This window comes from Dipodomys merriami, unplaced genomic scaffold (assembly GCF_024711535.1).
Source record: "Dipodomys merriami isolate MVZ:Mamm:240054 unplaced genomic scaffold, mDipMer1.0.p SCAF_1908, whole genome shotgun sequence".
Taxonomy (NCBI): domain Eukaryota; kingdom Metazoa; phylum Chordata; class Mammalia; order Rodentia; family Heteromyidae; genus Dipodomys; species Dipodomys merriami.
Genome location: NW_027203280.1, coordinates 10,730 through 82,818, shown reverse-complemented (window position 1 = coordinate 82,818; position 72,089 = coordinate 10,730). Strand labels below are relative to the sequence as shown.

The following is a 72,089-nucleotide window of genomic DNA, read 5'->3' as shown; positions in this document are numbered from 1 at the left end:
TCTAAGCTTTGCTGCTTAAGGTTAGCACTGTATCACTTGATCCACTGCTCCACTTCCAGTTTTTTGGGTTTTTAAATAAAGATAACAGTCTCACAGACTTTCCTGCTAGGACTGATTTGAAACCATGATACTAAAATCTCTGACTTCTAAACATCTAGTATTATAGGAGTGACTTTTCTGGCCCCAACCAGGAATACATTTTAAGGGTGAAATCTGCTTATTTATATGAAATTATAATTAGATCCCACCCACCTTTGTAGTTCCTATGGCCCACTCTACCATATTTTATTATTCAAACAGGTGATGAACATGTAGTTTATGGGGAGAAAAATTGCCTACTTCCACTTGAGGTCAGAGCTTCTGGAAAATTCCAAATGTTCACAATGTCACACTCTTTTTCTAATTTCCTTTTCTCAATCAAAATCTCTTGTCCTCAAATAGATTCTGAAATTGTATTTTATTCACAAAATAGGTACACCTAAAAAAAGATACATCATCTTATGATGAAGTACATCCCAGACTTAAAACAAAAAATCTGAAATGAGAAAAGCTCCTGATTAAAATTTCAGATTCAGCATTCCAAAAAAGCAGAAAAACCTAATGAAGAAATAAAAAATTCTATGGGACAAAAAATCATCAAAATAATCTTTGGACATCCTGGTCACTCAGCAAAGAAATAGAAGGCTTTGTTTCAAGAGAAACCAGTTCCATTCAAATACTCAGAAATGAGACAATTCCCAATTTCCTCACTACAGTTTCACATAACTAAGTTTGTAAAAATCTATAGTTTCAGAATGGTAAAATTTTCATGCATAAAGTTGAATGAATTTAATTTACTTATAAAAATATGGATAATTCTGTTTAGCAGATTATCTTTACTAGTATTAAGAAACACATTAGGAAAAGGTGAATTTTTAATTTTCAAAACATTAGCTATGAGCATGTTGAGGTTATTTCAAACTAAAAGAATTTATGGAAAAATGGAATATATTTTGCACTTGTTACTGACCTGCTTTAAATCAACAGCACAAGCACACATGTGTAAGAGACCTCAATTACAAACAGTTATACAGTAAGAGACCTGTCTAGGAAATGACGTTCCTCACTGTACCATCCAAAACTTTAAGTCCTTATCTGTGCAGGTGAAGGCACTGAACCTTTTCTTTTTTCCGTTGTTTATAATACTGCTTGATGAAGAAGCGTGTCATGGAGGGCCTGGGCCACAGAATATACAGCATTCTATATACTGTAACTGTCTCCAGACATAGTCATGTCAAAAATGTGCCTAGGCAACCAAGCCAAAGAGGCATCATGAGGATAGTTCTCCCCATTACCAAATCAGAATCAGAACCTGAGCAAGTAAAGGAGAAACCACAGCCCACCAAGGAAAATGTCTCCTGGGTATTTGGAACGGTTAACTACTTTGACAAAATTTGTGAATCCAAAAACATCTGGGTGATGATGTAAAAAAAAATGACAGGTACATGTAATGAACTAAGCAGGAAATATTTTTCTTATGGTTAAATGCCATTCTACAACTTTTCCTTTTATTAAAATTTACTCAACACACACCATTAAATATATTAGGAATTCATCATGAACATATAGGATGAGGACATACGCTGATGATTTACTTATATGGTTATAAGGTGCCATGATTTTTAAATTATACATCACAGGTTTGTTATTGCCAGATCAAATTATTCTTGGCCATCTCTTCTTTCAATGCAGGAAGAATCCGCAAACCATTTTCATCTTGTAAGGTTAACAATCCTACCCAATTCCAGCTGAAGTGAAGTAGTAATAAGACCATGGCAGTTGCTACTGATGTGTTCTTTGGGGACATCTAATAGAGAGAAGGAAACTTTTTATGGTCACTCAGTACATGATCAAAAGGCCCAAAGGTAAACTAAAGTGAAGGAATAGAAGATGCTCCATGAATGAGAACATTTCTATCTATGACAATCCCAGTCATTATATATTTTATATAACCATGTGAAGAAAATGGAAGGCATGTTTTTCTTTTTTCTTTTTTTTTTGCTTCTTCTTTTTTTCTTTTTTTCTTGCCCATGAAATTGTAACCCCTCTTTATGGTATTTTCAAAATAAAAAAATAATAAAAAAAAACAACATTGAGATATCACCTCTTTTTATTATTTTTTTTTTATTTTGAAAATACCATACAGAGGGGTTACAATTACATGGGTAAGATAGTGAGTACATTTCCTATGAAAAATTGCTGCCTCCTCCTTAGTTTCCCCATACCATCCCTTCTCCTCCCCACCCACTCACCCCCACACCCCCATACCACAACCACCCTACCCCCTCCCCACCCCCTCACCCCGCCAAAGTTGTAAAGTTCGTTTTTTGACATAACGTCTTGTACATCTCGTTGTTGTAATGGGTCTAGCTCTAACCCTGTTTAAACAATTTGTTTTTTCCCTTCCTCTCCACAAATTATATCAACATCAAATACAGTGAAAGCAGCGCTTATAAAGCATTGTTGCCTCCTCCTTTGTTTCCCCTTCCCATCCCTTCCCCTCTCCACCTCCCCATCCCCCCCCAATCCCACCACCACCACCACCACCACCACCACCTCCATTTGATAGGAAATTAAAAGAATTGGAAAAAATTATATTAAGTGAAGTAAGCCAGGCCCAACGAAACATAGGTCCTATGTTTTTCTTATTTGCAGTAACTAGTATATGTCTGAGACAAACAGAAACTCTTTAACAAATTGATGTTAGGCAAAATAAACCCCAACATAAGGATTCATTTGGGTTTTTTTTTTCTTTCTTACGATTGTTTCCATCATATTTATAAGATGCTTTCTTTGTTGCTGTGTATGTACCTCCCCCATGGTATAACCCCTGCTTTCACTGTATTTTACTTAGACATGTTTTTCCTTTAGTTTTTGAAAAGAAAAAATCAAACTTTTTAATTAAGTATAAAACAAATCAATTTGTACAATGTCTTTTGGTCTTTGTCACTGTCTTTGTCTTTGTCATATCAACTCTTCTGGTCTTTGTCACATCAACTCCTCTCATTTGTATCTACCACAGGTATTCCCTGACTTTAATAGTTCCATTTTCACATATGTACATTGAATATTAGGTTGTATTTGCCCAACCATATTCTTCTTTTTCCTTTGCACCTTTCCACATCCCCTTAAAACGCCCCAAGAAGATATGCTTCTGGTGCTCATTTTTTATATAGTCTGTTAATATTTCAGAAAGGTTAGATTGATATGTACTATAATTTATTCAGATTGATCATGTATATATGTAAGTGAATATATGTGGGCTCCATAACTTTATAATATTTCATGAGCATAATTTTTATCTAATATTACATATGAGAGAACACATACCTACTTTTACTTTCTTTTTTCCTGACAATTGTGGGGCCTGAACTTTGGGCCTGGGCACTGTCTCTCAGCTCTTCAGCTCAAGTCTACCACTCTACCACTTGAGCCATGGCACCATTTCCAGATCTTTCTGCTGAGCAATGGAATCCAGGGTCGCATGCTTGCAAAGCAAGCACTCTACCACTGAGCCACCTTTCCAGCCCCCTACTTTCACTTTCTGAGCCTGACTTTCTTCATTCAATATATCTTACACAGGAGCATATGTATATGTGTAGTAATACAGGGCTATAAACTCAGGGACTCATGTACTACTCCTTTCAAAGCTACCAATCAACAACTTGAACCACACATTAATTCCTGTTTAATTCTTGTTGATTCAGAATGTTTTCTGATTACTTGCACACTTTGCTGAACATATCTTTACACTTTCAAGTCATTTCCTGATTTTTTAAAGAAAATTAGTAAGGGTAAAACTTTTAAAAAATCCCTCTTGTCATATCTAACTTTTCTCTTTTCAAACCAAAGGGACTATCCTATTCCATTATATTTGAGTACTTACTCTTTGATATCACAAAATTTGATAGGTTCATAAATCCAATCTCCTCCTATCATACTCTCCTAACAGCTGAAATGGCCCTAAATTTGATATTTTTACTATCGCCTACCCTTCCTATTCTTATCTGTGAACCTGTAAAGGTTCAGAAATGTAACAATCTGGGCAGATATTCTTCCTGATGGTCCTGTAAGTGCTGCTATGGACTTTTTTCCCTCATATGATTGTGGTTTGGAATATTATAATTTCCCAAGAAGCAAATGAAGGGATCTTTAAATGCTGTTGAAATTCCATATTGAACATATATATATATATATATATATATATATATATATATATATATATATATATATATAATCCCAGAGTCAAGTTATGTAAAAGATTAGGATATTTGTTGTTCTCTTTAATAGCAACTACCACAAAAAACACACTAGTAGTTCATGAATGTCAACCTGAATAATGAACATAGAATTTCAAGACGAGTATTTCAAACTTAGGATGTTGAAGTATAAAATGCTTAATTTCTTGCCCATATATATGTTAAAATCTTACCCTAAATTGGGATCTAATGTGAATATAGTTTCATGTGTGAAAGACATGAAGGAAATTTGTCATGAATGAAATTTAAAAAGTTAGTTAAGGCCCAAGATAGTTTGCTTTATCTCTACTACCACATAAACCACAGCAATCATTTTCCATTAAATGTGGGGCTGGCTTTCATGAGACAACAAATATTCTATTGTTTTCATCTTTGGTAACTATCTCCACATATGAGAAAAGTTTTATTTCAGCCCACCTAGTTTGTGTAATGTGGTTATATTGCAGGTCAGAGTAACTAACAAATCTTCCATGTAAGAATGTTTTTCAGAAGCTAAGTGTCATTTAAGGAAGATTCTATAGCAAGTTATGTTCACAGACCCAACAGAGTAAAAAAAAACACTTGATGCAATATCAAGCAAAACAAGACCTTAACCATCAGGTGATGGAATTTTATTTCTTATTCATATAACAATAGTAAAGGGAGTCATCCAACTCCAAGATGCTTATTATGGAGAGAGTAACCTCCAACATGGGGATGAGAATGTCAGCAAGCTTTACATTGAAATCCAATTTCCAAGGCCACCGTGGCACAATGCAGTAATCACTTCCCAATATATTTAGGTTGAGATATTGGAAAGAATGACTATAAAAAAGTAAAGAGGATCAAAGTACTTTTCATTCTCTTTTGTCATGTTTATGTGTATAAAGTTATTCGTGTGTGCACATTCTAAAGAAATTAATGCAATGAAACCTTTCAAGTTAACAATTGAGGCAATATTAAAATATAAGTAATTCAAGAATTACTTACAGAATCCATAGAAGTTCAGGAAAATGGCAATTAAAGTTTCATACACAGTATAACCAAGCAATAGGGCAGATAATCAAGATACAGAAGAAAGGTGAGTAACATGTTAAGAGTTACTAAATAATTCTCAGTCTTAAATATCAATTTTATTGGACTTGACCCTACAATTAAATGACATAGATTGAGAAATTGGATCAAAATATAAAACACATCCACCTGCTGTCCCAACCAAAAAAATTATCAAATAGAAAGCAAACCCACAAAATATAGGGTGGAGTAGCAATCCTAATATCAGATGAAATAGACATCAAATTAAATTAATGAGAATAAACACAGCAGGACATTACATACTAATAAAGGGAACTCTTTCTCAGAGTGATATACCAATTCTAAATATCTATGTACCAAATGCTGGAGTACCCAATTTTATTAAACAATGCATCTTAATCTAACAATGCATATAGATCTAAACACATTGATAATTGGTAACATCAACACAACATTGTCATCTCTGGATCATCCAGGAAAAGCTCTGCAAAGAAAACTCATAAATATATGATTGTATGGACCACCTAGTTTTTCCAGATATCTAGTGAATATTTAAACAGGAGCATCAGAATATAAATTCCTCTCAACAACTCAATGAACACTCTAGCAAGTAGATCATATTTTAAGTCGCAAAACAAATCTTGCAAATTAAAAAAATATGATATTATTCCCCTGCATCCTGACATATCAAAATGGAATAAAATTACAGCTCAACACATAATGCTATGACAGAAAATTCTGTAAAGTGTGGATAATGAATAATATATCACAGAATGAAGAGATTAGAATGGGAATTCAAATATTTATTAAACAACATACATGAACCCATAAAATACATATCCTCTAGGACTCAATGAAGACAGTACTCAGAGGAATATTTATAACTCTGTGCTTACAAAAACAAGTTGGGGAAATCTCAAATCAGTAGTTTAATGATGAAAATCAAGGTTCTTGAAGAACAGGAATAAACCAAAAGCCAAAGTAAAAGGTTGAAACACTAAAAATTAAATCAAATAAAGTAGAGAAAAAAATACCATAAAACATTAACAAATATTGGTTCTTTTAAGAAAATTAATAAAACTGGCATACTCTTAGCAAATCTGATCCCCAAAAGAAGAGTATGTACACACATAAAGAAAATTAGAGGCAAAAATGGGAAAATCAAGAGAGATACAATCAAGCTTTAGAACATTAGAAGGGAATAATTTGTAAACATTTATCATGACAAATTGGAGAATCGGGAGGAATGGTGAAATTTCCAGAGAATGTTGATATATTCCAACTAACAAAATAGATTGGAACCAAGACAATAGACCCATAACAAGTAATGAAATTGAACTGGCAATAAAAGACCTCCCATCCAAGGAATGCCCAGAACCTGATGAATATATAGCTGAATTCTATAAGGCCTTCAAAGAGAACTCACTCCATTATTTCTTAAAAATCTTCAATGAAACAGAAAGGGAAAGATCACTACCAAAGTTCTTTTTTGAAACCAGCAAAACACTCATCCAAAAACCACATACACTCATCATGAAAGAGGTCTGTAGACCCATTTCTTGGAGTAACATCAATGCAAAACTTCTAAATAAAATTCCAGCCAACCTAATTTAACAACTATCCAAAGAAGTTGTATTCTATGATCGAATTAGATTCAACACATCAACAGAAACAAGGACAGCAACTACAAAATCATATAAACAAAGTATTTGACAAGATTCAACACCTCTTTATGACAAATGCTCTGGGAGAAGCTTAGAAGCCATGGACCATTCCGAAATATAACCAATGCCACATATAACAAAATTATAGACCTCATTGTATTTTATGTAAAGTTAAAAACAATTCCTCTAAAATTAAGAACAAGCAAAAATGCCCACTCTCTCCATTCCTCTTCAATAGGGTAGTGGAATTCTTAGCAAGATCAAAAAAGACAGAGAAACTAGAAAGGGGACACAAATAGGGAAAGGAGAAGTAAAGCTATCCTTCTTTGCAGATGACATGATCCTGTATTTAAAGATGGCTATAAATTCTTACCACAAATTATTTGAACTGATGAAGAACTTTGGAAGAGTAGCAGGATTTAAATCAACCCACAAAAATGAATACTTTTGTGCTGTATGAACAATGTGAAACTCAAGACTGAAATCGGGAATTCAAATCGATTTACTATAGCCACAAAAGAATTTAAGATACCTAGGAATTAAATTAACAAAAGATGTACACAATATTTAAAGAAAAATTTAAAAATATGAAAAACTGCAGCAACTATAAGGTAATTGAATAACCTTCCATGGTCTTGATTGGGAAGGATTATCATCGTGAAAATGGTAGTAGTGCCTCAAGCTATCTACAAATTCAATGCAATACTAAGAAAAATCTTAAAAAACATTCTTCAATGATATAGAAGAAGCAATCTGAAAATTCTTGTAGAATAGTCAAAGACCAGAACAACAAAAACAGTCCTCAGCATGAAGACTGGTACTAGAAAAATATCAATACCCAACTTCAAACTCTGTGATAAAGTCATAGTAATAAACAGTTTGATAATAGTACAAGAATAGGGCAGAAAGCAGGGCAACAGCAGCTCATGCCTGTAATCCTAGCTACAGAGGAGGCTGAGATCTGAGGATCACGGTTCAAATCCAGCCCAGTCAGGAAAGTATGTGAGACTCTTATCTCCAGTAAACCACTAGAATACTGGAAGTGGCACTGTGGCTCAAGGGGTAGAGTGCTCGCCTTGAGCTGAAGAGCACTGGAACAGCACCCAGGCAAAGAGTTCAAGCCCCACAACTGCCAAAAAAAAGTACAGAGGTGAGGACCAATGGAATAGAAGACCATGAAATGAACCCACATACTTATAGCCACATAATATATCAGGAGAGAAAAAAAATAGGATAGAAGGAAGGCAGTATCTTCAACAAGTTGTTGAGAGAGAATTGTGTAAACATGTGCTGAAAACTTCAAAGAGATTAGAACAGAAATTATAGAGCCTTATATATCACCCTTCACCTAAATCAATTACACAAGAAACTAAGACCTGAGTGTAAGACCTGATACCCTGAAGAGGTGGGGAAACACCAAAGATCCTTGAAACAATTCAAAATGTCTGAAGTCAATATGCAGAATCACAACAAATCAAAGAAAGTCTGGATGCATGGGATTGCCTCAAAATGAAGAGTTTCTGCAATGCAAATGGCATAGCTAGCAAGATAAATTGAAAGCCCACAGATTGGGGGAAGATCTTTATTAAGTATGCATCAGATAAAGGCCTCATATCTAAAATATACTACTGGCGTATAAGATAAGGACTATATATATATATATATATATATATATATATATATATATATATATACACATATATGTGTGTGTGTGTGTGTGTGTGTGTGTGTGTGTATAATAGGAGGTAAGGGAGTATCTGAAGCCTTTTAGTACAGAATTGGTGACACTGACTCAAATTGTTTGAAATAGCAGCCATCCCATCATAATCTGAAGTGACTTCTGGGATTAAGAAGATAGTTGAGTAAAGTGTAGTGCTTATAGCCCTAGAAAGAGAAGCTATATATGGAAGGAAACCAAATTCATTTCCTACTAGTAGATAGAAATGTACTGAACCATAGATGAAAGTACAAGTATGAAACTGAGCTTTTTACTGGTGCATAAGGATGGGTTGTCATGGTAGAGAATAAAAAGAACACTCATCTGTGCACCTAAACTTCCCTCAGGCATTGCCTATCCTGAGAACAAAACAGCAAATGGAAATAGATTAATGAGTTACTTAGGGCTTGTTCTCTTCACGCCTTGGAAACATCGCCTGTTACTGCGATCTTTGTCTAAAGTGTAGAGGGCCAAAACACCAGCAACATCCATGTGTGCTCAGTACTTCATTGTAGAAAAGCACATAATGCCAGCCAAGGACTAACAAAGAGTGGAACCTGGAGGAAAAGGAATGTGAAAGTCGAAAGGTACATCCCTGAAGTATCTGCTAAGCTGAAATCCTGGTTCAAACTGAGGCCCACAGTTTTAGGTATACACACACACACACACACACACACATATGTGTGTGTATATATAGATATCTTTGCACATGTGCACATGAGTCCTTTTATTCACAAACATGTATAGTATAGTCCATCTTTCATGGGAAACTCTTGTGAATCCCCAGGAAGAATGTATTAAATTCTTCCCTGGAGCTCTGCGTCTGTGGCCTTGCATCCAGAAGAAAAACATAGGTTGGAAAGCACACTTGCAGGTTCTCCTTATTCATCTCGGGTGCTACAGTTTCTTCCAAGACCACAGACAGTGAGTCCCTAGTGTTGAAGTTAACTTTGATATGTTTACTCCAATATCTGTGTCTATTTGCCGAAAAGTCATTCAGAATGATGCAATTGAATTGCATCAGAGGATCCCATGTCAGGTGCATGGTGAAATGGACAGAAAAAAAATGTATTGTAGTGGGATATCAACCAAAGTTATTAGGGCATCAGACCCAATGGGTCAGTTCATAAATTCAATGTCCACAGAACATTGCTGATTGATCTAGGCAGGGTTCCATAAAATTTCCATTTGCACAGGCTTCCAAAAATGTACCTGCTTACTTCTCCCTGGAAGCAATGATGATGCTGAAACCAACAAAATGTTACTAAGGGCTCTAGAATTTATATCTAATATATTCTGATAAATTCACAGATTAGTACATCATAAAAATATCAGTAAGTTAGTCTCAATAAATCAAGATTGATGCCAAATTGAATGTCACATTTGCATTCTGAACTTTCACCTTTACACAGGTAATTTTTACTCAACCTGCTTTCACAATCTAGTTTTGTTTTTCAGGACATGTTTTTGAGAACATATGGTAATAGAAGACATCCTTCTCTACCATGAGCCTAAATCAATATCGGTACCGACTCTATGTTTTCTACTTGTCATAATATATTAGACACAAATACCATACAGAGACCTCAATGGCCCTTGAGAGCAGAGCTACTTCAGAGATGTGTACACACTCTGCAAATGTAGAAACCTTCCATGCACATGATGATGTACTTGCCCATAATCACATACTACGTATCAGAAAATGTGCATTGCTGTTTAAACAAATCAGCAAATGTACTATAGATTGTAGAAGGAAAAACTTTTATTTATTGTGAAAATATCATACAAAGGGGTTACAATTACATAATTTGCAATAACTAGTATATGTCTGAGACAAGCAGAAATGGTCAGATAAGTTGATTTTAGGAGAAATGAACCTCTAGATCAGGATTCAAATGGTTTTTCTTTCATGCTATTGTTTCTAACATATTCATAAGATGATTTCTTTGTTGCTTTGTATGTCCCTCTCCCAAAGTATAACCCATTTTCACTGTATTTGATGTAGGAAAAATTTTTAATGAGGTTTCCACTGGCCCTTTAATCTTGTATACTCCTTATATTATATAATTGTAAAACTTACTTTTTCATTCTTAGCAGCATATGTTAATTCTATAGAGGGTTTATTTATACACATACATGTACATATGCAATGAACCTCAATCTCATAAGGTAGTGGTATTGATTCATATCTTCAATCTATTTATCGTTTTTGTGGGTTTTTTGTCAGTTATGGGGCTTGAACTCTGAGTTTGGGTGCTGTCCCTGGACTCTTCAGCTCAAGAAGAGTGCTCTACAGATTGAGCCACAGTGCCACTTCTGATTTTCTAGTGGATTTTTGGAGATAAGTATCTCACAGGGGCTGGGAAGGTAGCTCAATGGTAGAGGGCTTGCCTTGCATGCATGAGGCCCTGGGTTCGATTCCTCAGCACCACATAAGCAAAAAGAAAAAAGCCAGAAGTGGAGCTGTGGCTCAAGTGGTAGAGCTCTAGCCTTGAGCTGAAGAGCTGAGGGACAGCGCCCAGGCCCAGAGTTCAGGTCCCACGACAGGACCCCCCCCCCCAAAAAAAAAATAGAGTCTCACAGATTTTCCTGCTCAGGCTGGCTTTGAACCGCATTCCTCAGATCTCAGCCTCCTGAGTAGCTAAGATTACAGGCGTGAGCCACAAGCATCCAGCTATTTATAATTTGTGAGAAACTACATATATTTCCATAGTATGAAATGATATTCCTATGAATTGTGTATAAGTGATCACTTTACTTCATTTTGCCAGCATTTTTATTTGTGTTCTTGGTGATAGACATTGTCATTGAAGTGTGAAAAATTCAATGTCTTTGGCTTTGCATTTCCTTTATGCCAAGGATGTTGAGCATCTATTTTTGTATTTTAATTGGCCCCATATACTTCCAGATGTCAGGAATATCTTTAAATTTGCTTGCCAATGTGTTCATTAACATTACTTAAGAGTTTAGATTTCTAACCTTCCTTCATATTCTGATAATTAAGTTCTTGGCTGATGTTAAGCTAATCTATAAGCCATCTATTCACCCTAGTTACTGTTTATTGTGTTGTGCCACATTTTTAATTCAGTGTAACCCCATTTGTCAAATTTTGCTCTTATTTACTGATTTATTTGAAGTTTTAATCAGTAGCTTACTGTCTAAATAAGATGTTTCTTCTTTTATGTTGTCTGTAATGTAGTGTTTTATTTTACATTTTAGCTCTTCAATTTTTATGGGCTAGAAAAACAAGGACCATTCACAACTTAGGGCATACTGGAATACCTGGAGACAGTGTCCAGGAGAAGATGACTGGAATTGTGGTCAGAGAGAGAGAAGCTCTGTGAGTGGAAATATTTACTCACCACAAGTGCTGCCCTTGTGTACACATGTGGGGCCTTTGGAGCCAGAGCGATCCTGCTTGTCTCATCGACTAGAAGTCTCCCTGAAGCCAGCAGTTGTTTCAAGTACTCAGAAAGTAATCTTGTGAAATGATTCAAATATCCATTTGATGTTTTTAAGAATCAACGATATAGGGTTGGGAAGGTAGCTCAGTGGTAGAGCGCTTGCCTTGCATGCATGAGGCCCTGGGTTCGATTCCTCGGCACCACATAAAAAAGAAGACAAAACCCGGAAGTGGCACTGTGGCTCAAGTGGTAGAGCGCTAGCCTTGAGCTGAAGAGCTGAGGGACAGTGCCCAGGCCCAGAGCTCAGGCCCCACAACCGGACCAAAAAAAAAAAAAAAAGAATCAATGATATATTAAATAAAGCTACAATTTACAAATTGTCCACATACACTAATAGGAATCATTATGCATTTCTGATCACAATAAGTAATGGAGGAAAGATTTTACCTGTTATAGGAATAACAGATATCTCCCTAGAGTAATTTTACATATCCCTAATGCCATAAGGGTATCATGGAGTAAATATAGACATTGTGACTTGGGTACAGATGAGTCTTTTACAAGGTATCCTACACTTAGACTTGTTGGAGTTGGTGAATTCTTCAAAATATGCAGCCTAACTCTGCCGACCATCTACTGGATGTTTGCCAACATCCACCTGGCACTGAACTATCTGTTCAAAATATGAGTGCCAATTCTAATAATGTGAAACTCTTGACCTGCAGGAAAAGCATTGGAAATAGAGCCTGAAAATGGAGTGCTCAGATCAGAGAAGCACCCTCACTGGTTACTTTCAGCACCACATTTTATGTGCCATGAAGATGCTGGCTTAGGCTGGCCCTTTAGTGTGTGCTGTTTACAGCTGTGGTATCTTCGGAATCTTTTTTTGTGCCTCTACTTTTGAATGAAAAAAATATTCTCTTAATCCAACTTCAACTATTTGCTGCATGAGAAAAAGAATTAATATTTATGAAGGGGGCACCTGATTCTATCTGAAAGGAGTTTCCCTAACCTATATATAGACAGAGCAAGGATAGCTTATAGCAGATTGTGAGACTTTAATCAAACAGGATTATTTGGAAAAGAGCTCGTTGTTCTAATACATTGCATAGATATGAACCACGTACAGTGTAACAGCATTCCCCCAGGCACTGGAAAACCCAAGCTCTGCTGCTCTCCAGGGAATGGACAGTTGGTCATTAACACTAGAAATCCTAAACAGGTTCAGTAGGTGTGAAGTCCTCATGGGCTCTAGACACAATGAAATTCTTCCCAACTCCAGTTTGAACTTCATACCTTAGGACCAACTCACAAAGTAAGTTTTTGTGTGATTGTTAGGCACTTTGAGACTTTTAGAATGTTTTTGACTCTTTTTGGAGCCCACTCTAGTGGCAACACTAACATTAGTTTAAGATCTAAAGCCAGAGCCAGCTGTAGCACCTTGTGTTAGCCTACAGACTGAAACTGTGCAATCAATATATTGTACTAATCATCCACAGTACCTGTTTGATTGGCAAAGCTGATTTTCGAATTTTTTGTATTATCTGAGACAAATCCAACATCAGTTCTGTCAGGAGAAGCTTACGAGATGAGTAAGGAGAGGCCTCACAACTTGTCTTGCTTTCTTTTTTTTTTAATTGTGAAAATACCATACAGAGGGGTTACAATTACATGGGCAAGGTAATGAGTATATTTCTTATCAAGCATTGTAGCCTCCTCCTTTGTTTCCCCTTTCCATTCCTTCCCATCCTCCACCTGCCCCCCCAATCCTCCCACCCGCCTACCCCCACCCCTGAGATGTATAAGTCGTTATGTCTTGCATGACAAATTCCCTTCATGTCCTTACTTATTCCTATTTACAAACATAAGTACAATATTTGCAATTTATCCTGATTGGAGATAATGTTTTAACATATTCATTGGCAGGGAAGTAAGCATTCAAACAATCAAAATCTTACGTTTTGAAAAACTCCCTAAATTTCTATGCTCATTATGCAGCTTGATTTTCAAGAACTATAATTCGTTTTGGGATTGGCTTTTTCTGTTGAAGAAATGAAAAAAAAAACTATAACTTGACCTTGGGATTTGATATTTATGTGGTTCAATATGGAAGTTGGATAGCATTTAAAAATCCCTTCATTTGCCTCTTTAGGAAGTACGAGATCCTTAACCAGTCTTGTATGAGAAACTGTAAAACTGTGGCAGCATTTACAAGACCACCAGGATTAAAATCTGCCCAGATTGGGACACTACTGGACCTCTACAAGATTGCATAGGTGAAAGTGGGATGAGTGAAGTAATATCTTAAAATGTCTAAATTGGTGCCATTTCAGGTGTTAGAAAAGAATGAAAAGAGGCTGATAAAATGCCGTCGCCATGGAGACGCAGCCAGTATGGGCAGCCGCAGCCATTAACCCTCAAAAGCAAGGCTTAGAGCAATTTACCAGATCCCAATCTTGGCTCCTTGCCTCCAGTTACCCTGAAAGCGAACCATTCAGGAGTATGCAATACTCCTTGACTCAACCACTTCCACAGCCCTCATGGGCTGGACGCCGGGTTACAACCAGGTTTACAAGGGGAAGAAGCTAGCTGAACAGATGTTTCAAGGACTTATTCTTTTTTCTGCAAAAGTTGGATTTATCTATGCATAAATGGCCGAACAGTTTGGATGGACACTCTATATAGGTATGGCCGGATTTGCTTTTCCATGTTTGCTGATGCTTCCTCCATACTCATCTATCCACGACATCCCCTCAAATGGTTATCTGTTCAAGAATCAAGAACAGAAGACAAGAAAATTGGGGATAGAAAAATTAAGAGGTATGTTAAAAATAATTCATTGGGTTTTTACATTTGTTTTCTCTGAGATGAGCTAAGTTGACATCATACCCAAATCATGAGCCTAAAACTCCCTATGCTCTTAAACACAGATTTCTTTATATTTTAGTTTTCTTTATATTTCTTTTTTGTTATTGTTTTGTTTTCTACCCCTAGCTAATTGAGTGTTGATTAGTTACAAAATAGTCTCCTGTTGTTCACTTCTCATTTTGAAGAAGAAGCCAAAGCCAAGCCTGTCATAGTACCACTAGCCTGGCCCTTCTCCTAGCCATCTGTGAGCATTCATGAGTGACAGCCAGGTTCAGCACATTCTTGGCTTTGCTTCTGTCTTTTTTTGTACTTTTTTAATTCTAAAAATGCGGTATAGAGGGGTTACAGTTCATGAGCAAGGTAATGAGTACATTTCAGCTCCCCTATGAACCAGAAATCCCACTTTGGGGCATTTACCAAAGGATCACAAACAAGGCCATACTCAGGCTACCAGCACAACTATGATTATAACAGCAATATTTAATATAGCTAAGATATTGATCCAAACCATATGTCCTTCAATAGATGAATGGATCAAAAAATGTGATATATATATATATATATATACACATATACCTGCATACGTACCATATATACATATATAAACATACATACAATGAAATTTTCTTTATATTCCAAAGGCAGTTAGAAATAACTCAGTTGTATTTGACTTACAAATATTTTAGACAAATATTTTAGACTTTTGGAAAACAAAAGTACAAGTATGCAATGTTTCTTCCAGGTACAAATAATAATAAATGCCACATAAATGACAGCCAAAAAGGAAAAAGTATGATAGGAAAAAGGTGTATTTAGGAACATAATTTTTGTGATATCAAAGACTATGCATTCAAAGATAATAGGCTATCTATAATCTAATTGGCATGAAAAAGGGAATGCAAAAGTTACAGTAGATTACTGGTTTATTTGGAGTTTTAAGCCCTATCAATAATTTCCTTTAAAAATTGGGAAGTTGAAAATGACTTTAGAGTGTGATAATATGTTGAACTGGGTGGTTCATACATAATAATACCAGTTACTAAGGAAAATTATCTCTAAGTACCCATCAAAATGCAGGAAGTAATTTGTAGTTTAAGTGGTAAAGTACTAGCCTTGAGGAAAAAAGCAAAAAGTGAATAAGGCTCTGCATTTGTCAACCTGAACTAGCATGTGTGTGTGTGTGTGCGCACACACACACACACACACACACACATACACATACACACACATGCATGGTCATGTGCAAGGGATGTTGAAAGACTCAGAAAGAGAAATTGAGTGTAAAACCTTTCATATGTAATATTAGATCTAAAATATGAACATGAAATTTGAAAAAAGTAAAACACATGACCATTAATTATATATGAGTTCAGACTATATAGTACAGAAAGCAGTAAAATTTTATGTTGTATTAATTTTTTTTGTGAAAGTATTGTACAGAGGGGTTACAATTACATGGGCAAGATAATGAGTACATTTCTTATCAAGCATTTTAGGCTCCTTCTTTTTGTCCCCTTCCCATCCCTTCCCATCCTCCCCCACCCCCCCTAATCCTCCCCTGCGAGCCCCCTCTGCACCAAAGTTTTAAAGTTCATTTTCGACATAATGACTCAATTGTATGTTGTAACCTCTCTGATGTAACAATATCATATGCGAACAGTAAAAAGATGAAGCTTATCTTGTCCTTGGGTAGGTGTTAAAGGAGACATGGAAAGAGGCAAAGGAATAGGGAGTAGATGGCTTGGAAAATACAACATAAGATTCAATGCACATATGTCTAAATGGAACTAGGAAAGAAAGGGGATGGGTGGGGTTTTTATAGATTAGAAGAGTCGATGGAAACTATGACAAAGTCTAAGAGGCATTGTAAAAACCAATTGATACATTGTACAACTGTTTTAAAAAACTATCCATGAGGCCTGTAATTCTAATTAGTGAGGAGGCTGTGAAATGAGGATTGTGGTTTGAAGCCAGCCATGGCAGAAAAGTTCATGAGACTCTTATCTCCAACAAACTACTCAGAGAAGGCTGGAAATACTGCTGTGGCTCAATTTGTACAGGGCTAACCTTCAGCACAAAGAGGTTTTGGAACAGCACTTTGATCTTGATTTGAAGTGCCAAGACAGGCACAAAAACAAAACAAAACAAGATAAAACAAAAGAAAAAAAGAAACAAACCAAAAACAAAAAAGATCTTAATTTTTATATTTTTGAAAATTACAAGAAAAACCCATGTTCCACCTACTTCAAATAGTTAGATAATATACATTATATGGCTGTGATTATGATGGATGGAAATTTTCTCATTCATGTAGCATCTAATGTTCATTCGAGGCATGGTTTTTCATGCCTCCCAGGCTATGACTTGTGTAGGCTGAGGTTATGGGCTTGGAGCTGCAGATGCTGATACCCTTCTCAACCAGTGTTTCACCTCTTAACAGGGCAGTCATACCCAAGGGCTCCTTCAACTTCAGCTTCATGATCTCTTCGTGGTCCTGTGGGCCCAGTTGGGGGTGCCATCCTGGATACATGTGATTTGAAGTAAGTTCATCCTACTCATCCTCTATGCCAAAAGAGTCAAGTGTGAGAGGGTTTGCAGACATTTGAAGTAATGTACATACACGGTGCTCCAGTGGCCCCACATACCTACCCAGCATATGCCTGTGTATCCTAGGATTATTGGTCTGGAGCAGGGGATGCTTCCAACATATTCCCTAACTAGTGCTTCACCTGCTAAAGTGAATACATGATTGAGAGCCTCTTGTTTACCTTAAGGAAATCTAAATTCCTGATCTGTGCCAGGCCACAACAGATGCCATCCCACATGCCCCCCATTTCATTTTATGTTAGACCTCTCCTGCCACACTGTGGGAACCAAATCACTGGTGAGCAGTTGTGCATGTATGTACACACATTCACACTAAGGCATGTACATAGTGTCAGATTTGACTGGTTGTGTACTATATATTATAGTACCCAAGTGAAAGAAGACTTGGAGATTCCTTGACTACAAGTTGTCCTGTTTTGCTATTTAGCTGTGTCCTGTATAGCCCAGGGTTGTGGGATTCGAAGTGGGCATGCGTCCACCCTCCACAACCAGTGCTCCTCCTCCTACAGGGAGAGCATGCCCAAATCCCTGTTCTTTCCCTCTTGGACTAACATCTTGCAGGTCCTTCTCTGAAGGCCCAGGTGACAGTGCCATTCCAGATGCCCTAGTTTCTATGCAAATAGGACCACTCTCCCTTTGTGGTAACTGAATATTTGTGTGGGGTTGAGTGAGTATATCATTGTGCTTGTGTATACACCAGTTTGTGGAACACAAGGACCTGTGGCAAGATTTTCCCACTTGGGTGCTGATGCCAGCCCAAGGGAAGAAAGGCTTAGAGAGTAGATCTTTCATGTCTCCCTTGCAGAGTATGGCCTGTGCTGCTTGGGATTACAGGGCTGGAGTTTGGCATGGTGCTGCACTTTCTAACCAGGGCTTATCCGGTTACAGGGAAGCCATACAAGGCGGCCAGTTTTTCTTCACTTTGGGACCTCTGGCTTCCTGGTATGAGTCAGCCCAGGTGCAGCTATATGTGCCTATGTCCTTCTCAGTAAGTGGTTCCACTCCCGGTTGGAACTGTGGGAATCCAGTTGTGATATGTGTTGTGCATGTGTGTATACACATTCACAGGAGGGCACAAATGTGGTGCCAGAGTGGCCTTGTTGTGCAATATATTGCATCCAGAAGAAGGGAAGCCATAGCTTGTCCTTTTTCCTTAGCTGGTTAATTTCAGTGTAGCCTTGGGAGGCCTTCAATTCAAAGTGATTCCATTCCCTCCTCTGTCCTGTGAAAATGAAATCATGGGTCAGGGATTTTGTGCATGTGTATACACATTTTCCCATGAAAGCACTTAACCTATTTTTAAATTGGATAGGTCCTAGGTGTTTTTGGACCCAAGAGAAAAAGGCTGGGGTTGGAGACTATAAAACATCCCTTTCACAGGCCTGTGGAGTCGGGCTTATACGCCTGGAACTTGGGGTGCTGCCTACCTTCCTAAATAGTGCTTACTACTGCTAAAGAGAGGTCATGCCTGGTAGCTTGCTCTTCACCATGTGGACAACTGTCTTGCTGGTCCCTTCTGATAGGCCTATGCCCCAGTACACACTTTCATAAGAGGGCACATACATGATGCCAGATAGGCCTGATTGTGGGCATATTGGGCCAGGCCCTGTGTCCATACCCCTGTAATGCCTTTGTAGCCTGGGGTTATTAACTTGGATCTGGGTATGTTGCTACCTCCCTAACTAGTCGTTTACCTTGTACAGTGACTTCATAGTGAGGACCTCTTCTTGATCATGTAAAGGAACTCTTTATTCATGATTTGTCAGCCTCAGAGACAGTGCCATCTGAGATATATCCATTTTCATGTAAAGATTGCTCCCACCCTGCCATTCTATGGGAACCCATTCATGGAATGTGGACACATGATTGTGCCTATGTGGTGCCAGTTGGACTAAGGGTGGGCTCTAGAGGGCAGAAGAGATGGCACATTGGAGCTTGGAGTATGTCCACCACCCTTCCCAACTATAGCCTATATACTGGGATTATGAGTCCTGAGCAGGGGATACTGTTGCTCACCCCATCCAGTGCTTCCCCTTCCACAAAGAGGTCATGGCCATTAGCCTGTTTTTCTTAATCTTGCAAACCTCTAGCTTCATGATTTGTGTTGTCCTAGATGCAGGTACCATTTGCAGATGACCCCAATTCAAAGGAAGCTGTTCCTCTCCTGCCCTTGCCCTGTGGGAACTGAATTGCAAAACAAAAAAGAAAACATTACGAACTAGTAAGTAGTGGGGTACTTGAAGTTATTTCACAAATGAGGGTCCTTATTAAGGCTTCTTACCCCCTTTTTTCTTCCTTGAAAAATTTTCCAGTGTACTAAAAATCATCACAAATACTTATGACAGTGCATATTAAATGTGATGTCCTTCATATTATGTATGAACATTTTCTTCATGAATTTTAGTCAGTAGTGTTTGATAACTTTTACTCCTCTATATGCAGTTTGCATAATGATAAAGTTTGTATCCATATCCACATATATTCTTATATAATCCTTCTCCAATCATTTGGTATTGTCCAGTATATTTTTAACTTTTCCCTAGTCTGACAAGTGTGGTATCTCTTTATTGTTCCTGACAGAATATTTTTCATAAATCTTGCCACATCACATATGCCTTTTCTTGTGAATTGCATGCTCAGATATTTTATTCAATATCATGTATCCTATCTGTCATCTTCTTGATTGAAATGTTCCTTTGTTGAATACATACTATTTAAATGTCTTCAGTCTTAAGAGAGGATGTTTATATTTTTTTTGATGTTACTTACTCAACCAAGGTGTTGCTGTAATGTAAACTTATTGATATTTTCCTACCTTTGTATTCATTTCCTTGGGGAAAATCTCCATTCTTAAAATGCACTCTTATTTCATTCTTAAAGCTTTTAAGTGTTGCTTTCTACCTTTGTTTTTAGGAATTGTTTGCTATGGCTTTAAGTTAAGGTCTATTTTGTATCTTATTCCATATAAATAGCTAGCTATTCCAAATAGCTATTTATTGAATAGTCTAATGTCAAATCTCAGGATTCTACATAGGCTTGTTCTCAGTTCTCTACCCTATGTAATACTTTTTCTTCAGCTGTAATACCAGATTGTCTTGATTACTAGGCTTTAGTATAACAAATCCTCATTTTGAGTTATGGTGTGTCCCCAAAATTGTTCTTTCATATTCTTTGTGTCTTTTGATCTTTAGAAATCCTTCCTCTCCTCTGTTAGTGGGGACCAAACACCGAGTCTCTTGCATTTAAGGCAAGCACTCTACCACTCAGCAACTCAACTCATAACTTTGAGGAACAACAGTCACTGGGTCCAGGTGAGGTTTGGGGAAGTTTCCCTCTATAAGTAGGAACTCTTGACTTAGGGTCCTTGGTCACAGAATAAAAATTTGCAGAGTAGTCACCATGGTAAGAAAACTTGGCAATGTTTTATTGAGTTAGCAAGCAAACAAACAGATAAGCAGATAAACAGAAAGACAGAGGCACACTCAGAGTGTGAGTGCTCTTAACGGTAGACGCAAAGAGCTCTTTGACATCAGGGGCATTTATATAATAAAAGCAAGTCCTGTCATAAAGCCATATATATAGGTGTTTATCTTTGCTCTTAATCACTCTGGGGTTACACCATCTGAGTTCTTGGTTATTTGGTGATTCAGTCTTTAGTGTATTTCTTTTTATCGGGGGGAGGGTCCAGTCATGGGGCCTGAACTCTGGGCCTGGCCGCGGTCCCTCAGATCTTCAGCTCAAGGCTAGTGTTCTACCACTTGAGCCCCAGCGCCACTTCTGGCTTTTTTCTTTTTTCTTATGTGGTGTTGAGTAATCGAACCCATGGCCTCATGCATGCAAGGCAAGCACTCTAACACTGAGCCACCTTCGCAGCCCCTTTAGTGTATTTCTTACAGGAAAGAATGCATATATTTTTGCCATAGAACAGATGCTTATCCTTAAGATGATGAACGCACCCTGAGTTAGAAGCAAAGAAGATAGTGCATGTATGTTTCTAAATGTATTGTTTCTATCAGAGTTCCTAGATGTCATTTTCCAGGTCTCATTTTTCCTAAGCTATCCAGCCTGAAACTATAAAAAGTCCTGATAAGACTTCTCAGAAAATTGCATTCAATTTATAGATTGATTTGATAGAAAACAATACATTCTTTAGATATTGAGTATTCCCATGAATGATTTTTTTTTGGGTCCGGTCATGGGGCCTGAACTCTGGGCCTGGGCACTGTCCCTCAGCTCTTCAGCTCAAGGCTAGTGCTCTGCCACTTGAGCCACAGAGCTACTTCTGGCTTTTTTCTTTTTGTTTATGTGGTGCTGGGCAATCGAACCCAGGGCCTCAAGCATGCAAGACAAGCGCTCTACCACTGAGCCACCTTCTCAGCCCCCCATGCATGATTTTGACATAGCTGTATTTAGCTGTTTTTCAGTTATTTTTAATAATTAATGTTTGTTACATAGTATTATATATCTTTTGTAGGATATGCTTCTTGGTGTGTTTATGTTCGTTTGGTTTGGTTTGAACAACATGGGGAATTGAACTGGTGTATGGGAGGAAAGCATTCTACCACCTAAGCCACAATATAGCCATGTTAGTAACTATTGAAGCTACTTAAAATAATCATCCATCTTATAATTTGTTATTTTTACCTTTTTTTCATCCTGGGGTACTTGGTATAGGAGTCTGGTTTTTTTGTTTTGTGTGTGTGTGTGTGTGTGTGTGTGTGTGTGTGTGTGTGTGTGTGTGTGTGTGTGTATGCACATGCATTCATATAAGTGTATATGTGCCAATACTGGGGCTTGAATCCTCTTAACTTTTTCCAGCCAAGGTTAGCATTTACCATTTGAGCATGTATGCACCTTCAGTGTGGCTTTTCTGGTTAAATCCTACTCAGGAGGATACAAATGGCAGTTCAAAGCCAGCCTGGGCAGAAAAGTCCAGTAGTCCTATGAACTACTTTGAAAAACTACTATGAAAAACCTGGAAGTGGTACTATGGCTCAAAAATAGTGCTCAAGCTTTGAATTGAAGCCCTCAATCCTTAGGGCCAGCACATACAAAAATTAATGAACTTTGAATTGTCTAACCATGATGTATTTACACCATGATCTACAGATCTCAGCCTCTCAAGTAGGTAGCATTGTAGGTGTGATCCTGTAGTAATAATAAGTCATTTATTATTGTTACTAATGGATATTTTTTAAAGACATAAGTGTATGCTAGTGGCTCAAGTCTATAATCCTAGCCAGTCAAGAGGCTGAAGTTTAAGAATCTTTGTTCAAAGCTGACCCAAGGGAGAAAAATCTATGTGGCTTATCTCCAATTAACAATCAAAAAGTTGGAAACACAGCTGTAGCTTTAGTGGCATAGTAGTAACCTTAAGCAAAAATGCTTAGGGACAGTGCCCAGACCCCGAGTTCAAGTCCTAGAATCAGCCTCCAAAATTAAAATAAATAGAACACAAAATAACTCCAGGTATGGCTAGTGATAGTATGCCTAGTTTGCATGAAATTCTGAATTTGATTGCCACCAGCAAGAAAAATACACAAACCAAGAAAAAATGTTTCCAAAGTCAGAGGGAATTTTTTACTGATCCTTACTAACAGACAATTTTTTTCTTACACAATTTCATTTAGAACGTTAGCCCAAGGCAGGTGCTAGTGGCTTGGCTCATGCCTGTAATATTAACTACTCAGGAACTTGAGAATTGAGGATAGTGGTTCTTGAGACTCTTCAATAAGCTACTCAAAAATAAGTGGAAGTGACCCTATGGCTCAAGTGATAGAGAGCTAGCCTTGAGCTCAAAGAAGCACAGGTACAGGGGCCAGGCCCAAAGTTCAAGCTTCATGGACAACAAAAATAAAAATAAAAATAAAAAGCCAAACAATAACTCCAGTAGAAGAGAAATGATTATGCAATGACTACTTTAGCAAGAATGCATTTCTCAGTTTAGAATGAGGTTTCACTTTGTATAACCTTATAAATATAAGATAATTAAATTTCAAGTAATTATTTAACTTCACTATCCACTAAGTTGGAGTGTTGAGCTATATGTTAAATAACAGTGAGTTATAGAAACATGAAAGACGAACTTGAGGCAATGATAAGGGGAGTTGAAGAAATCAATGTTGTTTTGAGAGCAACTCAGGTTGAAGCTGACCACCTAGGTAGGTCTTCAGGAGACTAAGGCTGTTTCTCATTTCTAAGATCCCTCTCCTTGGCTGGGCCCCTCCCATTGAGTTTAATCAAAGATTAGGTTAGGTGTGGGGAAAAGCAGCAGCTTGTATTGAAGGTTTTAAAAAAAATAAACCCTCTTTTTTGTGTTTAAATGTAGGAACTAGAGAAGTCGTTGGTTCACAGGACTCTGCATTTGAAAGAACTTCCAACTATGAAGGCCAACCTGAGCCACATATTCCAGAGAAGGACATGATGTTGGCACAGGAACAGATAGAATATTTGCAGAAGAATTTTATGTGGTGCTTAATTTATTAAGCCTTTCTTGTTTATGTTTGATGTAACCTGCTAGTAATAGATGTGAAATGAGTAAAGGATCTGTTGGCCACCTAAATTTGTTACTTCAGCAAAAGTATATCTGATCATGCTAAACCTTAGGTTTCTAAGAGGAAGAAAAAGATGTAAGTCCTTCAAGATGCTAACAAAACTGAATTCACAATCCATTAATTGGAGGGAAGGGCACTTTTTGTTGGCAATTTTAAATATCCAATTGCATTTTTCCATGCAGGTGACTATCAGCAAAGAGGAGATTGAAGGGGGCTCAGAAGGTGGCTCAGTGGTATAGTACTTGCTTCAGATGCATGAGTCCGAGGGTTCAATTCCTCACAGACACATAAACAGAAAAAGCCAAAAACTGGCACTGTGGCTCAAGTGGTAGAGCGCTAGCCTTGAACTGAAGAATTGAAGGACAGTACCCAGGGTCAGAGTTCCAGCCCCACAACCGACAAAAAGAAAACTAAAAGAGGAGATTGAAGACACTCAGTTCATGGATCCTGTTGAATGAAGACTATAAGGAGCTGTGTGGATAGCTGGTACTGATGGAAAACAGTTCTACAGACAGCAGACAGCAGTATCATTGAAGAAAGGGTTGAGAAGTTTCAGAAGGTGAACCAGCAGTATGAAGGCAGGTGTAGTTACGACATCCTTCTCAATGCTGAGAATCTCATGCTATAGGTATGTTTTGTACAAGAGTTGAAGAGACTTTCGAACTACTTTTCATCTTTCTGAGGGAAAAGAGAAGATTGCTGAGAGATGAGAGGGGTGAGCCACTCATGGCTAAGCATATATTGAGAACAGGTGTTTTTCTGGGTTGGCAAGTCTGATAAGAGGAGGGGCTTATGTCTCTTGAAGTATCTTGGTGTCTCAGACCAGTGAAGGAGTCTAGTTATTATTGCCCAAGGGCAGAAGTCATCCCGAGTAAAGTTGGTGATTTCATGTGGTCACTAGGCCTCAGATGTAATGTAGCTTAGTAATATAACAGGAGTGATGTTCTTTGAGTTATTTGAAACTGAGTTATATTCTCTTGGGACTCCCAAGTAAATTACAATAGAAGCTACCCATGAGAGACATGAGAGAGACTGTTGCATTAAAAAGTAAGAACTAGATTTTGAATTTGATTATTGAGCTTTTCTTGACTTTCTAGACTTTCCTTTTGAAATTGCATTAACTCATTTGTACAATGAGAATTTTTCAATTACAAAAATCTTTAAAGAGCACCCTTATGTTTGTGGCTAAGGAAGAAATGGTTCTTTCCATTTTTTTTTTTTTAGTCATGCAACTTGAACTCTGGGCCTGGGCATAGTCGCTGAGCAATTCAGCTCAAGAGTAGAACTGTACCACTTGAGACACAGTGCTACTTCCTGCATTTTCTATTTATGTTGAGAATGGAAGCCAGAGCCTCAAAAATAATTTATCCTGTAATTGTTTCATTTTTGGTTATTATTAATGTTTTTTCATTGTGAAAATTCCATACAGAGGGGTTACAATTACATGAGCAAGGTAATGAATACATTTCTTATCAAGCATTGTTACCTCCTCCTTTGTATCCCCTTACCATCTCTGCCCTCCCATTTCCCTTCCCCCCATCCCAACCCCCCACCAATATTGTAAAGTTCATTTTTCGACATAAGGTCTTGTACATCTCATTGTTGCAATGGGTCCACTTGTATCCCTATTTAAACAATTTCTTTTTTCCCTTCCACACCCCAAATTATAACAACAAAAAATATAGTGAAAAGAGGGGTTATAACGAGAGGGAGGGACATACAAAGCAACAAAGAAATCATCTTATAAATATGTTAGAAACAATCGCAAGAAAGAAAAATTATTTCACTAGTTCTCTAGGTGTTGATTTCGCCTAACATCAACTTTTTTGAACTTTTCCGCTTGACTCATACATATACTAGATATTGCAAATAAGGGAAACCATGGGACCTATGCTTCTTTGGGCCTGGCTTACTTCACTGAATATAATTTTTTCCAAGTTTTTCCATTTCCTAACAAATGGGGCAATGTCATTCTTTCTGATGGAGGCATAGAATTCCATTGTGTACATATACCACATTTTCTTGATCCATTCATCTACTGAGGGGCATCTGGGTTGGTTCCATATCTTAGCTATGGTAAATAATGCTGCAATAAATATTGTTGTGCTGGTAGCTTTAGTGTGGTCTTGTTTGTAAACATTTGGGTAAATGCCCAAAAGTGGGATTGCTGGGTCATAGGGGAGTTCTATGTGAAGTCTTTTGAGGAACCTCCATACTGCTTTCCAAAGTGGTTGAACAAGTTTACATTCCCACCAACAATGAAGTAAGGTTCCTTTCTGTATACATCCCCTACAGCATCTGTTGTTGTTAGAGTTCTTGATTTTTGCCGTTCTAACTGGGGTGAGGTGATATCTGAATGTTGTTTGAATTTGCATTTCTTTTATGGCTAGGGATGTTGAACATTTCTTCATGTGTCTTTTGGCCATCCTTCCTTCTTCTTCAGAGAAGTTTCTCTTTAAGTCTTTCTCCCACTTATTTATTGAGCAGTTGTTTCTTTGAGGATTTGTTGTTGGGGGATTTAATTTTTTGAGTTCCAAGTATATTTTAGATATGAGACCCTTGTCCGTTGTATAGCTAGTAAAGATCTTCTCCCAATCTGTGGGCTTTCTATTGATCTTGCTAGCTATGTCATTTGCCCTGCAGAAGCTCTGCAACTTTATGCAATACCATTTGTCCAACCTTTCTTTGATTTGTTGTGTTTCCGGGTCTCTATTCAAAAAATTTCGGCCTTCTGTGGGGTCAGAAAATACATACAAAAAATATTCTCAAACCACAATGAGAGCTTTGTTTGTAAAATGGGAAATCCATCCATAATAAATGAGCAATATGTACTGCCATCCAGGCCTGTTCATGAATTTGGGTGTACAAAGAGGATCTTCGTTTAACAGTATCTGTGTGATGATGTATTTGTTCTTGCTAGAATGCTGTTTAACTGGTAGAAGTCCTATGTTTTCACTAGGGATATTAATAATCATTAAATAAGGCTATGTAAATAATTATTGTTTTTATCTGTTTATCTCTACTGTCTTTCCCATCAAATACCGTAATAAGGGGATTATTTATATAGTGCTAACAAATCAGAGTCTGAAGATAGGCACATCTCTTACATATATTTGCCAAAGAGAGCAAAAAGAATTTGCAGAATTAGAGAGCCTTCTGTACCTACATCATTTTCCATATACCTCATTGTATATATTGAGCAATTTAAAAGCTGCCTTTAGTAGTACTGTGAATACTCAATTTTAATAAACATTAAGTTGTCTTCTTAAAAAAAAAAAAATTTCGACCTGAGCCAAGGAGACCTAGGGTTTCTCCTATTCCATCCTGTAATGTTTTCAGAGTATCTGCTTTGACTTCAAGGTCTTTGATCCATTTGGAGTTGATTCTGGTGCAGGGTGATATATAAGGATCTAGCTTTAGTTTTCTACATGTAGTTAACCAATTTTGCCAGCACCATTTACTGAAGAGGCTGTCTTTCTTCCCTTCTATTGTTTTAGCTCCCTTATCGAAGATCAGATGGCTATAGGTCTGTAGGTTCATTTCTGGGTTTTCAATTCTATTCCATTGGTCCTGAGGTCTGTTCTTATGCCAATACCAAGCTGTTTTGATTACTATGGCTTTATAGTAGAGTTTGAAATTTGGTATTGATATTCCTCCAGCAGTGTTCTTTCCGTTGAGGAGCGTTTCTGCTATTCAGGGTCTTTTATTGTTCTATATGAATTTTTGGATTGCCTCTGCTATTTCCTTGAAGAATGAGGTTGGAATTTTGATAGGTATTGCGTTGAATTTGTAGATAGCCTTGGGAAGTATTGCCATTTTCACGATGTTAATCTTGCCAATCCAGGAGCATGGGAGGTTTTGCCATTTTTTAAGTTCTGTGTTGATTTCCTTTTTTAAGATTTTAAAGTTTTCATCATAGAGGTCTCTCACTTCTTTAGTTAAGTTAATTCCTAGGTATTTTATTTTTTGTGGGGCTATTACAAATGGAGTTGCTTTCCTAATTTCAGCCACACGTTTCTCCTTGTTGACATACAGAAAAGCCATTGATTTTGGGGGGTTAATTTTATAACCTGCTACATTGCCAAAGTTTTGAATCAGCTTGAGTAATTTGGGAGTGGAGTCTATGGGATTCTTTAAATACAAGATCATGTCATCTGCAAAGAGGGAGAGTTTTATTTCTTCTTTCCCTATTTGGATCCCCTTTATGTCTGCATCTTGTCTTATTGCTGTAGCTAGGCATTCTATTACTAGATTGAAGAGAAGTGGAGAGAGTGGGCATCCTTGTCTTGTTCCTGAGTTAAGACAAAATGGCTTTAGTTTTCACCATTGAGTATAATGCTGGCTGTAGGTTTGTCATATATAGCCTTTATTGTATTGAGGAATGTTCCATGGATTCCTAATTTTTCCAAAACCTTCATCATAAAGGGGTGTTGGATCTTGTCGAATGCTTTTTCTGCATCTATTGAGATAACCATGTGGTTCTTATGCTTGCTCCTGTTGATGTGATGAATAATATTAATTGATTTGCGTATATTGAACTAGCTTTGCATCGCTGAAATGATTCCTGTTTGATCGTGGTGTATGATTTTTTGGATGAGTTGTTGAAGTCGATTGGCCAAAATTTTGTTGAGAAGTTTTGCATCAATGTTCATCAAAGAAATGGGTCTATAGTTCTCTTTCTTTGATGAGTCCCTGCCTGGTTTTGGGATGAGGGTTATGATGGCTTCATAGAATGTGTTGGGTAGTGAGCTTTCTCTTTCAATTTCATTGAAGAGTTGGAGGAGTATTGGTGTGAGCTCTGCTTTGAAGGCCTTGTAAAATTCCGCTGTAAAACCATCTGGTCCTGGACTTTTCTTAACTGGGAGATCTCTTATTGCTGTTTCTATTTCAATGCTTGATATGGGCCTGTTAAGATAGTTTAACTCATCTTGGTTTAGTTTTAGCATGTCAATATTTGCTAGGAAAAGGTCCATTTCTGTCAAGTTCTCAAACTTATTAGCATAAAGTTTTGAGAAGTATTCCCTTATAATGTTCTTAATCTTGGTTGTTTCCGTGGTGATGTTTCCATTCTCATCTCTGAGTTTATTAATTTGGGTGTGTTCTCTTCTTTTTCTGATAAGATTTGCTAAGGGTCTGTCAATTTTGTTAAGTTTTTCGAAGAACCAACTCTTTGTTTTGTTGATTCTTTCTACAGTTTTTTTGGATTCTAATTCATTTAATTCTGATTTAATTTTGATTATTTCTTTCCATCTACTGGATTGGGGTTTATCTTGCTGTTCTTTTTCAAGGAGGTTTAGATGTGTCATTAAATTGTTAGTTTCAGATCTCTCCAATTTGTTGATGTAGGAGCTCAGAGCTATAAACTTGCCTCTGAGTACTGCCTTTGCTGTGTCCCAGAGGAGCTGGTAATTTGTGTGTTCATTTTTGTTGAATAGCATGAACATTTGAATTTCCTTTCTAATCTCTTCCATGACCCACTCATGATTCAGCAGTTTGTTGTTCAGCCTCCGTGTGATGCTGGACTTTCTTTGGTGGATTTTGGTGTAGAGTTCTAATTTTATTCCATTGTGGTCAGAGAGGATGCAAGGTATAACTTCAATGTTTCTGAATTTAGACAAGTTTGCTTTGTGGCGTAAAATATGGTCTATTTTAGAAAACGTTCCATGTGCTGCTGAGAAAAACGTGTATTCTGATGCTGCTGGGGGAAATGTCTGGTAGATTTCTGTTAAGTCTTGTTGATCTATGCAGCTGTTTAGATCTGCGGTTTCTCTGTTGAGTTTTTGCCAAGTTGATCTACCTAGTAGGGAGAGTGGTGTGTTAAAATCCCCAACAATTAATGTCTTTGGATCTATATGGGATTTGAGGGAAAGTAGTGTTTCTTTGATAAATTTGGGTGCTCCATTGTTTGGCGAATAGATATTTAGAATTGTAATATCCTCCTGAAGGAGAGATCCTTTAATTAGTATGTAGCGACCTTCTTTATCTCTTCTCATGAAATTTAATTTGAAGTCTATTTTATCTGATATTAGGATTGCAACTCCCGCCTGTTTATGGGGGCATTTTGCTTGGTAGATTTTGTTCCAGCCTTTAACATTGAAAATGTGTTCTTTTTTACGGGCAAGATGTGACTCCTGCAGGCAGCAGAAAGAAGGGTCTTGTTTTTTAATCCAACTAGACAGTCTATGTCGCTTAATTGGAGAGTTCAGTCCGTTAACATTAAGAGATAAGACTGAGAGGTATTTGGGAGTTCCTGCCATGTTATCCACCTTCATGGGGGCTGTGAAAACTGGGTTCTTCCTATGGTTCTCGGATTCTCAGTTAGGGTGCAGTTTCTTGGCCTTTATTGAGGTCTTGTTGGTTTTCTATGTGTAGGACATCTTTAAGAATCTTTTGTAGGGCTGGTTTGGTGGAGATGTATTGTTTCAATTTTTCTTTGCCATGGAAGGTTTTTATTTGGCCTTCAGTTATGATGGAGAGTTTAGCTGGGTACAGTATTCTTGGTTAATAGTTGTTTGTTTTTAGGGCATGGCATACATCATTCCAGGCTCTTCTTGCTTTGATTGTCTCTGCTGAGAAATCTGAGGTGATTCTAATTGCTTTCCCTTTATAGGTGATTACCCTTTTCTCCCTGACAGCTTTAAGGATCTTTTCCTTGTTCTGAGTTGATCCTGTGTGGATTATAGTGTGACGGTATGATGTCCTATTCTGGTCTGGTCTATTTGGGGTTCTAAAAGCTTCTTGTATCTGAATAGGCCTATCTTTTTGTATGTTTGGGAAGTTCTCTGCTGGGATCCTGTTAAACAAATTTCCTAGACCATTAACTTCTGTTTCTAGATGCTCCTCTACACCCATTATTTAGATTAGGCCTTCTGATGGTGTCTTCCAGGTGTTGAATAGATCTATCATATTTCTTTGACTTGTCTTGGATGGTTGTATGTTCTTTCTCTATAATATCTAGGCTGTCTTCAATCCCTGAGATTCGATCTTCTGCATGGTCTAACCTGCTGTCAAGACTCTCTACTTTGTTTTTAATCTCTTTTCCTTCTAATTGGTCAGCTTTGATGGCTTCAGGTTCTTTGTCGAAGCTTTGTTTTAGGTCTTGTATGAATTTCTTTACTTCCTTAATTTGGTGTTCAGTGTTTGTTCTCAAATCACTTAGTTGATTGGTTATGGTTTCTTTGGACACCCATTCCTTCTGTTGGATTCCATTCAGCATTCCCTTTGTGATCTTCCTGACTTCCTTCAGCTCTTTGTTAATGGATTCCATGAATGCCTTTAGTGATCTTTGTGTATTCTCTACCTGGTCTCTCAATTCCTGTATTACTCTTTGATTAGCTTCTTCCCGTTCGTGGAATTCCTTCAGTTCTCTTTCCTCCCATTCATGGGATTCCTGCAGTTCTCTTTGAGTGTTCTCAGCCTGCTCATGCCATTCCTCCATTTCTCTTTGAGTATTCTCAATTTGTTCACACAAATCCTGTATCATTTTTTGAGTAGCTTCCTCACGCTTATGATATTCCTGTATAAATTTTTGGGATGCCTCCTCTCTCTCCCTATCACGCTCATACAGAGTCGTTTGTAAGTTGTCAAACTTCTCATTTATCATGTTTGCCAGCAGTGTTTGTAGAGCTATTTGGGAACTCTCCTCTGGATTATTCATTATCTGTTCTGAGCCCTCATTATCAAGATTGGGAATTGAGTTACCCAGATTTGCCATTTTTCTTGTGTTTTTCCGGCTTACTCTGCCCATTTGAGATGAAAATAGCACCAGTTTTGTACTAGAACACTATCTTAAGGCAACCATCAACCAACGTTTGCATTTTTACAGTCAATAGTCTACAGATACAATCTAGTTCAACAGATACATCTATTCAACATATGTTAATGGGCTTCAAACCGCAGAGAAGAATTTGGAAAACCAGAAATTATTAGGGTTAGGGAGAGATGTGGGTAAAAAATTGGAATAGATTGGTGTGGGGAGGCACAGGGAGAGTTAACTATGTCCTAATCCCAATGCAGGATATAGGTTGGGTAGGATGCAAGTAGAGAGAGAGAGAAAAAGAAGAAAGGGAAAGGGAAATGAAAAGAGACCAGAAAAAAAAAAGAAACGTAAAAATTAATATTATTATGGAGATCAAAAAACCATCTATTTAGAGAGGAATGTGAGTATATTAACAGAAGGGAAGGGACATAGAGGAGAAGTGAAAAACTCAAAAAAATGCTTAAAATATTATATCGGTATAAAGAGGTAGTACTGCTATTAAGGAACTTAAGTCTCAGAGGTTTTGAATTGAGTAATAAATTTGTGGATTAAGTGTGTACACAATGGGGGATAGGGTCTACTAGTTAAGTACGGGTTTATCTGAGGATGTGCAGGACAAGAGTTAAGTCACATAAAGAAGATCAAAAGAGAGGAAAAGGTGAGAGGGATAAGAAAGGGAGAAAAAAAGATCAGAAGTTCAGTAGAGCTAGACAAAAAACAAAAAGATAGTTAAGAAAGAAAAAAAAGAGAAAGAAGACAAGAAAAGAAAGGAAAATGCACATTCACGTATTCCTAAAATAAAAATTATAAGAGGAAAAAAAAGTTACTGGAAAACAATTATTTTTTCAAAAAAGGCAAAAATTAAAGATTAATAAAATTTTAAAAAAGGAAAAAAATTTATATATATATATATATATATATATATATATATATATATATATATATATATATATATATATATATAAGGTACCAAAAAAAAAAAAAAAGAAAAGAAGAAGAAGAAGAAAAAAAAAAAGTTCTTTGATTTTTTTGGAGGGGGCAGGGTTGGGAAGAATCCTGTATCTCCCTTTTGTCTGTAACCAGCCTCTTGTTGGAGTCTCTGGTCAGCTTGAGGTCCTGTGGCTTGATTGGTTTCTTAAGTCAGTTTGTTCCAACAGGCAGAAAAATGCTCTGCTTTACCCAAGATTTTGAGATCCCCCTCCCAGGTTAGTTTAATGGGAGGGTGATCTGCTTTGAGAATCACAAAAGAGGGGGATGCAGTGGTGAGGCTAGTTTCTGGGTAGAGTTTAGGCCTTTCAACAATCAGTAGCTTTTCCCTGGGGCTATTTTGTGAAAAAACTCACAGAGCCCAGCCTGGAGCCATTCTTAGGGTTTCTGTTTTTCAATTGATTGTGGAGGCTGCTAGAGGGAGGGGCAGCCTCTGGCTCTGGTTACCCAGTGAGGCAAGGCACTCCAATGGCTGGCGCCTGAGCTGGTTGACTTTTCCCTGGATGGAGCTGAGTCTGGCAGGTTACTTCACCATTAAGTTCTTGTGACCTGCTAAATGACTCGTTTTATTCCATGGCCTGAGTTGGAGCTGGCAGATCCTCCGAACTTTGTCGGTATCCAAGATGGAGATCACTGGTGCTAAGGGGGGAGGGGTGGCCTTCCCTCCTCTGCTCCCTGAGAAAGAGTGAGGACGTCGAGCTTCTACTCACGCCAAGTCTTGGATCCTGGGTCGTCTCTGGTCTGCAAACTGCAGGATGAAGATGTCCGCTCCTTGTCGGTTCTTGCTGGTGTTTAGTAGAATCCACTCGCCCGCTGCGTCTGGCTCCTTCGTCCCGGACTCTCTGTGTGAGCGCTCAGGTATGGTCCCGGCTGTGGTCTCCGCCGCAACCCTGCCGCTGCCGCTGAGGCAGCAGCTGGCAAGCGCTCAGATGTGTCTTCTTTCCTTGGCTTCCCCTCTCTTGTCTAACTCTCTGTCCTGTGATGGCACACTTGGTGTGATTCTCTGGCTTAGGACTGTTCACTGGAACTCTAAAACTGCTTTCTATGTGAGAGCTTGTTCAGATTCCAGCTTCTCCTCCGCCATCTTCCCGGAACCCCCCTCTGCCTTGATGTTTTTTGTTTTCATTTCCTTTTGTGTTGTACCTGAGGCTTGATCTAAGGAACTGAGCACTTACCTTGAGCTTTTTGCTCAAGGCTCGTGCTCTACTACTTGAGACACAGCTCCATGTCTACATTTTTGTGGTTAATTGGGGATCAGAATCTCAGAGACTTTTCTACCTACACTGGCTCTGAACTGTAGACTTCCTTATATCTCAGCTATCATTACAGGCATGAGCCCGTAGCAGTGTGCTCCTGTTTTGATGGCCACAGTCACATGAAGCCCAATGTGGAATCTTCTCACTTGAGACAGCATCACAACACAAGATTCTCAGATTAGAGATGCTCAGCCTGCATCTTACTTCTTTACCCCATTGGTTTGTCTGTAGCACTCCATTTTGAATACCATAGTTCTGAAGAAGTCCATAAAAGCACTTCTCCTCCTTCTCAGGGAGGTATTCCTGGGGTTAAGATCTTTTTAAACTCAAGTTATTTTGTTGTTTGCTGGCTTAGCTTCCTGATGCAAACTTATGCCCCCAACCCCTACCCTTTGAAATAAGAAAGTGGGTTAGGGTAAAGTAGAGACAGGTGTTTACAATGGCTTTTGTGCTGTCATTCTGAAAGGTAGGGGAGGGAAGGTGTAAGATTTTTGGGAAGGTCACAGAACATCAGCACTGGAACCCACCAATGGGAAGTCCTCATTACCAAGCCTCTTCTCCAATCAGAGACCTCCAGGAAGGCAACCCTTTCCAGTTGTCTGGAAACTTTCTTGTCTCTGGGCAGTCACAAGGAGAAAATGTTGGTGTGAGGAAGGTGGAGCTCTACAGCTGTAGGAACCAAGTAGGCAAGTTAGTTGGAGGCATTGATTCTCATGACCCCATCTGAAGTCTTACATGCCATGAGGGTGCATATGCCTGCATGTATTCCCTCTGGGGGAAATAAGAGGGACTTCCCTTTCTCCATGTCAGGGCAAAGGCCTGATGCCCAGCTGCCAGACTCAGGTGAAAGTTTGCAGGAAGTGCCATTATTCTCCCCTGGTAATTCTATAGAACAATGCCCGGAGACTCTCTTTGTGTGTCTAAGGAAGCTCACCTGTGCCTTGCTTACTCTTTGCAACCTTTGATCACTGGAGCTACTTCACATTTGTTGACAAGGTTTAATTCTTCCTGCTTACTGACTTAAAATTACCTCTAATTGTCTGTGTTCGTATGAAATTGTGTAAAGTTAACTTTCTGCTCTTTGTCTGAAGATCTACTTTTAGGTCTGTATGCTGTAAATCAGCATGTGATATGTCAACAAACTTTGTCCATACCCACATATTGTGGTCCACTTTCTGCCTATTGATCATGCGTTCCCAGGTCTCACTGAGGAATTGGCAGCAATTTGGGTTATGTCTGTTTCCAGAACCAGACTAGCATCCCTTACTCCCTTTTTAATAAATCATGCAACGGCTTTGAAGGCAATGTGTTTGCAATAAGAATTGTTTGCAGAATGTTTGCCCTTCAAACTGATCATGCCCACACGCCCTGGCCATTGTCTATTGACCATTGACATTGGTCATTGTCCCAAATGTCTTTAATATGTTAAGTTTCCCACAGTTCCCCCTCAGTAACCAGCTAAGGAAGGTAATCCCATTACCACCATATTCTACCAATGAGATCAAACAAGCCAGGATTCAAAGCCAGGCCCTCACCACCAGCCTGCATGCCTTGCTCTAAGGGCATACACTTTGCTATTAAGAATAAACACTTGGTGTTTTCTGGTGAGCTGGGGTTCGTAGCTATACTCTTAGCTGCTCAGAAAGCTGAGATGTGAGGGATCATGGTTCAAATTCAGCCAAAGTAGTGTGATTTGTTTCCCTTTTATGTAGGTGGTTGTATTTTCCCACCTCCTGAGCAGATGTCAGGGACTGCATGAGACACCCAATTTGTGGCAGAGCAACCAGTCCCAGGACAGCACCACTGAAACAGATAGTGGGAACACCACACTTTTAGTTGTGACAGGATAGCAGTTGCTCTGTTTTTGCATTTGGCATAATTATCTTGTGTCGAGAGCAAAGGAAACATCATGATCTTGAAATATCACAAGTTAGTCTAAGCTGGTTCTGTTGAGTTGGTCTTCTGGTCCTGTAGCCATTCCCTTAAGTGTTTGGCAGGGCACCTGAAATGCTAGAATAACTGGGCTTCTGTGTGTGGAGTCCTCAGAGACTGTCGTGTATACATGGTCTCTGGTGGCCTCAACACATGGCAGCTCAAAGGTGGCAGTGACTAGACCTTCTTCAGACTCAAGCCATAATTCTGTGGCTTGCCCTCAGATGAGACAAGTGAGGCCCATCTAATTCAAGAAAAGGACCAGTGCCTGTGTGCTTGACTGGAAGCCACCAGTCAGACAGAAGCTGGGGGGTCCTTCAGAAGCTGAGGCTACTTCCAGTCACTGTTGGAGGCAGCGATTGGATGAGAAAGACACCAAGGGCCTTCAAGAAGGTTCTGAGGAATTCTATTCGTGGATTTCACATCTGTTGAACCAATAAAGTATGGGGGACAGAGCATTCCAAGGCAGAGCCCCCCTCCTGTGCTACCATAGAGCCTGGAAAATGGGATGCTATCCTGTCACCTCGGTGCCAGTGAACAGCAGGCTCCTGTCAGATCCAACCTATGGTGCGATTTGCAACTGTTCTTCCCTAAGTGCATTCTCTGGAGACCTCACTCTTCCACTTGTGTGGTGGTGTCATTCAGCGAGAGTATCTCAAAGTAAGTGTCTGCACCTGCAGAGAAGTCAGGGTTATCTTGCCTTGGCTCCTGAAAGAAAGGCCTTGATATCCTTCACCATCAGGAGAGGTCCCTTTCCAGACCCCTGAGGAACTTTGGGCTGTGCAGTGGCTTCCATTGATCCATGTCCAATTCTTCCCATGTCGCTCAGACCTCAAATGGTTTCAGAGAAGGTGTCACCATATTAGGGGGTGTAGTGACTATTTGCTTATCAAGCCTGTAGAGAAGGAGATTCCAACTCAGTATGTGCACACAGGATTGTGAATCCAATGGTCACTACACTTGTCATAGTGAATTGTCTGTTTGGAGGGACTGTTTTGAGTCTTCCCTGAGCACAGTCTTTCACCAGATACAAAGCATGTATCTGTTGTTGATTTCACGGTTTTGACTGCTATTTCACAATGATTCAGTGTAGGTTCCCTCCACAAAGCCAGGAAGCTGTCACGTTGTTATGTAAGTGAATGACCAAACCAGGCTCGTGGTTTCATAGGTGAGTCTGCCAGGTATTTGGTGAGAACAATTGCAGGTTCTCAGGTGAGGTGGGTTCTATATGTCATGATGCAGGTAGGGTTTGGGAAATGGGGTACTTGACGTGCAGATTTTATTGAGAATTGCTTAGAGATGGACTGTGAGAAAGTGAAGGGGCTCAGGGTCAGAGCAGTCACTATTGGGCAAATCATGAACATAGATGTGATGGGCATGTGTGTAGCCAGCCTACTTTGGGGTGGTTGTTAGGCATTCAAAATGCATAATACCCCTTAGCTGGCTAAGTATTTTAAAGTTAGAAGCACAGGATTTTATGTTTTGGGAGAAAATTGTAACACATGTATTGAACTTTTTAAAAACCAAATTTAGGCTCTTAATTTTGTTTTTAATAAAAATTTCATCCCAGCTGCATGGAAGAGCTAAAATCAGGAGCATTGACCTTTCAGGATAGCATGGGGAAAAAATTGAAAAGCTGAGGATGGTGGCATGCATCTGTCATCGCAGTGTGGCATGACATGCAAGTAGGAGGATAACAGAATGTCTGGTCTTGGCATAAAGCATCACACAAAGGGATGTGGCAGGGCTACAGTGGTAGAGCATTTGATTATCAAGAATGAAACACTGAGTCAGATGCCAATAATGCCAAAAGTACACAAATTAAGAGAATGAATCTAAATAAACCCCTCATGCCCACTGAATGGCCTTCCTGAAATTCAAGGCCACCATTTCCTTCATCATTAGTGATTTTTGAAACACCACATGGGAATATTGGAAGGGCTGTCTGGGTTTTCCTGCTTCCTCTGCTGAGAAACCTGTCCATATTATGTTTTTAGATTAAGAACTACTATGAATTCTTTTTTTTTTTTTTGGTATTCAGGTAAGGGGTAGGTTTACTCAAGATGGCACCAGGCCATTTTGGCCCTCCACAAGGCAGGGAAAGGCCTGGGAAAGGCCTGGGAAAGAGTTGGGAAAGAATTGGGAAAGAGAACTGGGAAAGAGAGAGCTGGGAAAGAGAGAGAGTTGGGAAAGAGAGCATCTGGGCCTGGGTTAGGCCTTATCTGGGGTATGGGTGGAGAAAGGTGTGGCCACATCAAATTCAGATGTGACCTCAGTGAATGCAAATGTGACCTCTTCCAGGTGTTCCAGGCGCCTAGGTAATGCAGGTACTCAGTGGAGACTTTGCTCTCCATCCAGGAGCAGACCTTACATTCCAGTCTTTTAATAATCATGAAATGGGGCACGGATTCTCTCTGGCTACTTCCTGCTGACAAGGGGCATTGACATTAGGGATAAAAGTCTGAAATTTGGTCCCCTCCCAGAGAAGGCAGTGAGCAGCTGCTGTCCCTTGGTGGTGTGAATTCTTAGGTGAACTCTGGAGAGGTCTCATGACGCATTGAGGGGCTGGAAAAAAATACTAGAGAGCAAATAAATGGCAAGAGGAAGGACTTGGGGCTGAAAATGTTGGTCGAAATGTCCCTAGCTACTTATGACATCTGGCGACTAGGTAGAGGATAAGTCAAGTGACAAAGACAAGAATATAAATTCCTGTTCAGTTAATACGTAGACCGGTATAGACATTGGATGGGCAGGCTTCTTACTTCTATCGACCTCCCAACTGTGGTTAATTTTGAAAGGGCAGGCACAAAGCAGCTGTTTGACAACATCTCCTCTTACACCTATCCATGGTCCCTTGTTCCCCAGACTGGCTGAGTCTAGGTGCTCGTTGCTGGGATGGCTTGTCACAGTTGGTATTCAAGGAGGTTTGAACTCAAGGCCTGGGCACTATCCCTGAGCACTTCTGCTCAAGGCTAGTGCTCTATCACGTTGAGTTACAGTACCATTTCCAGTGTTTGGCTGGTTAGAGATAAGAGTCTTGAGCCATGCTTCCAACCTGTCTCTTTGCAGGTTAGTTGGGAGATGGAGTCTTAGGGATTTTTCAGCCCAGGCTGGCTTTGAACTGCAATCTTTGCCACAAAGGCCCTTTATTATTTCAAATAAGTCAACAAGGAGATCAAATAGAATAGAGAATAGAGCTTACCTGGTCCTTATCAAGAATTGACCAACAAATATTCTGCAATGACTAAACTTGTTAGATGTGATGAAAATTTTAGCACAGATAGGCCCAGTATTTTAAAACCACGTAGTCAGTAGTAGAATACTCAACATAAAACAAAAAAGGCAAAACTCAAAACCTGAATTTTTTTTTAATTGTGAAAATACTGTACAGAGGGGTTACAATTACATGGGCAAGATACTGAGTACATTTCCTATCAAGCATTGACAATAGTGTGTATACATCTTTGGTAACAAAGCACATCAGATGGTTGGGCCTCACTTACCAGGGCCTGAAAAAGAGCAACTTATTAGCAAGACACCTTAGAATAGATGGATGGAGTAGTAAGCTTGGTGGAAGTTTAAGGGTCACAATGTGGCCAAGATGGCGAACTAAAGACGGTGAATTTCTGAAAGAATGCAAAGAAACCCTGAACAAATACATCAAGCCTACATTGGCTAGCCTTTGAGAGGGAACCTAGAGGAGGGGTTCCCCAGGACCCAGCCTGCATCACACTCTTCAGGGCACAAGCCAAAATGTTGTAGAAAAGAGAAGTGGAGAGATAGGGAAGGTGGACATGAATGGCAGAGAGAGAGCAAAGAGAGCCTGAAATTAAACTGACTTCGGACCATTTACCATTGAAGTAGCAAAAAGTGTGTACATCTGAGAATGACAAAAAATTAGGCTCTCTGGCTTTCCAGGGAGTGCAGGAGGCATTTCAAAGGGGTTTCACAGCACCCCAGAGCTCACCAGGCAGAAGCAGAATCCTGACTTCCCCAAGAGCCCTCTAGAGAAAAAAGGCCATGTCCCAAAACCAAGCATCCTCGGCTTCAGAGGTGAGCGGCCTTTCAGCTAAAGGCTGTAGGAGCTCTCTGGCATGGTGCCATGTCTGGACAGAGACTGAGCAACTGAGAATTGTAGAGAGTAATTTCACTCACCAGAGTAGAGAAGTGGTGTGGACGTGGATGTGAAGGCCAGTAATGGTATCGGTGTGATGTGTCCACAGCAGACAGACCAATTCGCAAAAGGCCATCAGAACTGTGGGTATTCCTCAGAGCAAAAAGGGAAAAACAAGCAAAAAAAGAAAAAAGAGGAAAAAAAACAGAGAGGAATCCCACCTATCCTGACTTTAAGCCCTTTATCCGAGTCACGACACCATTTATGTTAGATTTTTAAAAAGAGGTAGCTGAGTAAGAACAGCACCAAGCACTTGGTATTCAGGTAAGGGGTAGGTTTAGTCATTGTTCTGGCTGGCACCAGGCCATCTTGGCCCTCCACGCGGCTGGGAAAGGCCGGGGAAAGACCTGGGAAAGAGCTGGGAAAGAGAAGTGAGAAAGATCGCTGGGAAAGAGAGCTGGAAAAGAGAGAGAGCTGGGAAAGAGAGAGCTGGGAAAGACAGAGAGTTGGGAAAGGGAGAGCTGGGAAAGAGAGAGTTGGAAAAGTACTATGAATTCTTGAATCATTTCTAGGAAGAGGGATTATGGGAAAGTAGGGGTGAGGTTTCTACACAGCAAACATAGAGCCTCCATGATTTAAGGAGCCTTTCATTGGGTCTGGTACTCTTTAATTCTGTTGAAATACTTTCCCTTTTTCCTCTTGAAAAATAAGTTCCAAAATAGAGTTTATTTTAACTTCCATCACTAAAAGTTCTTCCTTTTACTCTATGGGCAGTTCACACATGACCAAAATATAAACCAGCTGGTTTTACTGCATCATATACCTCTGCTATGTATCAAATTTTTCATCCTAATCCTCAAATCATGTAATAATTTGCCTATTTATGACTGAATTGTAGTTCCTTTATTAATAAAAGCTAATGGGAAAGGATTGTGTATTTAGTTGATGAATAGACCTACATTTTATTTCCCTGAGATACTGTAGCAGAGTATTAAAAGGAATGTAATATATATATATATATTATATAATTTATAATATATATAATATATAATATATAATATATATATATATATATTTGGGGGGGTCCCATCGAGGGGCCTGAACCTGGGCCTGAGCACTGTCCCTCAGCTCTTCAGCTCAAAGCTAGTGCTCTACCACTTGAGCCACAGCGCCACTTCCAGCTTTTTTATTTTTGCTTATGGGATCCTGAGGAAATCTAACCCAGAGCCTCGGGCATGCAAGGCAAGCGCTCTACCACTGAGCCAACTTCCCAGCCAGGTATGTAATATTTTATTGATAAGTCTATCCCTTAAAATGAATATATTTTGGGGCTGGGAACATGGCTCAGTGGTAGAGCGCTTGCCTTGCATGCCTGAGGCCCTGGGTTTGATTCCTCAGCACCATATAAGCAAAAAGAAAAAAGCCAGAAGTGGCGTGGTGGCTCAAGTGGTAGAGTGCTAGCCTTGAGCTGAAGAGCTGAGGGACAGCGCCTAGGCCCAGAGTTCAGGCCCCACGACGGGACCCCCCTCAAAAAAAGTAATATATTTTAGGATGTCATTATTTTAATGTGAATTATGTAAATGTTGATAATATGCTGTTGGTTATACATTTAGTTTTCAAGAGTTTCACTTAATTGCTTTTTTTGCCCACATATAGTACAAGTCTATTTGCAATTGTTTTTTAATGGCACTAATAGTATAGTTTATATAGAGAAAATAGAGTTATTTTAGGACCCTATGATTGGTTATAGTATTAATAACACAATTAATTTGAAGTATCAATATTTCTCACCAATTACTGACTCTTAATGAGGTTGCGTGTGGAGTTTTGGAGTGCAAATGAGATGGTGGATGTATAGAGTTGTAAGGAAGTGTTTAGGGACCATTAAAAGGCATTGGGTGACCCCAAAGTGTAGGTCCCTGGTCTTCTGTGAGTAACTAGTTCTAGGAAGGTCTCAGGAGAGATCTGCATTGCTTGAGACACATTGTGCTCCTGATATGCATACCCCTGGCCCACCTAGATATGTCCTTTCTGGAGGCCTGGCTCTCTTGTGACTTTATCTATGAAGCACCCAGCCCTCATGGGGGATTTGATATTTCAGTAGCTCTTAAAGCCTAGGCAGAATAGAAGACAGAGCTAACCTCTCCCAGTTCCCAGGTCTTGCTTTGAATGGATGGATGGAGAATAGGGGAGATATGAAGCTGTAGGTCAAGCAGGAGTGGCTCAGGTCATGTGCCAGAATCCCAGATGTTCCTTGTAATTGTAGAAGACTCCTATAGCTTCTACAGTGCAGTGCAGGGCAATGAATATTGGCATTGAAGGCAGGGCCAACATCAGGTACCAGATGTGTCTCCTATAAACATGTCCAGGCCTCAGCCTGCATTTCCTCCTCTGAGAAATTGGGATGGTTTTCTTTCCTGATGGTCTTGCTTTGTGTCTATGAGATCCACTTGGAAGTCTTGCTGAGAAGGTGATGCTGTGATTCCCTCATCTGGGCAAGGAAGGCAGGAGGAAGAGAAGAGAGTGTGAGAAACAGAATCCTTCTCTAAGCTTGTCCTAAGGAGGTCTGTCTATGTGGTAGATAGTGCTTCCAATCTGGCTTTGTGTCAGAGCCTCTGCTACCTGCCTCTGGCTTTACTGGATGGCACCCTTGGCTGCAGAGAGTATGGGCTCGGCTTGAATGTTCCTTGTCTCTTGTGTGTTGGTATACTAACCCGGCCTCCTGATTGATGGCTGAGAACCCTATCTCACTTGGGGGTAAACTTATCTCCAAGAAGCTCCAGACCAGTCACCCCTCTGGGCATTTGATTTACTAGGGAACTCAAGCCTGAGCATAGCATGCACACAGCTGCTGCATTAGGGTGCCTGACAATCTCATCAACCCTTTAGTGCTCATTTGTGCATACTTGTGGATGTGGTGCCTGGAGCCTACAAGTCCAGCTTCCTTGTTACCCTGGAGCATTGAGGACTTCAGAGTGAGTACTCAGTGAGTACCTAATGGCGCCCAGTACAGAACTGCTCTGTGTACTCACAGTAGTAGACATAGTGCTCAATTACTGTAGGTGATTCATAAGTGAGTTAAGAGGGCACATGGAAGAAGGATTGGTTAGCTTGAGTTCATACCAAAAATAGATGAAAAATATTTAGGTCTTCACAGGAAGGTAATATTGGTTCTGAATATTGGGGGATGAGATCTTCTTTGGTGGTCTCTGGGAAGAGTCTGAGGCCCTGGCAAGCTGTGCACTATTCTATTTGGTTCCTTGGTGCCAAATTGCCTGTCTAATACTAAATGGTTCCTGTTAGCCCCAATCAGATCCTATTACACTAGTGCAATTTGAGTTCCAGCATCAAAAGCTCCTTGTTCAGTTAGCCGAGCTCTTTGAGTTAGTTACTAAATCTGTCTTTTGTGTGAAGCCTGCATGCTTGTCTTGGAAGAAAGTGCTGAAACATCAAATTATTTATGAAGCCTGTTTTCTTTGCTTACTCATAAAGGGATAAATAGCAGTTTTGGAGCCACAGTATTGGCCTGAAAGGAGGAACAATGGCTCATTGTCTTCTCTAGTTCTGAAGGATCATGGTTCCCATGGGGCTCTAAAACAGAGCTAGCTGTGGGTGTGATGGGTTTAATCAAAACTGCTACAAAGACTTTACAAATAGGGCACAAACTCTTGAGAGTGTTTGCATAGATATGAGTCTTTTTTGTATTCATATAAGTAAAACAGTAGTACATTCCTCAGAATAAATACAATTTGTGCATTGTAGAAAATGTGTGTAATAGAGATAAAGCATGATGAAAAACTAATTCCATATCTCAGCAGAAAGGATGGAACACTACCAACACCTTAATGTACAATGTTTTAAATGTCTCTAAGCATGTGTGTCTATCTTACCTTTAGCATATACCTACTAACACCTTTAAAAGAAGGGCATTAAAAGTGTATTTTCTTTTTATTTTCATCACAGCCACGGTCTCTCTCTGGTTCACCAGGTTTCCCATTGACTTGACAACTCTCCCAGAGTCTTAGCTGATCTGTTGTCATCACCTTCCCAATAAGAAATATTCTTAGCCTTATTAAGAGCACAAAACTTGTGGGGGTGAGGTTATCACAGGAGTTACAGCTCTGTGGCCCTTAGAGTAGGGTTTCTAAGTAGTCCCAGGACAGGAGATGGAATGGCTCTGTCACTTAGGAAATACCAGGTTTCTCTGAGTCCTTGGTGGAATGGTATTGGATAGGCCCCTTTATGGCTTGCCCTAAGTTTTTAGGACAGTCAGGACTGAGTTGTGCTATGTCTCCATCTCTGTCACTTGTCACTTTGTGGGTCATTGAAGATGCTTTTCACTGCTTGCAGATGGCTCCAGTGATGTTTATAGAAACAGTTTCATCAGAACATGCAGTATTTGGGAAATAGCATGGGAAATGCTTGGCTCTGTGGACCTTCTTGTCAGTGTGGGGAAGTAAAAGTACACAACAAGGGACCAGAAAAAACTGTGTCTTCTCCTGATTTTAAGAAAACCTAGAGCCGGGTGCTGGTGGCTCACGCCTGTAATCCTAGCTACTCAGGAGGCTGAGATCTGAGGATCGCGGTTCAAAGCTAGCCCGGGCAGGAGAGACCACGAGACTCCTATCTCCAATAAAACCACCAGAAAACCGGAAGTGGCGCTGTAGCTCAAGTGGTAGAGTGCTCGCCTTGAGCTGAAAAGCTGAGGGACAGCGCCCAGGCCCAGAGTTCAAGCCCCACGACCGACCAAAAAAAAAAAAAAAAAAAAGAAAACCTAGAGTTTTTTTTCTCTTTGCCTCTCATAATGAGTGTCAAAAAGTTCCAACTTGTTCCTGCTACAAAAGAATACTTGCTCAGTGTCCAGGTTCTCACATCCAGCCACTCCAGAAGGGGGAGATGAGTGTGTTCTTGAAGTCTGCCCAGGACTCCATTCTTAGTGGGAGTCCAAGACCCAGGTACCACCTGTTCATCTTGACAAGTTAAAGGCATGAGAGTCTGTGGCTCACCTCACCTCTCCCTTGAAGGATTTGAGCAGGAAATGTGAGGCTCAGCTAGTTTGCCAATAACTGGCATATACCCAGTGTCATAAAAAGGAACAGGATTTTCCCTGTGTCCTTTTACTTCTCTGATAGAAAAGAAGTAATGATTAATTTGTTTAATGTTGGTGATATTCAGCTATTGTGATACCAAGTGGTATATCTTTGAAGTTTGAGTCTGAAATGTTCCCTAAAGGCCCATGTGTTATAGACTTTGTGGCCACCCCATGATGAAGCTGGCAGAACATTTAGCTGTGTGCAGTGATCACCTCATAATTTTGTATTGTGCCTGTCATCCCATTAATTGGGAAGCATATTAAGATTATAGGGAGGCACGAGTCAAGTGTTAGAGTGGCCGTCCAGCAATTATAGAGCTCTGAGTTCAATCCCTAGGACTGCAAGCAACCATTCAGAAACACACCCCATGCTATGGTAGAGTCAACCTTTTTATTCCGCAGCTGAGGTGACCAGCTCCCAGTCTTGTCTACCTTCCTTCCTCCCTCCCTCCCTCTTTCCCCTTCCCTCCCTACCTCTCTTTCTTTCATTGCTTCCTTCCTCTCTCTCTTTCTCTCTCTCCCTATCTTCTTCCTTCCTTCCTTTCTTTCTTGTTTTTGACCTTATAGAAACTCTTGCCTTGTAATCTGTGTTTACTTCACGTTTGTCTTCTGAGTGTGAAGATAGTTTTTCTCCCAAATGCTACAGCAGGTAATCATTTAATATTTTATGTGTTTCCCATCTGCATATTTGTTTGCTTGTTTATCTTGTTTAGGTTTGAACTCAAGACTAGTTTGCCGGGCACATGCTCACACAGCCACTGGAGACACATCTCTACTCCTTTTTAGCTTCAGTTATATTTTATATAGGACCTCCTGTTTTTTGTCTTGACTAGGCAGAACCAACATCCTCCTGTCCACAGCTTCCTGGGATTTGAGATGGGATACATGCACAATCATACCCAGTTTATTGAGATGATGTTTCAATTTTTTGTGCAAGATGGCCTCCAACTTTGATCATCTTGATCTCCACCTTCTGAGTAGCTGGGATTTGGGGGGACAGACGTGCACCATCCCATCCTTGGCTTTGAAAAACTTCTTCATTGTTTGTGGTCATTGTCTGTTTCTGGGGGCATTTTCCCCCACCGTGCCTATTTCTTAATGAACAGAGATGTTATTCATTTTGTTCTCTGGTTAGGTTCATGTAAGATGTCAGCAGACTTTTTTGTGTGTGGCAACCTTGGGGTAGAACTTAGGACCTGAGTACTGTCCCTGAACTTTTTTGTTCTAGGCTAGTACTCTACAACTTGAGCCATACCCCCACTTCTGGATTATTGGTGGTTAATTGAAGATAAGATTCTCATGGACTTTTTTTGTCAATGCTAGCTTTGAACCATGATCCTCACGTTTCAGCCACCTGAGTAACTAGGATTATATGCATGAACCATCAGTGTCCAGGTGTCAGCAGACATTTTTAAGGGGGAATGAACAAACGGGTAGTATTTCATTTTCACCTGTCTATAGGTGTTTAATATTGGTCTGATTTTTTTTTTTGCTTAGCTTTTCCTTGGGTGGAGTTAAAAGTTTCTGCTTTTCAACAAAGGATATTAATGTCTACTGAAGGAATAAGAGCTATATCTTAGAGAAACCATCCATATTCTTTTTGAATAAATGTTTATCTATGACAATCTGGGTATGCATATTTCCTGGCAGGTTTTAGAAGTCCAGAATCTTCAGCATTTCAGCTTCCCACAGACTCTTAATTATTTCATCCAGGTCTCCTGTTTCTAGGATTTCTAAAATTTTGAATTCTCTCCTTTATTAGAAATTACAAAATAGGTAATTCTGTTATGCATTTCCTTTGATTTTACTGGGACTTTAGAGTGGTCTTCGATAAATCACTTTCTGTGATCTAACAACATACTTCTGGTGATAAGCTGAAAGTATTACATTCATTTTTCCTAAAGATCTCATTCTTCTCTGTTCAAATTGTTGTCAGTCACTGATCAATGTTGCATATAAATTGAGGTCTCAAAAGCAAAATAATCCATAGCCTTCAAAATGGATACAGTCCCGTAATTATGAAGGAACAACTATTTTCAGAGACCTCTTGTTATTAGAGATGTGCCTTATAAACCTACTGAGGGAATCTTTGGAGTGAATTTTGTAAGTTTCCTAAGGGCAGGATCATGTTCATACAATTCTGAGCACTTTCTGAGTGTTTTGTTATGTTGGCTTTTTGTCTTTCTTCTCTCAATGTCAAGTCTTAGCATGTGAGTACTCAGTAGTAGAGTTAATCAGGAGTACAGCAGACTTGGTTTACAAAGAGGTGACTCCCAGTCATTTGTTTGTACAACTTCCTTCTCATTGGACCCTCTACGGGCTCTTATTAAGACCTTCAATATTGGGAAAAGGGAGGAGGACTGAAAGGGGATAGGCTTGACTCAATTGTCAATAGGTGAGGACTTTTTATTGAAGAACACCGAGGGGCACAGACCTTCCTACAGTTTGGAGGTTGTGTTTAGGAGCTTGGCTATTCATCTGAGCAAGGAGGCAGAGATGAATGAAAGGGCCTAGTCTAGTGAATTGTGCCTTTCAAATGAGCTCACATGGGATGTTCACAGCTGGGTTCAGGCACATCAAACAAACATACCTGGGAATTTGTCTGGCATCTGTATGGACCTGGGACAATAGGGTGGGAGTCAATCCTTCACTCTACATCTGATACTGTTGCCTTTAGTAGTCCTGTGACAGAACACCTTTTGACACCTGAATTCTTTCCTGTTCTACTCACATTTTCTGTCTTATTGCTTAAAGACAAGCTATAAAATACTATTTCCTACTCCTGTGATTATTGAGCTTATGAATTGTCAATGAGCCCTTATACACACGGGATGAAGTAAATTTCTTCCCTGTGGCTTCTGGGCCCTGTTTGGCTAAGGTTAGCCTTTACATACACACACTCTCTCACACACACACACTCACACAAGCACGCACGCACACACGTGCGCACACACACACACACACACACACACACACATGCACACATCTTCAGACTCTCATTGTTTCTAGGCTTTCTCCACGGTATTCATTGTCCCAATCAGAATTACTTAAATACTGAAAATTGGACCCTATTAATAATTATTCTGGGACAATGGCACAAGTTGGTTGGACTCAGAGAACAGGAACACATGATCATTTTAGGTATATCTCACTCTTGTTCCCTTTTCCCCTTGATCTCCATTCTTTTCTATTTAGTTCAGCTCAAGACTCTCTTGTCCTTAGTGGCTTATTGCTAGGAAGCTTCTCTGAATGAAGTCTGAGTTTACTAGGTCAAAATGATGAGGCTCCATGTCAGAAGCCATTTTGTTCTTCAGCTCAGTGTTTAACTACTGGGGTAACATTTTGGAGTGTGGGTTCTATAGCAGGCTGTGTCCTGGCTATTAGTAGCAAGAACTAGACCACAGAGGGCTCAATGTCACTAAATTGTCTGTGTTTGTTGTACATATATGTCTTACATTTGCCATTCTTTTTGGCTTTTCAAGTCCCCTATTCTTAGAGAAGATCAACATTTTAAAGCAGTATCTATTTAAGATAAAAGCCATTTTATTAATGTTAATGATTAACATATCTAGTCACTTAGCTACCTTCTTATATCTTTTACAAAAAACTGTTGAAGCTTCACACCTCTTGTTTAAACTTGTGTAAAGAGATTAAAGGATCAATATTAATACCTTAAGAAGTATTTGATAAGCTATAAAATAGTATCCATGTGTTAGTCCTTATGTTCTGTTTCAAATAGTGAAATTTAATTCTTGACCAATAATGCTATATATCAAGTTGTATAACACTCTCAAAGAAGCTCAGCACTTATATAAGGAATCTACTCTCAAACATAGATTTTTAAATTCTTTGTTTTATATTTCTAGATCTATGTTTTCATTGCTTATACCAATACCAGTTAAGTATGTTTTATGGTCATTCTTTTAACTCATGGTTTTGCATTTTGCTCTCTGGAAAGTGTTTGATGATAAAGATACACTTTAATTTTAACATCAACAAATCTGTGCCTGTTTCATTTTCTACACAATTGAAATGTCAGGTAAAGGCTTTTCAGGAAGGGATCATTTAGACTCTTGCCTGGCAAAGATATCAGCAGTGACAGTGGGCAGTGTTCCTAATGATGGCTACCATGGCAGATGTGGGTGGCAGCTCCAGCTGAGGTGTCTGCCCCTGGCACTGTGCAATCGGTAGCTTCTTGACACCAGTTCTGCAGATGTGGAGACTCATTCTTGGTGTTGTGCCTCTGCACCAAGAATATTCTTGGTGTGTTCTCTGGCTTTCCTGGATGTTTAGAGATGTTTACATACATATTATAAAAAAAAATTTAGCCTAGCAGAAGTAGAGAAAAATTATATAAGGAATATTTACCTATCAGCAGGCACATTTAAAAATTGTGCAAATTTTATTGTTTTATTTCTTATCCACTTTACTGTTGCTATTAAAGAATTTAATTAAATTTAATTAAAGAATTCACTCCTAACACTTCAGTATAAGTCTCCAAGAAATAAGGACGTTTCTTTATAACTTTACTATTCTTCATCTTTTCTATTAAGTTAATAGCAGTTCTTTAATATTGTCATTTAAGCCTGTATTTCCTCGATTTTCTAAAAAAAAAAAAAACAAACAAACCTCTGCCTTTTTGTGTGTGTGATATTGGAGACAGAACTCAGGGCCTTGTGCTCCTAGTGTTCCTCCACTTGAGTAATTCCTCCAAATGTGCTCATTTCTCAGCTGAGGTCCTGCAAACATTTCTGCCTAGGCTGGTCCCAAACATGTGGTTTGCACAGGAAGTAGAAATAGCCATGAGGAAAGACACATGTGGATGTGTAGTTGTATATATAGCTATTGAAGGTAAAATATTCTTACACAGAGGCATCCCCCTCTAAAGTCTAATCACCCAATGTAGACTTGTACATGGTATTTGTAAGCAAGTTTAGATGGGGAGAGAGATAGTGGTATGGAATAAATTTCTAGGAAGAAGTAATTCTGCAAAGGGCATGTTCAGGGAAGTGAACAACCTAAGAAAATTAGAGATTTGTGACAGTTTCTCAGCAATTGCAGACTGTGAAGGAAATGGCCCAGCAAGGTAAGTGTGCTTACAGAAGCTATAGGCCAAGCTACTTTGAACAATGACTGGTTTGGTTTGTCACCAGAATGTTCCTGCAGGGGTAAGAGTACTGGCTTATTTCAGATTGCTCAGCCTCAGGTCAGCCATGCTAGGCTCCTTGCTATCAGTATACTTGTTTCATTGTGTGCCATAAGAAAAACACTTTCTTTGATGCTTATCATGATCAGGACAATTGTGAGGGCCATAAGGTTTCAGACTATGACAATAAATGTATTCATTCATTCATTCATTCATTTTTGATGTTTCAGTGTTGTTCTGCCATAGGTCTTGCTGTGCCAGCCACAGTTGAGTCATACCTCCAAGCTTCCTACCAACACCTGAATGAAAGTATTATAGGTGTGTATCCATCTGTTTATTTTATCTTCTATGTTGTATGGTTTCCAACCTTGAATTGATTATTCAAAGAAACCTCCAAGACTGTATAATAAAAGAAAATAATTTCTTTGGATGCTTGTATATGAGAGGAACAGTCAGCAGCTATGTAAAAGAGCCTTGTGTCCTGAGATGGGTTGCATAGTGTTTATGACTTTGAAGTTATGCCTGTGTGTCCCTGTTTGTATGTCCTGAGGTTTGAACTGAGGTCCAAGGTGCTGTCCTGAATTTTCTTTTCAAAACTAGTTCTCCATTACTATAATCTTGCATTTGAAAATTAATGTTTGTTTGTCATAGGGCTTGAACTCTGGGTTGACATTGTCCCTCAGTTCTTCAGCTCAAAATTAGCATTCTGTCCCTTGAGCCACAGCACCTGTTTTCTGGTGGTTTAATGGAGATAAGAGTCACACGGACTTTCCTGCACAGACTGGCTTTGAACCGTGATCCTCAGTTCTCAGCCTTCTGAGTAGCTAGGATTACAGACATGAGCCACTGGCATCCAGCTGGAAATTACTGGGGTTTTTAAACATAGCAAATATTATTGACAAGTAAACAACTGTGGCCTCATCAGAAAGAAGCCCCTTTGCTTTCCACCATTGTCCCATTCCTATAATCTTACCTCAGAAGGATGAGAACTGGAGAATCATGGTTTGAAGAAACTCCTAAAAACAAGTCCACAAAACTCCATCTGTAGTTAACTAATCAAAGTACAGAATGGAGGCCTGATTCAGTTGGAAGAGTGTCAGCTGTGAGCAAGCAAACAAATCCTAAAGAACATGAGTTCATGTTCTTAGTTTAAGTGGTTGCAAAATATGTAGATGACATCCAGGCAGACAGTCAAATAAATAGAAGATGATAGATCACACTTTCTTGTTGCAAGTTGATCCCACAAGGTAAAACAGCTCATAATACTGGATAAAATATAACTTTTAAATTATGAATTGGATTTGAGATGATACCCAATGCATACAATTCTTGCAGCTCCAAAAATAGCTCTTTGCACCCCCACAAATACCAGTTTTTGAAATCAGAGCCTTGCCCTTTCTTGCCTTTGCTTCCTCATCTAGCCGAGCTCTCTCTCTCTCTCTCTCTCTCTCTCTCTCTCTCTCTCTCTCTCTCTCTCTCTCTCTCTCTCTCTCTCTCTCTCTCTCTCTCTCTCTCTCTCTCTCTCATATAACTCTCATTCCATGAGATTCAATTCCCTTGTCTTACAAAAAATTCAGCAATTTTCATTGTTCTGTTTCCATACATGAAAATAAGTTACGTCAAGACTTAAAACCTTTAGCTTTGGGATATACCACTTGGGGTAGCTGGTGGCATACTCATCATTAGACATTTCCAGTCCTGAGAATGGTGGTTACATCTATTGGGAAAGCAGAGGAGGAGCACTGGAGGGCTGCTTAAGCATCTTGAAGACCAAAGAGTACCAGATGGTTAGAGGAAGCCTTGGTTCTCCATCAGGTACCGGAAGAGGGGTGCAGAAAAGTTCTGGTAACTGTTGATTTTGCTATTACCTGTCACAGAAACAGTACTCCAATTTTGATTCAGGTGACCACCCACAAATACACCATTGGTGTATTTTCCAGGCATGAAGTATAAAGCCAGCAAAGCATGAAATCCCTTGTAATGACTTATTTAACAAGAGTCCATGACTTTTTGAGAAGATTGGACCTGGGGCCTAAACCCAGGATATAGAGTGAAGGGAACAGAAAGGCACTGGGCAGAGCAGAGTGCCTGTGGCATCCCAAAATGGTTGATTAGAGTAACAGCAATTATTGTGCACTTCAGTCTAGTCTACATAGGTGGGTTTCAATACTGTAGTTGGATCCACTTACAACGAATGGGACAATGGTTGGAGGCAAAGGGGCTTCTTACCAATGGGGCCACATTTGTTCATGATATTTGTCAAGAATAGTTTTGCCATTTTTTAAAGCAGTAATTTTCAGCTGGGTGCTAGTGGCTCATGCCTGTAATCTTAGCTACTCAGGAGGCTGAGAACTGAGGATCATGGTTCAAAGCCAGGGTGGGCAGGAAAGATCATAAGATTTTTAAGACTTTTTTATGTATCTAATCAAGCCTATTTCCTATTTCACCCTGACAAAAGCAATGTGAAATGTGTAAAAAATATCAGGTTCAAACAAAAATCAATCCAGCAAGATACATTTGCAGTTTTAAAAGTTACAAGAAAAGTAGTGCCTTGTGGTAAAGTTTCTTACTCAACAATTTCGAATGTCTCAGTGTCTGTGTATAAAAAGATTATGGCAAGGCACGAGTGGCTCATGTCTTTAATCTTAACTATGAAGGAGGCTATGATCAGAGGATTTAGATTCAGTCAGCCTGGAAAGGAAAATCTGATAATCTTTTCTACAGTTAACCAGCAAAAAGCCAGAAGTGGAGATGTGGTTCAAGTGGGTAGAGTGCAAATCTTGAGGGAAAAAGTCAATAGATAACCTTAGGCCTTGTGTTTTTGCATTCGAGTCTCTGTACACACACACACACACACACACACACACACACACACACACACACACACACACACACACACACACACACACATTATGGAAATTTGGCAGTGTGTAAAAATGTGAAAGGAAAATAATTTTCAGAAATTCACATGTATGTTTTCAAGATGACTTACTTTCCTCTTGATGAAAGCAATAGCAATATGATTATGCCCATTTTAAATGTCTCTGGATTTAGTTATCATAGTCCTTTAATAGTTCAGGAGTTTATCACTAGGCTTAATATAAGAACTCCTGTCTTTATAGAATTAAAATAATTTTCTTTATATTGTCAAGTGTGCTGGACATTACAAACAATTCTATACCATTTTAATAGATTTTTTTTTGCATTTTGTAAACTGAATATGTCTTTTCTTTTGAATGACTCATGAGAAAGAGGTGGTGCCTCTTTGAATTTGCTTCTTTCAATATTGAACTCGGACATAGCTAAGCATTTCCAATCTCTCTTCTAAAACTCACCTTAAGACTCACCTTTGAAAATTAATTAACTTTAAGATTTCTTGCCATTTAAGTTGCAGACTTTGATTCTGCAAATCTCAGGTGTCAGCTCTTGCAGTGTCATGTAGTTCTTGTGAGACTGTTTATTTTCCTGGTGTGTATAATTTGTCAGATGTACTCAGCTTACAGTCCCATTATAAGTTTCAAATACATAGAAAATAAATCTGACGTTAATATTCTGATAAAACATTTAGCTCCTTCATGTACACGTTCTATATCCATGAATTCAACTCACTTTTGATCACAATGATTTAAGAGAGTGATTTGATCTGTCAGGAAACTGTACATGCATTTCTTTTTCTCAGGGTTTCCTAAACAATAAAAATACTACTTGTGAAGCATTTATATAATATGGAGCATTTTAACTTCTTTAGATATGGGAGGATATGGATGGGTTCTGAATTGATAATCTGTGTATTTTGGCACTTTTAAAATATAAAAAAAGAAAGGAAGAGTGGGGTGGAAGGAGGGGAGGCCCATCTTGGAGCCAGTTACTAGATATAGGGTCAACCAAAGGAGATCACCTGCTTTCTTGAGGTGGGCTGGGTCTGTAGGGTTTGTCCATTACACAATGGAGGCTTCTCTGCTTCAGAATTCCAGGAATTCCATTGGATGGCCACCAGGAAGCAGGAAGTATGGGTTCCTCAGGGCATTCCACTTAGGCTGTCCTGAATAATCCTGTCCAATTCAGGAAGAATCACAAAATGAGTGTGTTGTGTTCAAATAATTTTGGGAAGCGTCGGGTTAAGCAGGAGTAAGTGCTTCCTCAATGTCAAACACTTCAAAATGTTAACATGCTGATTTTTGTCATGAAGCTAAAACATAACCTCTTTGCCAGTCAGAGGCTTCAAAGCTATACATGCCCATTGGTGGTTTGCCAGAAGGAACTTGACTACCCTCTAGCGTTGCTGCTGAGAATTATCCATACAGGAATTACCTTTCATACAGAAATTACCTGTATGAAAGGTAATAGCCAGAGGGCAAGGGGGTGGGGATGGCGGCGTGGGAAAAAAGTCCAGTCTTTATTCTTTTCCTGGGCATGTGGTCAAGCCTGACACTTGCTCCAGTTCCAGAGCAGGTTTGAATGCAAGAATCACTACCTAATTCCTGAAAAGTAGGAGTTGGTAGGAGGAGAAACACAGTGGAAAAGGGCATCATATTTAGTCTACACCTTGATTTATACCTGCATTAAGCACCAGCTGCATCCCTTACAGCTGCACCCTTCTTTCCACTCCTTTGTTTAGATTGGCATTGGTTGACAAGGTGGTATAGTAGTTGAGGATCCAGCCTCTGGGCTTGAAAACTGGCCCTACTGTTTATTATTCTGTGTGCATAGAGGAGGTTCCTTGGCTTCTCAATGATTTGTAAAATGAAATCAGCTCTCATCAAGCTGCTGCACACATGAAATGCACTAACGGTTTTTCCATTTGAATGAAGCCACTCAGCAAAATTCCTCATATATATATATATATATATATATATATATATATATATCTTATATATTTATAGATATAGTATGTATTACATACATTATGTATGATATACACATATTATAAATAGTACAAAACACGTACGTAATCACAACAAGAACAGCCAAGGCACAGCTTCTCCCCCAAAAAATGTATAAGAAGGCAGGGACAGACAAACACCTCTCAGTTCTAACTCACAATTTTAATGGTTTTAACTCTCCAGTTAAGCATCATAGATTGTCCAGTTGGATCAAAAAGCAATATCCTTCTATCTGCTTTCTTCAAAAGACACAACTTACCCACAAAAATGAACATTCTGAAAGTGAAAGGCTGGAATAAAATATATCAAGCAAATGGCTGCCATAAAGAGATGGGAGTTACTATACTAATGTCAGATAAAATAGACTTTAAATTAAAATCAATGAGAACTGACAAAGAAGGTCACTGCATTCTAATTAAGGGAACTCTCCTTCAGGTGGATATTATGATTTAAAACATCTACTCACCAAATAATGGAGCACCAGAAGAAGTGCTACTTTCTCTCAAATCTCACATAGATCCAAAGACATTAATTGTGGGGGACTTTAATACACTACTATCCCCACTAAATAGATCCACCCAGCAAAAAGTCACCAGAGAAACTTCGGATCTTAAAATTTGCATAGATCAACTAGTCTTAACCCACATCTACCAAATATTTGACCCAGCCCCATCAGATTACACCTTTTTCTCAGTAGCACATGGAACATTCTCCAAATTAGACCATATTCTAGGCCACAAAGAAAATCTGTCTAAATTCAGAAACATTGAAATTATACCCTGCATTCTCTCAGACCAGAAGGGAAAAAAATTAGAATTCAATACCAAAAGCCACCAAAGTAAATACTGTAACACATAGAGGCTGAACAACACAATTTTGAACCACCAGTGGGTCATGGAAGATATTAGAAAGGAAAATCAAATGTTCATGATATTCAACAAAAATGTTCACACAAATTACCAGCTCCTCTAGGACACAGCAAAGGCAGTACTCACAGGCAAGTTTATAGCTCTGAGTTTGCACATTATCAAATTGGAAAGATCTGAAACCAACAATTTAATGAGGCAACTAAAGCTTTTTGAAAAAAAGAACAACAAGCCAAACCCCAATCCAGTAGATGGAAGCAAATAAAATTAAATCCGAATTAAATGAATTAGAGTCCAAAAAAAAACTATAGAAAGAATTAACAAAACAAAGAGATGGCTCTTCAAAAAAATAAAATTGACAGACCCTTAACAAATCCTATGGAATGGAAAAAAGAGAACACACCCACATAAACAAACTCAAGAGAGTACAATGGAAATATAACTACAGAAACAGCCAAGATTCATAATATATAAGGGGATACTTCTCAAACCTTTATACTAATAAGTTTGAGAATCTAAAAGATACGGACTAGTTTCTAGCAAATATTGACATGCCCAAACTTAACCAAGATGATTTAAAACCACAGACCCATATGAAGCATCGAAATAGAGCAGCAATAAGAGACCTCCCACCCAAGAAAAGTCCAGGACTGGATGGATTTACAGCTCAATTCTACAAGGCCTTCAAAGCAAAACTCACACCAATACTTCTCCATCTCTTTAATGAAATGCAGAGCAAAAATTCACTATCACACTCTTTTTATGAAACCAGCATAACCCTCATCCCCAAACCAGGCAGGGACTCATCAAAAAAGAGAATTATAGACCTATTTTTTGATGATTATTGACAGAAAACTTCTCAACAAAATGTTGGCCAATCGACTTCAACAAGTCATGAAAAGAATCATACACCATTATCAAACAGGATTCATTTCAGGGATGCAAAGCTGGTTCAATATATGCAAAACAATATAATTCATCACATTAACAAGAGCAAGGATGAGAACAACATAGTTATCTCAATAGATGCAAAAAAAGAAACATTTGACAAGATCCAACACCCCTTTATGATGAAGGCTTTCGAAAACTAGGAATCCATGGAACATTCATCAATATAATAAAGGCTATATATGACAAACCTGCAGCCAGCATTATACTTAATGGTGAAAAGTTAAAGCCATTTCCTCTAAATTCAGGAATGAGACAAGGGTGTCCACTCTCCCCACTCCTCTTTAAACTAGTATTAGAATGCCTAGCTACAGCAGTAAGAGAAGAGCACGGCTGAAATTAGGAAAGCACCCCCTTTTGTAATAGTTCCACAAAAAATAAAATACTAGGAGTGAACTTAACAAAAGAGTCACCTTCACAGGAACTCTATGACAAAATCTTTAAAACCTGAGAAAGGAAATTAAAGCAGAACTAAGCAAAGGGAAAAACCTCCCATGCTCCTGGATTGGGAGGATTAACATCGTGAAAATGACAATACTGTCAAAGGCTAAGTATAAATTAAATGAGATACCTATGAATATTCCAACCTCATTCTCCAATGAAATAGAACAGGCAATCCAAAAATTCATATGGAACAATAAAAGACCCCGATGTCAGTATAATTTGTGGAGGGGAAGGGGAAAAACAAGTCATTTAAATAAGGATACAGGTGGACCCGTTGCAACAATGAGAAGTACACATTCTCATGTCGAAAACGAACTTTACAACTTTGGTGGTGGGGGAGGTTTGGGTGGGGGGGGGCGGGGGAGGCTGGGAAGGGATAGGAAGGGTAAAAAAAGGAGGAGGCTACAACGCTTGATAAGAAATGTACTCACTATCTTGCCCATGTAATGGTAATCCCTCTGTACAGTATTTTCACAATAAAAAAATAAAAATATAAAAAAAGAATAAAAGACCCCGAATAGCAAAAAAAAAATCCTGAGTAGAAAGAGCAGTGCTGGAGGAAGATCAATACCAAAATTCAAACTCAACTACCATAGAAAACTCTCCTCTACTCAAACTCTACTCTACTCAAATTCTACTCTACCATAGAAATCCAAACAGCTTGTAATGGCACAAGAACCGACCTGAGGACCAATGGAATAGGACTGAAGACCCAGAAATGATCCCACCGACCTATAGCCACCTAATTTTCAGTAATTGAGCTAAAGAACTATATTGGAAAAAAGATAACCTTCTCAGTAAATGGTGTTTGCAAAATTGGTTAAACACTTGTAGAAAACTAAAACTAGATCCATATATATCACCCGCACCAGAATCAACTCCAAAATGGATCTAATATCTCAAAATAAAAGCAGACTCCCTGAAAACATTACTGAAAGGAATAGGAGAAACTTTAGGGTTCCTTGGCACAGGAACCCTAATAGAGATCCAGAAGCACAACAAATCAAAAAAAGTTTGGACAAATGGGATAGCATGAAACTGCAGAGCTTCTGCAAGGCAAAGGACATAACTAGCAAGATCAACAGAAAGCCCAAGGACTGGGAGAATATTTTCACTAGCCATACAAAGGACAAGGATCTCATATCTGAAATATACATAGAACTCAAAAAACTAAATCCCCCAACAACAAATCCTCAAAGAAACAACTGTCTGATTAACAAATGGGCTACAGACATAAAGAGAGACTTCTCTGAAGAGGAAATACGAATGGCCAATAGACATCAAGAAATACTCAACCTCTCTAGCCATTCAAGAAATGCCAATCAAGACAACGCTAAGATTCCATCCACCCCAGCTAGAATGACTATAATCAAGAAGTCTTGTAATAACAGGGAACCCTACTGCATTGATGGTGGGAGTGTAAACTTGTTCAACCACTCTGGAAAGTAGTATGGAGGTTCCTCAAAAGATTCCACATACAGCTCCCTTATGACCCAGTAATCCCACTTTTGGGCATTAACCCAAACGATCAAAGACAAGGTCATACCAAAGCTACCAGCACAGCCATGTTTATTGCAGCATTAATCACCATAGATATGGAACCAACACAGATGCCCTTCAGTAGATGAATTGATCAAGAAAAAAAGAATGATATTGCCCCATTTGTTAGGAAATAGAAAGACTTGGGAAAAATTATATTAAGTGAAGTAAGCCAGGCCCAAAGAAACATAGGTCCCATTGTTTCCCTTATTTGCAATATCTAGTATATGTCTGTGTCAATAAGAAAAGGTCAGACAAGTTGATATTAGGGAAATGAACCCCAAAATAAGTATTCAAATGTTTTTTAAAATGTGATTGTTTCTAACATATTTATAAGATGATTTCTTTGTTGCTTTGTATGTACCTCCCTCACGCTATAAACCCTGCTTTCACTGTATTTGATGTTGGTTTAATTTGTAGAGGGTAAGGGGAAAAATAAATCGTTTAACTAGGGATACAGGTAGACCCATTGCAACAATGAGATGTACAAGTCATTATGTCGAAAAACGAATTTTAAAATTTCGGTCAGGGGTGGGGGCAGGATCTGGTATGGGGGTTGGTGGGGTATGGGAAGGGATGGGAAGGGTAAACAAAGGAGGAGGCAACAATGCTTGATAAGAAATGTACTCATTATCTTGTCCAAGTAATTGTAACACCTCTGTATGGCATTTTCACAATAAAAATGTGATATATCTCTATCTATATATCTATCTATCTATAGATATAGATCTATCTATCTCTATCTATCTATCTATCTATCTATCTATCTAGATAGATAGATACATAGATACATAGATATTTACATAGATATATATAGATAGATACATACATACATATAGATAGATATAATTATATAAAATGTTATTCTATGTCTCCGTCAGAAAGAATAACATTGCCTCTTTCATTAGGAAATGGAAAGACTTGAAAAAAATTGTATTAACTGAAGTAAGCTAGGCCCAAAGAAATATACATCCCAAGGTTTCCCTTATTTGCAGTGACTAGTACATATCTAGGACAAGCAGAGAAAATCGAAGGCTATATACATAAGACCACATGAGATAATGTTAAGCAAAATGAACCCTAAGATGGGGTCAAGAGGTTTGTTTTCCTTTCTTGCAAGTGTTATTAATGTACTTACAATGCACTATGTGATTCTTTAGTTTCTATTGTACGTCCTTTCCCGATGGTATAACCTCTGTTTCCACTGGATTTTATGCTGGTGTTCTGCACCTTGTATAAACATTTTTGTAATTTGGGGAGGGGAAGGGATATTACAGAACCGCTTAAAATGGGGATGCAGGCTGACCCATTGTGACAATGAGATGTATAGGACACTGTACTGAAAATGAACATTACAAGGTCAGGGTGGGGGGGCTGGATGAGTTGGGAAGGCGGGGAGGGAAGTAATAGTAGGGGGAAAATAAAGGAGGAGGTAACAATGCTTACTATGAAAAGTGCTCATTACCCTACTCATGTAACTGTAACCCTTCTGTACCCTACTCATGTAACTGTAACCCTTCTGTACATTTTTACAATAAAAAATTTAGAAAAATAAATAGTAGAAAATATGTTTATATATTATATAACATATATTTTATTATACTAGTTATATATTATAAAATATATGTATTAAAATGTTTCAGATCTACTATATATTTTACATATATATATAATATATACACATTTTATACAGATTTATTTATATACTTTATATACGCTTTATACATATATATGTAGAACTTTGGGAAGCACAGTGCCAACTGTCTGCCAGGAAACCATGCTGTGTAAAGGTCAAGCCCTCCTTTGCCATTTTTAGTGGACATTAGCACAGGTTCTTGCAAGTTTGTGTACAAAATTTCCTGGTGTTGGCTTTGGTGGATTCCGGGTATTTACAGGCTGACTTCTCCCACAATCTCCTAACCTCACATACCCACTCAAGTTGTCTGGAATTGAAAAGCTGAAAATCACTTGATTTCCTTAACTAGGGTAAAATACAAATCTATTGCCTCAGTTCACGTGGTGCATCATGCACGTAACAATGAAATGGATTTGTTGCTGTCCTCCCTGATCCTGATAGGTTACCTGGGGGAACTGGAGAAAAGCTGGATGGGATCAGGCAGGGAGGGGCATGGGAGGAGCAATGGCTGCCCACGTTGTGTTAGACACATCCCTGAAGAGCTCTGCTAGAGCCTCCAAGCAGACAGAAGGAGCAAAAGGAGCAAGCTAAAGGTGAGGTTAAGACGAACATGGGTAGCTGAGGTTGGTTCCAGTGGGACCCCATAGGGCAAGGGATACCTCCTAAATTGTCTAGTGTCCTTCTGTCCTTGGGTTTTGGGGGATCTGCTCCCAGTGTGTGCTCCACCACGGGCAAGAGGCCTGCCCCAACTTCTCTCTGCTCTTCTGCCCCTATTATAATTGAGTGGCTCAGACCTGTAGGGACTCACGCTACTCTGCCTAAAGCTCCTACTTGTCTATTCCTAATCCCAGGCATATTCTTTCTGGCCTTCTTTATTATTTGTTATCTCTAAAGAGAACCATGCTTTTTCCTCTAGGGGATAGCCATTCCTCTCTGCCCAATCAGTGGCAGGCTTTTTCCATCTGTCTGCTCACTAAGTGGAAAGGCCTGGTCTACGCAAAACGGAAACCATTTCCCTCCATGTTGCCTGCCTAGGAACCCAGTGAACACTACAGGCCTCTGCTGGACTGAATGAGGCAGGTGGAATGAAGGAGGCACCAGAGACACAAAGCTGGCACTCCTGGATTGTGTTCAGTGTAACCAGCCCCCACACTGGATGATGATTGGCCATCCATAGGGAATAGACACACAGAGCAAATCATTTCTCAATTAGGCAAATCATCTGGAAGCGGTTTTTCATTGTGTGTAATGTAATGATTTTTCACGTAATAATGTAATGATTGCTTATTCAAGTCAGTTTGGGCCTTAATTATAACATAAATTTCTGATTAATTACCAGCAGGGATACTCATCAGGTTATACAGCATTATCCCCTTCAACATTACCTTTGCTTGTAGATATTTTTGTACTTATGCCACCTGTGATTGGCAAGGTGTGTGCAGGTGAACTGATGGTTAACAGTCCATCGAGGTCCCACCTCTACAGGATACACCAAGCATTACCCTTCTGCAGACCAAATCTATAGATCACACCTATCTCTGGTATGAAGTGAGCTTCAGAGAAACAGTGGAGCCTTTTAGCAAGGCTGCTGCCAGCAAGGAAGAGCTAACAAAGCAGGCCTACTGCAGGCTCAGCATTGGCTATAATCTGGGATCCTGGATCTTGGGAGAGCTTTGTCCAATTCTCCAGGGAACTATGTCTTCCTAGTAGTCATTCGCTTGTAGCATAGCTCACCATGTTTTTAATTGAATGTCCAAAGAATGTGGCCATGAGTCTGGAGTCTGGAACTTGGTATGTTCCATGAAGAAAGGCTAGGGATCCGCGCCAGTGGACTTCCCAGATGTTGGCTTTCTGCTTCCCTTCCCTCCCCTGCCCTGTGCTGCCCTGACCTTTTCTTTCTCTTCCTTCCACTCCCTTTCTTTACTGTTCCCTTCTTTTTCTTCTTCTCCCTCTCTCCTCCCTTCCCATCTTCTCCTCTACCCCTAAACAGAAAATCAAAATTCACTAAATAATGATACCTCCTGCCCTTTCCCCAGCCCTTGACAGTTACCATTTCACTTTCTAAGAATTTTTCAATGCTAGTTACCATATGTGAGTGAAATCATACAGTAACTCAAGCTTAGTACATTGACAAAGTATCCTCAAGGCTTGTCTGTTTCAGACCTACATGACACAAGTGATGCACACATGACCCATAGGACTATGTATACATTGTGTGTGAGTATGAATTTGTATATGTGTGGCTCATTCATGGTTCATACATGGTTGTGTGTCAGTATTTATATGCGTTTGTGTGTATAAATTATTATTATGCACACATACATACCATGTGAGTGAATGCATCACCATGATTGTGGTTCGGTTATATATTCCTGTGTTTTCACATACATGTCATTATTTATGCATATTCATAGATGTATATGCAAACATGTTTGTTGTTCCAACTGAAGATTGTCAGTTAATCTTTCCTGCTGTCTCCTGCACATTGTTGGCTGCATTAATGTTTCTGCATTAGTCATAGCATTGCTGGAACAGGGACTAATTAGCTTGCTCACTTTGGGTGAAATAAATATCTCAATGTGCAGAAACTCTTAAGAAATGTAATGTTCAAACTTTGAAAGGTACTTTGCACTAAAAGGTAATAAAGCACAGAAGTGCAAAGGCAAATCACTTGAGAAATGATTTTTGAAGCTTTCTGGGAGAGGGTGAGTGTCTGAATCTCCCTCCAAGTTAACAGTGCACTCTTGGGCTGTCTCTCCTAACGACATTAGTACAAAACACACACACATGCCATCTTGGTCATTTATATCACAGTATCTTGAAATGTTTTTAGTTAGAAAATGCTTCTGTGTCTTTGGCTGAAGAACCAGAATGCTGAAAACCTATTTTATTAATTAACTAAGTTCCATAGTTCACATTTTCCTTGATTCTTTTCCACTCCAGCACCCATCTAGGTGACTACATTATGTTCAGCATCGTGCTTTCTTGATTTGACAGTCTCCTAGACTTTCCTTGCTTTTGGTAACTTTGACAGTTCGGAGGCATATTTGTCATGGGTTTTATAGCACTGCCCTCAATTAGAATTTATCCAATATTCTTGTTACAATCTGATTGAGTTTGTGTGTTGGGTAAAAAAGTCACAGCAATACTTATTTTCAGCATCCATTGTATCATGAACCCAGGGAGTCGGCGTGGTGGGGCATAACTGTAATCCCACTACTCAAGGTGCAGAGCTAGGAGGGATTCTTCTATATGTAGATAGGTTTTTCTCCCTCATTACTTAGCTATTCCATTACTTATTTCTTTGTATTTATACCTATGTATTGGAAATGCTGTGGGTTATAACCTGACATTGCTGTCTTTTTTATTTATCACTAGAAAATTCTGTCTATTGGTCAGTAGCAAGTCTGTGTATTGGGTCCTGTGTCCCACTGACTTCCTGGAGTTTTCTATTATTTTGCTAAGATCGTGTGTGTGTGTGTGTGTGTGTGTGTGTGTGTGTGTGTGTGTGTGTGTGTTTTGTCCCAGCCCTAGACCTAGTCATTTCTACAAGGAGTCTGGCTCTCCCCCATTAAAAAAACAGTTTGTGAAACTGTAATATGGATTTTATATGTTCTCATTGATGCCAGAAGTTATTGATTCTATTTAACTGAGACATAATTTCTATATCTTTAGGTCTATGCCTTTTTAAAATTATCATTATAATGGTGATGTACAGAAAAGCTACAGATGTATAAGTCAGGTAATGAATACATTTTTTGGACAATATCTCCCCTTCCCTTACTTTCTCTGTTTTTCTCTCCCATCTCACCAACAAATTGTATAGTTCATTTTCAACATAGTGTTCAGTGAATTTGTATGACTACTGAATTTGTATGACTTTTGTATGACATATTTTGCAAGTTGTGGGGTTTGAACTCAGGGCCTGGGCACTGTCCCTGAGTTTCTTTGTGTTCAAGGCTAGCATTCTACCACCTAATCCATAGTGCCACTTCTGGCCTTCTCTGAGTAGTTTATTGGAGAGCCTCATGGACTTGCTTGCCTGGGCTGGCTTCTTACTGTGGCCCTCACATCTCAGCCTCCTGATTAGCTAGGAGTACAGGTATGAGCCTTTGGCACCCAGCATCTATGACTGATTTTTAATGCTGGAATGGTGCTCTCTCTCTCTCTCTCTCTCTCTCTCTCTCTCTCTCTCTCTCTCTCTCTCTCTCTCTCTCTCTCTCTCTCTCTCTCTCTCTCTCTCTCTCTCTCTCTCTCTCTCTCTCTCACCCACCCACCCACAGACACACACACACACACACACACACACACACACACACAGAGATTTCCTATGATGTAGATACTTCAGGGAAACGTATTCTAAAAATCTTTTTTTAAAATTGTGAACACACTGTACAGAGGAGTTACAATTACATGGGCAAGATAATGAATACATTTCTTATCAAGCATTGCAGTCTCCTCCTTTGTTTACCCTTCACATCCCTTCCCAGTCTCCCTCTGCCCCCCACCCAATCCTCCCCCCCACCAAAGTTATAAAGTTCGTTTTCAACATGACCACTTGTACTTCTCATTGTTGCAACGGGTCCACCTGTATCCTTAAACGACTTGTTTTTATAAGGATGTGGGCAAAGAAGAATTGAGAAGCTGTAACCATCCTGGCTGGGCTTATGGGAGAAAATACGAGATTCATGAAATGGAAAATCCTGGGAAATTTAGAGCTAGGAAGAGTGAAGCTGGCCAAACAAGGTGGCTTCCTACTGAATTTTGTAGTATTTATTTTTCCCAGTGGTTGGCAAGGGAGGGCCTCATCATCAGGGGCACTAGAGACTTTGATTCCACTCATTTATGAATGGGACATTATACATGAATCAGACGTTTTAGTCTTAAACAAATGAAGTCATGGCCCTCTGTGGCTGCATTATATTTGAAAAGCGGATTATTTGAAAACACAATCTGTGTAATTACAGAATAATAAATTATTAACTGAGAGGACTTTTTTACGGCTCTTGGTGATGTATCCTGCTATTTTTGCAATATTTTGTATGAGCATTCTAAGGTACTGTATGATTGATCTTCTTTCGAGAGTTTTCCTTCCCTCTTTCCAACTTCCTAACTTCCTAACTTTCTTCTCTTGTACTTGTTTTTGTGCCTTGAGCTGAAGAGCTGAAGGACAGTGCTCAGGCCCAGAGTTCAAGCCCCACAACCGACAAAAAGAAAAGTTTTCTGGAGAAGGATCTAAGCCTGGAGTCACAACTCTGTCAGCACGCACTGACCTCTGTCACTTGCTGACACCAGAGTGACAGGAAGCAAACAAGTATAAATTCCTCACTTAGTGCAAGCTTCAGGATCTTCATGTTCCCCTGTGCTCCCCTGCTTGCTTACATTCTGTTTTTGCCCATTTATTTACAAGTCTTGACCCAATTCTTCGTAATGGTATCTGGCAAGTCTCACATTTGGTAAGTAGGTGTTCAATCCCCATTTCTCCTGGAAGGTGCATGCCTTTGTTTAAATCTCGGAGTATTTCATTGTTCCAGTGTCTCACCTCTATGAGAAGTTCAATGGAATAGTTGTGGGGATTTTTTCTTTTCTGTTTTTTGTAAGGCATGGGGCTTGAGCTCTGGGTCTGGGCACTGTTCCCGAGCTCTTTTTGTTCAAGATTAGCACTCTACCACTTAAGCCAAAGTGCCACTTCTGTTTTTTTTCTGAGTAGTTTATTGGAGATAAGAGTCTTACCAACTATCCTGCTTGTGTTGATTTTGAACTATGATCCTCAGATCTCAGTCCCTTGAGTAGCTAGGATTATAGATGTGAGCCCTGCAACCTGCTGAAGAAGTTTTTGACTTGCAATTTGTCTGGACATTTTTGTGCACATTTGGTTTGATGTTATTTGTGGTTTTCTTCTGGCTGGAAATTTTATGCAAATATTTCACTTACTTGTGTGAGAATTGCTTTGACACATTTATTAATCACAGAATAGGGTCTGGGAAAGCAAATTCCCAGCCCTAAGCTGTGTTTTCTTGTTTCTCCATGGTTCTCTAATAATTTACCTGCACATGGTCTCTCCAGAGTGACTTTCACTCTTGTGCTGTGAGTCTTCTGTCCGCAAGATGCTTCTCACATGAAGTGCACTCTCTCCTAGTCCATGAATGTTAGCACACAGCTCCCTGTGTAAAGGCACATTGAACAACACCCTCACAGGCCTGTGACTACCTGTGTACCATTCAGAACTGCAAGGTCCATATCTTTCTAATCCAATAGACCTATTCCAGAATCGACTAAATAGCTGAAAAAGATTTAATAAACAGAATCATCAAAATTTGGCAAGAATAAACAAAAACATCACATTGCATTAGTGTAATTGGCTGGTGTGTCTGTCTCCACTACAAATTTATGAGCTACAGCCAGGATTTATACTGCACATTGGGGTGTAGCAGAATCCAATGTTTATCATTTTATAAGGACAGAAATCAAAAGATGAAACATAGAATGTCATGTGCTACTTCAGGAGAGGAAAAGAGAGAAAAGATGAATAGAAGATAGAATCACAAGGAGAAGAGCCCAGAGTCAGTATATCATCAGTCCCAGTCAACTAAGGAATGATGATTTATTGGGAGACCTGGCAGAGTTCTGCAAAAGCCGTTCTTTTTTATTATTTTAATAAGTTCTATTGTGAAAATACTGTACAGAGAGGTTACAGTTACATGAGCAAGTTAATGAGTACATTTCTTATCAAGAATTGTTGCCTCCTCCTTTTTTCCCCCTACCATCCTTTCCCTCCCACTTCCACAACTATACTCACCACTCCACCTCTGACTCCCCTCCACCTCACCCCATAAACACCTGCTGAAATTGTAAAGTTCGTATTTCAACAGTGTCTTCTACATCTCATTGTTGCAATGGGTCAACCTGTATCCCTATTTAAACATTTTGTTTTTTCCCTTCCCATTCTGAAATTATACCAGCATTAAACACAGTGAAAACAGGGGTTATACAGTGGGGAAGGGACATACAAAGCAACAAAAAACATCAGATGGTACCTTATAAATATATTAGAAAAAATAGAAAGAAAGAAAAAAATTACTTGTGTCCCTATCTTGGGGTTCATTTCGCTTAACATCATCTTAACTGGTAATATGTATATAGCTTTTGACCTTTTCTACATGTCCCAGACATATACTAGTTATTGCAAATAACTAGGTAAACCGTGGGACCTATGTTTCTTTGGGTCTGGCATACTTCACTTATTATAATTTTTTCTGTCTTTCCATTTCCTAAAAAATGGGGCAATGCCATTCGTTCTGATTTAGGTATAGAATTCCCTTATATATGTATATATATATGCATATATATGCATATATATATACATACATATATGTATATTGTGTGTGTTTGTGTATCACATTTTCTTGATCCATTTATTTACTGAGGGGCATCTGGGTAGGTTCCATATCTTAGCCATGGTAAATAATGCTGTAATAAACAGTAGTGCTGGTAGATTTAGTATGGTGTTGTTTGTGATCATTTGGGTAAATGCCCAAAATTGAGATTTCTGGGTCATAGGGGAGATCTATGTGCAGTCTTTTGAGGAACCTCCATACTATTTTCCAAAGTGATTGAACAAGTTTATACTCCCACCAACAATACAGTAGGGTTCCCTTTTGGCCACATCTCCTCCAGCATCAGTTGTTATTAGAGTTCTTGATTATAGCCATTCCAACTGGGGTGAGGTGGTATCTCAATGTTATTTTGATATGCATTTCTTTTATGGCTAGAGAGGTTGAGCATTTCTTCATTTGTCTATTGGCCATTCTTCTTCACATAATAACAAAAGCACAAATAAACACAAAAATGAAGGATCCACACTTAAAACTGGTACCAATTTTAAAACAAAACTAGACAACAACCAAAGGCTGAGTTGGGGACTAACGGGTCCCCAGTACATCCCTACCAGAACTCTGTGCTGTTCTCATTCAGCAAGCTGAATCCAGAGTCTGCTGAATGAGCCTGCCATGCTCACCCAGAACTTCCCAACCTCAGAAAACATAGAACAGAAAACACACCAAAGTAAACTAGACAGACAAGTGGCCACAAAGACAAAATCAATTCTCAGTGAATGAGACGACATCCCACCACCATTCACTTACCAGGGGACTTGAACCCCACTCCCCTCCACTCACCTCTGGAGGATTTTTTTTAGATTCTTGCAAACATTGACCTAGGGGCCTTCCAAAGTGGAGGAGAATTCCCAGTCATCTTGGGGCAAGGGAAAAATGTCCCTAGCAGTGGTCCCCTAAGACTGACAGATTCTCCCCCATGCTCAGACCCCCTGAGCCAAGGCCTGAGGCTGAGATCTAACTGGGGCCACTTGCAGGTGGTCAGTGGCAGTTTCATCATTGACAAAAAAGCAAGTTACCAAAGCAGAACCAGCAGTTTTTGTTTTTGTTTTAAACGAAGTAGGACAAAGTCTAGGGGTGTCTCAGGAGTAGACTCACTTTGCCCCATATTTTTCCTGTAAAATAAATCCAATTACAAATATGGCAAGCAAAAGCAAAAGCACAATGAGACACAGACAGACATGATTATACACAGAATGAGGAGGGATACCCAAACCAAAAGTTACTTTTTAAGCAAGCTCCCATCCAACTAGGACTGCTAGGACTGGTGGAATTGAGGGGTCCAGGCGTCCCTGGACCTCCTCAGCCGTAGCGGACTCTGCTGAGTCCAGCCTCACCCTACTTTTGGCCTCACTCTGGCGCCTTCTCTACCTAGGTTGCCCGCATTTACCTCGAGGCTTTTCTCGGAACTTCTCTCCAACATCCAAGTGCTCACACACTGTCTTACCAGTCAAGGACTTCAATCCCCCTCAGGTTGGAGTGGCTAAGAGCTCTATACTGGACAAGCCCCCATTAAATGTAGTAGGAAGACCCACTACTCAGGGCAGGCAAGCCCACCTAATCTTCCGGAGTGACAGACTCCACCACAACAAAGTTGTTAATAAGGAAGAAACTTTATTGAGGTTCCTACATTCCTACACTGACCAGCCAGGGCCTCAGCACAGGCTCAGGAGCTGATACTGTGACCCCGAGGGGCCCCCATTCTTTGGTTTTTAAAGACAAAATCCCTAAGGTCAAGCCTGGTCAAGCACAGGTGACCAATGGTATCGTAACACACACAAAGGATTATATGGTCATACCAGACCACACACAGTTGGGTAATAGGTCGAGTTTACTGTAAGCATGTGCAAAAGGCAGGGTTTACCATAAAGCATGTGGTGTCACCAGTTGATGCCAGATTGTAACCTATCTGTTTTATGGGTCAGTCCTTAACTGAACAATCAAGGTGGGTTAGGTTGTTAAGGGGAGAGGGACCTAGAGGCATTCTTTCCATTCCAAGAACTGGGCTAGTTGGAGCCAAGGTCAAGTTAACCTTGTTTAGAGGGTTTTTTTTCTCTAAAATCCCTAAAACAAAGGCAAAGCCAGGAAAGAAGCTGTACCAGCTCGAGTCTCCTCTCAGGGCATACTTCAGTATATATGTGAGAATAAAAGTAGAAAACTTGAAGGGATAGGTGGGGTTGGCGTAAGGGAAGGAAGAAAAGTGGAAAGTTTGACAATGATCCAGATGTGTTGTACATTGAAGTGTACATACACTCTATTCAACATACATACATACATACATACATACACTCTATTCAACACTGACATGATGAAGCAAAACCCTTTTGGACTACTAGCTGAAGATTAAAAATGTTTTGTTTTAATATTAACAGACCAGAAGCATAAACCTTTAAAGATAAATAAGAGGATAGCATTGACATATTGGTGAGGATGTGCTCTTTTCAATACAAAATTTAATAAGTGTCAAGTCTGCTGCAAATGTAAATTTTATTTGCCAATTCTTTTTGCAAATTGCTTAAAATATAAAGAACCAAATTCCAATATCCCTTCACTTCCAAAAAAATCTTATAGATCTTTACGTTTCTCAGTTGTTTCTAAATATCTTAATGTAATGCACTATTGGAACTAATTTCATTCCACATTTTAATTTAAATTTAAAATCATTAAAGTCTTTTAAAAGCCTCTCACTCCGGCACAGGTATGGATAAAGAACTGATGTGGTCAGAAGCAGAATTATTCAGAAGACTGTAAATGGATGCTTACCTAGTTTCCTCTCTGCTGGATCATAGAATACAAACTGTCCTAATTGAAAAAAGTTAGCCTTCCCAGGTTTTCTGCATATAAATACTCCATCAACATTTTGTTATTAGAGGATTATTCATGATTAGCTATATGTTGATTGATAATGACTGAGCATGAGAGAAAGGTGAGGGAAAACCATCTACACTTCAGTGAGGTTCTGACTTGTGTTTCACAAAGTGTTATGAAAGCTCTCCATGAGAAATCTAGCAGCTGCATTTCTAAAAAGTCCTTGTGTGCTTACACTTTCTGATACTGTCTCAATTCAAGTACTTCTCCTTGGAGTTCCATACTATTCAATGATGCTGTATGAGCTCCTTGTTTTGCAGACCGGTCTTGGTGATAAAATTTGTGCTTTTCAAAATTGCTCTCCCTATTCCATCCACAAAATGTGGACAAAAATTATCTGAAAAAAATTGTATCTGTTGATAGTGCATATACTTTTATTTTTCATTACAAACATAGAATGTAGTAAAAATTTTCATAGCAATTACTCTGCACTAGTTTGTGGGCAGATTCTAATGTAAATAATATGCTGTGTTCACGTAGAGAATTTGACTATCCAAATTTTAATATGCCTGTGGTCCTAAAACCAATACCCTACTGATATTGAGTGACAAATACAACTTCCTATAAGTATAGAAGTTTTCATTGTATCTTTTTAATATATATTTTTATTGTAAAGATACTGTATGGAGGGGATACAGTTACATTAGTAAGGTAATGAGTACATTTCTTTATTTTTCCTCTATTGTCGTTCATGGGGCTTGAACTCTGGGCCAGAACGCTGTCCTCAGCTCTTCAGCTCAAGGATAGCACTCTACCACTTGAGCTACAATGCCACTTCCTGTTTTTTTGGTGGTTTATTGGAGATAAGAATTTCTCAGGGACTGGGAAGGTGGCTCAGTGGTAGAGTGCTTGCCTTGCATGCATGAGGCCCTGGGTTCGATTCCTCAGCACCACATAAGCAAAAAGAAAAAAGCCAGAATTTCTCGGATTTCCTGCCCGGTCTGGTTTTAAATCCCGATCCTCAGATCTCAGCCTCCTGAGTAGCTAGGATTAGAGGCCTGAGCCACCTGTGCCCAGCATGAGTACATTTCTTATTGAGCACCCTCTCCTTTGTTTTCCCCCTACCATCCCTTCTCTTCACACCTCCCCAACGTATCCC

The 72,089-nt window shown here is 39.2% G+C and overlaps 2 long non-coding RNA genes across 3 annotated transcripts; both read left to right on the top strand.

Moving 5' to 3' along the window:
- Positions 1–19,268: 19,268 nt before the first annotated feature.
- Positions 19,269–24,386, top strand: LOC138831299 (uncharacterized). Of its 2 annotated transcripts, none has more exons than XR_011373211.1 (3): positions 19,269–19,793; positions 23,901–24,201; positions 24,309–24,386. It is a non-coding gene; the product is annotated as an uncharacterized lncRNA (long non-coding RNA). The 2 variants fall into 2 exon arrangements; XR_011373212.1 differs by lacking the exon at positions 19,269–19,793 and adding an exon at positions 20,850–20,883.
- Positions 24,387–24,524: 138 nt separating this feature from the next.
- LOC138831300 (uncharacterized) lies at positions 24,525–55,498 on the top strand. Its single transcript, XR_011373213.1, has 3 exons — positions 24,525–24,754; positions 50,643–50,730; positions 55,479–55,498. It is a non-coding gene; the product is annotated as an uncharacterized lncRNA (long non-coding RNA).
- Positions 55,499–72,089: the final 16,591 nt, after the last annotated feature.